General features: G+C 43.6%; 2 protein-coding genes across 2 annotated transcripts; both read right to left on the bottom strand.

The window, feature by feature from the left end:
* Positions 1 to 40,663: 40,663 nt before the first annotated feature.
* trub1 (TruB pseudouridine (psi) synthase family member 1) lies at positions 40,664 to 58,393 on the bottom strand. Its single transcript, XM_084326290.1, has 8 exons — positions 58,223 to 58,393; positions 57,987 to 58,085; positions 55,265 to 55,320; positions 54,499 to 54,580; positions 48,857 to 48,929; positions 44,295 to 44,434; positions 41,854 to 41,910; positions 40,664 to 41,540 (listed from the first exon to the last, which is right to left on the bottom strand). The coding sequence occupies exons 1-8, from the start codon at positions 58,362 to 58,364 to the stop codon at positions 41,095 to 41,097; spliced, it is 1,095 nt and encodes a 364-aa protein (XP_084182416.1). The 5' UTR covers positions 58,365 to 58,393; the 3' UTR covers positions 40,664 to 41,094.
* Positions 58,394 to 61,945: 3,552 nt separating this feature from the next.
* LOC311238408 (tubulin beta-4 chain-like) lies at positions 61,946 to 65,032 on the bottom strand. Its single transcript, XM_084326462.1, has 4 exons — positions 64,956 to 65,032; positions 64,602 to 64,710; positions 64,382 to 64,492; positions 61,946 to 63,116 (listed from the first exon to the last, which is right to left on the bottom strand). Exons 1-4 carry the CDS (start codon positions 65,010 to 65,012, stop codon positions 62,062 to 62,064), a joined length of 1,332 nt encoding a protein of 443 aa, XP_084182588.1. The 5' UTR covers positions 65,013 to 65,032; the 3' UTR covers positions 61,946 to 62,061.
* Positions 65,033 to 72,089: the final 7,057 nt, after the last annotated feature.

Genomic DNA, 72,089 nt, shown 5'->3' with positions numbered 1-72,089 from the left:
CTTAAATACTCCACCAGGGGCTCTACCCAGAAATTCTTCCAAGTTTGGCAGCCATTTCTGGATTATTTCAATCTAAAATTCCCGGCAGAGGATGCTCAGGCATAGGATAGGCAATTTCTATATGGCAAGTGACAACCTCTATGGGAACAATGCAATTTTCTTTGATTATTTTTACTATTTTTATTTTATTTTTGTCTACTTTATTTTTCATTCATTTTAGGTATTGTGCGGTTATATGTAGTCATGTATTGTATGTATGTTTGTACGTATGTATATAATGTTGTTGAATGTTTAAAAAACCAATAAAAACAATTTAAATAAATAAGCAGTAGTCTGACCAGTTTGTTTTGTGATGTTTGTAATTTTGTTTTTAGCGCCTTTGAGGTGATTTGGTACCATGAGGTGCAAACAGTCGTAGTACCCTTGAATGAGTGCTCCTGCCAGAGTCTTCAGGGTATTCTTGTTTACCAGAGAGAAGATCCGGTACAAGAATCTAGTTCGTTGGGGGCGGCTGGGTGGAAGTTGATGGGTGGGGATTGGACGTTGTGGACAGCGACCCCTACAGGTCGGTTGGGGGACGCCTGCACAGCAGAGACAGGAAGTGGCGAGGGAAGTGTGAGCCTCCCATGCGTTACACCTCGCCAATGAGAGTCCGCGCTGGCAGGTGAAAAGATGTGACAGGCTGCCTCCTCGTGTGTCGGAGGGAACACGTGATGCAAGGCTTCTATCCTCCCTACAACCGACCAGTGGGGGGCATAGTCAAGCAACGTTCAAGACAGGGGAGGGGAGAATTGGATACACGAAATTGGGATGGTCTAGTTCGTTGGTTGACTTTATTTATTACATTGGATGCCATTTTGTCACAGGAAAGATTTGCCTCTAGTATGGAACCTAGGTATGTAATTTCATCTTTCCTTGTGACAATATTGTCACCCACTGTAACTGGGTTGTTATCAGCGAGCCAGGTACAGATTCTGCCGAGTTCCGAGCTGAGGGGTTTTTCAACCTGTAACTTGTTCTTGTCAGAGACCAGCAGGGCTGAGTTGTCCACGAGAAGGAACAAGTTGCAGTCACAAGCTGACGAAATTAGGAACAGTAGTGGTCCTAGTGTGCTTCCTTGTGGAACACCACAGCTCACTGTGAGGGGGGGGGATAGGGTACCGTTTACCTCCACCATCTGTTCTCTCCCCTCCAGGTAGGATTGTATCCAGCTCACTGATAGACTATCAAAAACCAATTGCTTTTAGCTTGTCAATCAGAATGGAGTGATTGACAGTGTCGAAGGCCTTTTGTAGGTCCAGCATGACCATGGCGCAGAATTTGCCCGCGTCCACCTCTTGTTTGCTGTGGTCATTAAAATGCTGTTGTTTTTGTTTACTGTATGTGTGTGTGTGTGTTGTTTTTTCCCTTGCATTCGCCCCTCCTCTTAATTCTCCCCAACGTTGTACTAATCAGAGACAATGCCCTTCGGCTGGGCGATGAGGTCACCCCCCCTTGATTGGTGCACACGTCTGGTCAGCCCTGAGTAAAACACGGACTGGGAGGTCATGCAGGAGAGAGCCTGAGACATGAGAACATGATGGACGAGTGCAAACCCAGAAAGGAGCTGCCCTTTTTCTTTTCCTGTCCATATACAAAGCTATTCAGCTTATATAACGTCCAGCCAGTGCTTGGTACATGGCTGTCCCTTGGTGTTGTAGAGTGCTAGGTCCTTTGCTGTGCAGGGTCCACCTAACAGAGGACATGGAAGGAGGTGCTCCATGGTCTGGGGTTCTGTGCCACTAAGATAGCCCCATCTGCTTGGGGCTTCCCTGGAATGGCCAACACCTGGAAAGGAGCTAAGCAGCTATGACCGCGTGGCGTGTGGCCAGGACTACACACAACATCAGACCTTAAAAGGAAACCCAACAGCACAGCTAACATTGCTGCCTCCCTACCGGATGAGCTGAACAGCTTTTACTCCCGTTTTGAACGGTACAACCAACCTTCCAGGGGAAGCCCCCACCACTCATTAACCCCTCCCACAAGTCTGTACGATGAACGGTTCATGAGATATGAAAGGGGCGAGGCTTATTGCAATGGGCAATAACTTATTCATAAATATTTGTAATGCATGTATATCAATGACAATAGGTTCACTATGGCATGTCTATATATTGTTAACAGGTGCCAGAGAGCTGATTACCAGCAAACCTGTGTAATATCACCCTCTTGTGGTCAAAAGATGTAACTTCATACTGAATATGCATTTCAATGATGGAAATGAAGTAACTTAAAATACTTGTCCAAAACTGCCCTATTGTGAGGTTAGCTGCGGACAGAGATAGACAGGTGGACAGAACCGACCTGATGGAGATAATTATTATATTATATATAGTGTAGAGGCACTAAACCAACATTCATCTCTATGTGGGGGAATAGTAAACAGTAAATGACCAAGTATGGCTTTGTCAGTATTCCAATGTACAGTGTACAGTGTCCCCCACTGTATGTTGTGTGTGTCATATATGTTATGATGAATTGAAAATGGGGGACCCTGATGTAAACAAGAAGAAAGTATTTCTCTGGTCTGCATCCCCTTAACAATTGTATGTATTGAGCTGTACTGTACTGTACCCATTCTGCAATCTGTTAATAAACTTTTCAATCAATCAATCAAATGGTAGTCCAACAAACAGTAAAGTAGCAACAGAGAATGAGACACTTGTTTTAAATTAAACCATTATTTTTCTGCCTAGGTTACGTCTCTAAACTCTTACTGACACAAAGAAATCACTTCTGGTTCCTTATATTACGGGGAGAGGGGGAGGGGCTAATAGGTTAAACCCACAAAATTAAGAGATTTCTCACAAATGAATAATATAGCCATACTGTACCATCGGTAATATGAACAAAAACTAAATCTTTATATTAAATCAAATTAGATTAGTGTAAATATTTCAATTCAATAATGTAAATGAGAATAAATTAATATAAAAACTTCATGAACACAAAATCACTATTCTGGCTGCTACATTACCAATCCCTAATTGTTACCGTGGAACAATTATCAATGAATGATAATATTGCAGCCACATTCAACAACATTGATACATACAACATAATATATAATATATACAGTAATAACATTATGGAAGTCCATTTTTGTTTTTAAATTGAAGTCCAGGTCCAATGTGATGTGTCCGTCTTTCAACATTGAACACTGAAGTCTTCCTAGGGATCAGAGCTTCAAGCACGTGACCCACCAGTTCTGTGGTGAAACAGGCTCTGAGGTTTTGTCAGATGGTCTCTGGCGCCACCAGTTATTGAAGGAATACACTGTTGCTGTCACACCTCAGTCTTCTGACTGCTACCTTAAACTACTTATGAGTGAAGCCCACTAGGGCACGACATATCTGCAGTAGAGATGTCCGTTGTCACTCCAATACAATGGAGCTAAATGGCACCGGGTTTGTGCCAAAATAATACATTTGAAAATCTCAACATTAATGTCTAAAGCTTTTTATTTCATTTAGCAACTATTTTCTGTAGAGTATTCTACTTTTAACTTAAGTAAAATATCATGTCCTAATGGCTACACAGCATTTTTTTTTATTATAACACAATAATGAAAGAGTCAAAATAAGCATGAGATATATTTTATTGACTAAATCAAAAAAGGAGGTACAGAATCTTTGTGTTTGATATGAATGAAGATAAACGGAAATCAATCACAAAACAAAAATAAGTCCTAAGGATTCCTATTGTGTATACTACTTAGTATAAGTACATGGGGTTCATATTGGGTATACTACTTAGTATAAGTACATGGGGTTCCTATTGGATATACTACTTAGTATAAGTACATGGGGTTCCTATTGTGTATACTACTTAGTATAAGTACATGGGGTTCCTATTGTGTATACTACTTAGTATAAGTAAATGGGGTTCCTATTGAGTATACTACTTAGTATAGAAACAGAATTTTTGGGCAGCACGGTGGAGTAGTGGTTAACACTGTCGCCTCACAGCTAGAAGGTCCTGGGTTCAATTCCCGCTTGGGGACCAGGTTGCCAGGTACCCAGGTGGCGTGAATATTTTAGGCAACCAACTTGTGTTTAGCGTTTCTCTGATTGGCCACTACGCCCATGTGACCGCGGCAGCGCGAGAGAACTGCAGCGCGGAAATAGGCTGTCTATTGCCATTCTCTAAGACAAACTCTAACCTTAACCAGCTCCTTAACAGCGCCTAAACTTAACCCTTCTAACCTTAACCAACTCCGAAACAATGCCCAACCTTAACCAACTCCGAAACAATGCTTAAAGTTAACATGCCTAAACTTAACCGGCGAAAGAATGCACGTTAAAAAAAAATAAAAAAAAATTGAAGGGAATCGAACTTGTCACCAACGGACCGCAGAATCCACAGCAAGGCAGCGCTACCAGTTGAGCTAGTTCTCGATGTTAAAAAAGGGGGGATTACTGCTACATAATGCTGCCGCGACAGAGCTCTGCCGCTCCGCTCTGCTGCTGCCGCGTCGCCGTGGCTAGATGCAAGTTGGGCGTGGCTAGACACAAGTTGGTTGCCTTTAATATTTAGGCACCCAGGTGGGGTATCTCCAGGGCCTTTCTGTGGAGTTTGCATGTTCTCCCCGTGCTCGCAAGGGTTTCCCCTCTAGATAAGATAAACCCAAAGGAAAAACATGCAGAACAGATCGCTACCGCTGTTGCGTCCCTGACGAAGATGGACAGGAGCACTTGGATTGGTCCCCGGGCGCGGCCCACGCCACAGCCCATGTCTGCTCCCGACTGCCCTTGGGGGGAAGGACAACGGGATGGGAAAAGTGCAGAGACATTTCATCAGTGCATGTGTGTGTGAGTGTTCCTGTGTCGGCCATCTTGCATGTGTGTGTTCTTCTTCTAAAAAGTACATGGGGTTTCTATTTAATATACTGCAAACTGTGTTTGGGGACCTGTTCTCTTTATTCTTTTCAAGTCTACTGTCAGCTTAAACGGAACAACTAAATGGTTTCTTTCGTGTATGAGTTCTAGTGTTTTTCTTCATATCTCCCTTCGTACTGAACCCTTTCCCACAAACTGAACAGCTAAATGGCTTCTCTCCAATATGAATTATAATGTGAGTCTTCAGATCTCCCTTCATACTGAACCCTTTCCCACAAACGGAACAACTAAATAGTTTCTATCCAGTATGAGTTATAATGTGTTTCTTCAGATTTCCTTTGTCATTGAACCCTTTCCCACAAACTGAACAAACAAAAGGTTTCTCTCCAGTATGAGTTCTCATGTGTTTCTTCAGATGTCCCTTCGTACTGAAGCCTTTCTCACAAACTGAACAGCTAAATGGTTTCTCTCCAGTATGAGTTCTCATGTGTTTCTTCAGATCTCCCTTCATACTGAACCCTTTCTCACAAACTGAACAGCTAAATGGTTTCTCTCCAGTATGTGTTCTCATGTGTGTCTTCAGATATGTTTGCTGACTGAACCCTTTCCCACAAACTGAACAAACAAAAGGTTTCTCTCCAGTATGAGTTCTCATGTGGGTCTTCAGATATGTTTGCCGACTGAACCCATTCCCACAAACTGAACAAACAAAATGTTTCTCTCCAGGATGAGTTCTCATGTGTTTCTTCAGATCTCCCTTCCTATTGATCCCTTTCCCACAAACTGAACAACTAGATAGTTTCTCTCCAGTATGTGTTCTCATGTGTCTCTTCAGATGTGCCTTCATACTGAACCCTTTCCCACAAACTGAACAACTAAATAGTTTCTCTCCTGTATGAGTTCTAGTGTGGTTCTTCATATTTCCTTTATCATTGAACCCTTTCCCACAAACTGAACAAACAAAAGGTTTCTCTCCAGTATGTGTTCTCATGTGTGTCTTCAGATGTGGTTGCTGATTGAACCCTTTCCCACAAACTGAACAACTAAATGGTTTATCTCCTGTATGAGTTCTAGTGTGTTTCTTCATATTTCCTTTATCATTGAACCCTTTCCCACAAACTGAACAGCTAAATGGTTTCTCTCCAGTATGTGTTATCATGTGTGTCTTCAGATGGGTTTGCTGACTGAACCCTTTCCCACAAACTGAACAACTAAATGGTTTCTCTCCAGTATGAGTTCTCATGTGTTTCTTCAGATCTCCCTTCCTACTGAACCATTTCCCACAAAATGAACAACTAAATGACCTGTTAGACAACGTTTGTATTTTCTGTGTCTTCTTTTGTTTTACTGCCATCAAACCTGGACCTCCACTCTCCTTCCATTCATCGCCATCATCAGTCTCAGCTCCAGAACTGTCATCATCACCGTCATCAGTCTCAGTTATAGAACAGTCTGAAGAGAGAGGCTGGCTATCTCTAGTTGGTTCTAAATCTCCAGCTGGATCTAAGTTACTGGTTAGTTCCGCTACTCCACAGTCCTCTCCTTCAGGTTCTGTTTTCATGTGTTCAGTTGAGGTGCTGGGTAAAGAGTATGCTTCTCTGTTTTTCTCCCTTTGGGTTTGAAGAGGCTGGAAGGACAGAGCGTTCTCTTGGCCATCTTCACATTTCACTGGGTGAACTGTGATCTTGGAGCGATCAGCTTCTTCCAGCCCTTGATCTAGTTCATCTTTAATCTGCTCTGGGTCCCGGTTTTGGCTGAGTTGTGAGGACAGAGTGTTCTCACCTTCATTTTCACATTTCATAGGTTGTAAGGTCATCTCGGAGCCATCAGCCTCCTCTAGATCTTGACACAGTTCCTCCTGTTCCTCTTTAATCTGGAGGGGCTCTGTGTCCTGGGTTTGGCTGAGCTGTGAGGACTGAGGTTTCTCTTCACCATGTTCACTCTTCACAGAGACAGGAAGCTCCTCTCCCTCCTGACTGATCCAGAGTTCCTCCTGTTCCTCTTTAATCTGTAGGCGCTCTGGCTCCTCCTGGACCAGACTGGGGCTCCTCTCCTGCTGCTCAGGGGGAACCTCCTCTTCACAGATAAACACCTGTAAGGCAATGGAGTCTAGAAAGAAGGGCAAACAATCATTTAAATGTAATTTGTTGTAACCATTGCTTTTGAAAGTAACAAAGGGACAGGTCACTATTTCACACTACGCTCTTAACAGGAAAGTAACAACACGCTGAACCAATATATAGGGATGCACAGATCCTATACCCAATACCGCTATCAGGCTGATACTAGCTACATGTGATCAGTATCGAGACTATCGACTACAGGTGGTCTGATCCATTACCACGTTGTCATAAAGCATCCTCCTCCACTAACATCCCAGCAGCAGTGCATGGTGGAGAGGAGGAAGGTCAATGTTCCTGCTTATTCTGCTTGATGAGATGTTGGACAAAGCTTTGGAGTTTTTATTATATAAGGCTATAAAATAACAAGTGGACATACTGTACATGTACACACAACTACATGTACATACTGTACATGTACCTAAGAAAAGGTAAGGGAATCTAGAAAGTAAAACTGGAGGATTTCGAGGTAAGGAGACTACTCCTAATCCACCTCTTAGTACTCATGTGGATTCTGCTTTGTTGGTAAAATCAAGAGAAATGAGGACCCAAGTCTCTGAACATAAGAGCAACATTGGAAATCAGGATGAAAAGTCTCCTGTAGCCAAGCATCTCACTGCTGCAGGCCATGAGGTTTGTAGGCTGAGGTTCCAGAGCATTGAGGTAGTGAATCCCTTGAAAAGAGGGAACAGGGACTGCTTACTCTCACAGAGAGAGACGTAGAGGAGGGGACAGGGACTGCTTACTCTTACAGAGAGAGACGTAAAGGAGGGGACAGGGACTGCTTACTCTTACAGAGAGAGACATAAAGGAGGGGACAGGGACTGCTTACTCTTAAGGCCTCTGCATGCTACAGCAACTTCAAAGCAACTGCAACACAACATCGACAATGCAACAGTGTTGCAGACACTCTGCCTTTATGCTTCTGCAACATCGACACGCAGCCTATGCAACATTGTACCCCGGATGTAGCTAGGTTGAAACTTCCCTTCTCAACCAACCCATTGATAACAAGCAGAAAAATAAGCATACTTTTTACTTCCGGTCGGGGGTTTTCAAAATAAAAGAGCGACGTCTAAAAGCACCGGAAATACGTTTATTTTGTACATTATCTAACGTTAACACGAACCTAAACTAGTCTAAAGTTAGTTTAGGTTCGTGTTAACGTTAGATAATGTACAAAATAAACGTATTTCCGGTGCTTTTAGACGTCGCTCTTTTATTTTGAAATCCCCCGACCGGAAGTATTATAGTGTCTGTTGCTAGCAGCTTAACTTTTGTCAGCCGGTTCTGTGCTTTTTAACGTAACGTCATTAGTTTCCAATGGAGAGGAGAGAAAGACCTCGGCTCACATGCAGCTCAAACTACCTGTTGGAATAAATTAATTGATTGATGTTTAACTTGTCCCTGTGTGTGTCCAGTCATTTCGACTAGCAAACGTTGTATTTAACGTTACCTCAGGATACCATTGTATTTAGTTGGTTAGCTATGTAGCTAATGTGGATAGCATTTTGAATAGCAGCAATGCTACCTGGCTGGCTACAGCTTTATTTACTAAATTATGGAGGCTTTTTAATCGTCAAGGTAAGAGAGGCTTTGTCATGATCAACTGAAGGCGTATGGTATGGAACAATATGTGCTTGGGTTTTCAGAAAAAGGCCAGCTATGTGACGCTAATTATTTAGCATCACCGCTGGCTGGCTACAACAATGGAGGATGGTATTCTCTGCGGGACCAATATTATTCTATGACAGCCCCGCCCCCATTCGCTAACCAACCAATCACTGCTACGCAATATCAACGCAACGGTTGTTTAGATTAGATTTTGAGGACAGGTACGCAACATCCTCGCAACACAGTCTACAAGACCCTCTGCAACAACCGCGTTGAAATCGTGCTGATGTTGTGTTGCAGTTGCTTTGAAGTTGCTGTAGCATGTAGAGGCCTTTACAGAGAGAGACGTAAAGGAGGGGACAGGGACTGCTTACTCTTACAGAGCAACACGGTCTCATCAGAAAACGTAAATAAAGTACTTAATCGACAAAAGGAAAAAAGGTACACAATGTACGTTATGTTATATAAGTAATTTACATTACATTTTGTATCGACAAAAGTAATTTTCTTTTAATTTTTTTTTAAGTTAAAGCATGATTGAGAGTCAAACAAACAATGCTTGTCATTGGGGGGCGAGTGCACTAGATCAAGCCACCCACCCCGATACAAACAGCAATAATATGATGATAGAAAGTTAAGGTTACGGTTGTGGTTAAGGAAATAGTGTGGTTAGGGTTAGTTTAAGGCAACAGTGTGGTTAAGGTTAGGGTTAGTTTAAGGTAATAGTGTGGTTAATATTAGGGTTAGTTTAAGGTAACAGTGTGGTTATGGTTAGGGTTAGTTTAAGGTAACAGTGTGGTTAAGGTTAGGGTTGGGGCGAGGCTATCAGAAAAGTGTTTCTCGTGGTCTTGAGCAATGCCATCTCGCTGAAAATGTTAACTTTCTATGTTAACGTTAAACCACACCATCATCATAGTATTGCTGTGTTTGTATCAGGATGGGTGGCTTGGTCTAATGGCTCTCGACCCCCCACCCCAGTTTGATTTCCAATTAGCTTTTTTCCTTTAGCTGATACGAAACGTAAATAATATTACTTATACAATACATAAATATATTACTTATTGACATAACGTACATTATATACCTTTTTCCTGTGATCAATTAAGTACTTTATTTACATATTTTAACGTGTAAAGGAAGATCGGGCTGTACAGAGAGAGACTATGATGACTATGATTGTCTCTCTCTCATATATATGCAGGGCTCTACGCTAACCTTTTTCACTAGGGGCACAGGTGCTCCTAAATGAAAAAATTTAGGAGCACACAAAGAAATTTAGGAGCACCCAAAAATATTTAGGAGCACAGTGATAATATGTCAAGTAACAACGTTTTTTTTTTTTCAAAAATAAATGTATATTTGTACTGTGCGTGCATGTGCAAACGGGACACATCCGTGCAATAGCACATACCACCAAAGTCACTGGCCCACTGTGTGCGTGTGTGTGTATCATCTGCGTGTGCAAACGGGAATGGGACAGACATTTGAACTATTAATTAAGTGATTAATGCCTACTATGGCAAAGTTGTAGCCAACAACTAGGCCTAATAAGAAAGGCAGTGATATTGAACAAAAAGGAGACACTGGCTTTACAACCAGGGCCATCAGTAGAGGGGGGAGCTAGTGTTGCTCTTTTAGAAAAATAATCCTTTCAGGGTTGCCTATTGAAATACTGTACACCTCCAGTACAGTAGTTTGCGTGTCAGGTAGACCATTGATTGACAGTCGATTCTGCCAATTACGACGTCACACCGTTGCACTCTGGCCGTCCGGCGCTGCAGCTGGACCCTATTGCCACACCGCTTGCACTCTGGCCGTCCGGCGCTACAGCTGGACCCATTGCCCACCTCTGCGGTTGATAACGCTAGCCAAGTTAGCTGTACACACATACACAGTGGGCCAGTTGTAGGGGTGTAACAATGCATCGCAATGCATCGATCCTACTTTGCAATATTTACAAAACATGACATTGTTTTAGAACTATAGCCATGGGGAAATGTTTAGCCAATTCACGTTAAATTTGTATGTCTTCCCTCCGGCTCCAGTGGGTGTAGCTTCGCTAGCTACAGTGGCTACATTGGGTGCTACAGTGGGTGTAGCCTCGCTAGCTTGGCCAACTTCGCTAGCATGCTGGCTAGCGTCAGTATCTTGGTTAACGTTAACGTTAACCATCACCTCTGTAACATGAGCTGCCTCGCCTGACTTCTCATTCTCCGGTATCTTTCGCGCAAAATAAAAATGAATGGGCTTCGACATGGCTGTATTATTGTTTGACTCCGACTGTGACGCAGCCGCTGATCATTACTTTCGGTTTCCAGTCGCGTGACCACAGGAAACTACTGTGATTGGAACGTTTATGCGGCTGTGAACTGTGGGACTTGTAGTTTAACGATTCTCGCAGCGGAGAAAAAAAAGGACAAATGAGAGGCTGTACTCTGCACTCGCTGGCCCCACTTGCACGCCGTGCGAGTACTTGATTTTGCATGTTCGCACGCACATATTTTTAGGGGCATATGCGAGCAATATGGTCGCACTGTAGAGCCCTGATATGTGTGTATTTTCCACCTAGCCAGTGTAAACACTGATGAAGGTCAGAGGGCTAAAACATATTTGTTTGTTGTCTGCTGCATTAAAGATTGATTGATTGAAAACTTTATTAACAGATTGCAGAAAGGGTACAATACAGTATGGCTCAATACACACAATTGTTAAGGGTATGCAGACCAGAGAAAGACTTTCGTCTTGTTTACATCAGGGTCCCCCATTTTCAATTCATCCAGACATTTATGACATGCAAGACATACAAATATACACTACAGTACTGTTTAAGAGACTGATCATAAAATAACAAGAAACTGTACATTGGGTGAGTGGGTTTGGACATTTACCAGGGCCAGTTTCGAATGGCAGCCTCCCATAGGTACTCTTTGAGAGCAGTTTTGAAGGAGGGTAGGGATTCACATTATTTTATGGATGTGGGTAGGGCGTTCCATATTGTTGGCATAATTTGCTAAACGTGTTTAGTCTAGCTAACTAAATGTACAAATCGATGCGATTGGCTTAGACCGTATTCTGTACGGTTGGCTGGCTGACTTGTGTTGTGGATTGGGGGTGGCCAGCTGGCTATCTGGAAGTTCGTAGTGCAGTAGCTGGCTGGATAGCTGTTGTATTGTGGGTTAAGGGTAGCCAGCTAGCTGACTGGCAGTTCATAGTGCAGTAGCTGGCTAGCTGGCTGGCTAACATTGGCCAATATACTGTAGCTGTAACTGAACGCCAATGATGCTAGCCTTATGTGATCTTATGAGTTTCAGTTCATAAGAAAATACTTTGACTATAATGGTCAGAAGTAAATGAACTTAGATGCTGTTATGCTTAACACCCAGTAAGTACACTTTACTTAATTTCTAAGATTAGATTAGATCATTTAGTCCGGAGTCCGGACTTTGAGAATGCCTCTGTTAGACCTACAGTATAATACCGCCAGCTGCTATAACAAAACCAAAAACGATCGGTATCGGCAGTGTATCGGCCGATATGGCTCATAGACTATCGGTGAATGGTGGCAAAAAACGTGATTGGGGCATCCCTAACGCCTACTATTTATATGAATGATATTGTCAGGATCATCGCTATGCGGATGGCACTATTGTCTATAGCAGGGGTCTCAAACTCGCAGCCCATTTGCGGCCCGTGGGATGATATTTTGCGGCCCCCTACTTGACATCAAAGTGTAGTGTTAATGCGGCCCGCGCAACTGTTTGCTGAGTCGTTGAGCGAGAGTTGGACGATTATGGGGCTGCGGCACTGCAGATCCAATGATCCGCACGGACGTTAGACGGTGTTGCACTCGCTACACCCAGTCTGTAAGCTAATGGCAGTCGCAGAGGCTCTGGCTAATAGTAACGTTATCATGTTGTGATTTTCGAAGCAAAATAAATATTCAACATTCTCTTTTGAGACTCCGCCTCAGACTCTTATCCTTTGGCACTTGGAACTTACTGTACTTTGCTTGCAGGTCTGCAGCCATTATTGCTGGATTATGAATAGCACCAACTTTAGCCAAGGTACCGTTAGCAAGCTAAGCTAGCTGACCTAGCTCGTCTCCCCGCATTTCCATTTGATAACGTTAGTCAGCTAACGCTAGTCAGTAGCTACTTGACTTAAATACGATTCACCGTGGGTGCATTATTGTTGATAGACGGACAGTGTCAGGTCCTGGAGAAAGGACAGGCCATCATCTGATTTGATGTAACGTTAAAGCGGATGTTGTTCCAACTAGCTAGCTTTTCAGCTGTTAATGCTACAGTATAATAACACCAGCAAGTGAAACACATCCCGTCCGAGCTCCCCGTCACACGCTCTGTCGGGGACAATGGAATTTAAGAAAGTGTATCTGCTGCTAAAATGACAAACGGCATCACACTTTAAAACACGTTGATTTTATAATCATCACTCTCCGCAGGAGATAAATGACGTCATGCGATCGGAGGCTACAATTTCCGATACTGGTGAATGAATGAAAACTTTATTTAACAGATTGCAGAATGGGTACAATACAGTACAGCTCAATACACACAATTGTTAACGGGATGCAGACCAGAGAAAGACTTTCGTCTTGTTTACATCAGGGTCCCCCATTTTCAATTCATAGTGTGGTCTTCAATTCATATGCCTTTTCATAGATAGATAGATATATTTATAGACATTTTACAGCAGCAAGCATGCAAACTAAACGGATGTCCTGATGAATTGAAAATGGGGGACCCTGATGTAAACAAGACGAAAGTACTTCTCTGGTCTGCATCCCCCCAACAATTGTGTGTATTGAGCCGCACTGCACTGGTATCGGAACAACTCTAATTTGAATGCAACCTTTCCTCAAAATTCAGTGCTAAGAACCACAAAAATAAATGGAATGAAAATCATATCAAGCTGCAAGCAGAATTATTGTTAAATCTATGTCACAACGAGAAAAAGCAACCAAGTCCTCACTCAGTGGCAAGAAGCCATTCTCTCTCTCTGATGCATATAATAAAATAATGTATGACTGAAGTGATGGAGACCATGTTTGAAGGCAAACAAAAGCAAATCCCCCTCAGATCGCACAGCAACCAGAATAACTGAAATACTGGCTGGTGATTTGATTAAACAGCTTTGTGATAGAATAAAAAAAATGCACAGTGCATTTCCATAGCTGTGGATTAGTCCACTGACACCACTGAGAAGCCTATGTTCTGCAGAACCGTTCATGTTCTGAAGAACTGTTCATGTTCTGAAATGTTATTGCTAAAGATTGAGAAGATTGGATCAGTTGTACTTTTTTTTGGAATACTTGAAACCCTTTATTTGTGGAATATTTGATGCGGCCCAGCCTCACCCAGACTCTACCTCCAGCGGCCCCCAGGTAAATTGAGTTTGAGACCCCTGGTGTACATTAATAAAACATTTTACAAATGTAAATGCACCCATTTTTTATATGAATGATATTGTCTCCGATATTGTCAGGATCATCTCTACGCGGATGACACTATCGTCTATAGTGTTGTTGACTCTGTACAACTACCCATTAAAAATGTACAACTCTCATTTAATACTTTGCAGAATACGGTTGTTAATCTTAAACTGGTACTCAAACCAAACAAAGTTCATGCTCTTCTCTAACATCTGTGAACATTTGCATATACTGTATCTACTGTGAATGAGTCCATTATTGAGCGTTAAAGAATATAAATACCTTGGCATCTGGCTTGATCAGAAATGTACATGTAAATGCCATGTAGATAACCTTGCAAGTAATCTGCGACAGAAGGTCGGCTTTTTGTACAGAAACAAATCCTATTTTCCTATGCTTAGCAGAAGGAGGGTTGTTGAAGCTATTTCTGTTTTGGATTATGGACACAGTTTATAGACATGCTGCTGCTTCTACTATAAAGCCACTTAAGGTCCCCAGAGTTTGCACTGAATTAGGAAAATCTGCTTTTAGCTTCTGTGCCCCCGACACATGGAATCTTTTGCAAAGCACTTTAAACTGAACACTTGAGTATCCATTGGGCAGTTTAAATCTATAATAGCCGACCATTTTTTTTAATTCATTTTAATTGTTTAAATTATTTACTTTTCTGTTTCTATAATATTTTTTGTTTTATGTATTGTACCTCTCGACATAATTGTAAATGTTCTTTCGAGATAAAATAAAGATTGAAATAGAAATTATGACAAATTGAAATGGCTGGAAAAGTTTGATGGGCCATTTATTTTGGTGATATAATGCAAATCTTATATAATTTATTGATGTGAGGTTTAAAATAAAGTTAGATTTATTGGAATATGGAGATTTTCTTCAGATTCATCACAGTATTATGTCACCTTGAAAATGATGGTAATTAGAATCATGGAAAAACATGCATAAAAACCATTGGGGATATAATTTGAATGATTGCTTCGTCTTTGCATGATTTATTTCAAGCATCTGTATGAACACTGAAGATGGATTTACCCTTTAGAGCAGTGGTAATTTTTTATTTTTTTTGGCAGCATCCCCATTGTCTGTGCTGAATGTTTGTTAGTGTTTGATATTTTTTGTTGGTTTTTAGTACTTTTAAACATCCAATTTCAGTAAGTAGTAGTTTTCATTTGATCCTATAATTTTTTCATTCACCGATTTGTGGACTTTTTTTTGTGTCCTGAAAGGCGCCTTATAAAAATAAAATGCATTATTATTATTATCATCCAGGAGGGAAAAGACACTTTGGATAGTATGGACTGCATCTCTGCCTGTCCTGGCCGCGTCTATTCTTTAACTAACGGATTTCCAGTTCCGCGTTCTGCGATCTGATTGGCCACTGACGTTTCTGGTGCGATCTGATTGGCCACTGACGTTTCTGGTCATGTGACATGTGCGGCCAATCGCGTGACGCGCCCATTTCCGCCTAGAACAGCAGCAAACTACCTAACGCCTAGTTTATCACTGGTTAAGCTTAGGAGACTCTTTCGAAGTTGGTTACGGTTAGAGTTTGGAATCAGGGCTGGTGTTCTATCGCCCTGCTCTAAGACAAACTCTAACCTTAACCAACTTCGAAAAAGTGCCTAAGCTTAACCGGTGGCAGAACTTGCGGTCACACGATTGGCGCGACCAGAAAAGTCAGTGGCCAATCAGAGCGCAGAACGCGAATGCGGAACTGGAAATCCGTTAGTTAAAGAATACAGGCGTCCCGGCCAGGAAACACTTTGCAACTGTGATCTCCTCTGGCAGTAGTTGGATATTGTAATGTGTGGAAGGGGTTGCAGCAATTCCACTGAGAGAAACTGGTCTGAGTGAGGCTGGATAACATGCCTGTATGCCTCTCATAAGTTGTTCTCCAACTCATGAGAACCTGCTCTCAAGCTCTTGCAGCATTCTGTCGAGAACTGGATAGAACAGTCTCTGTCTCAGCTGATCTCCTGAGCTGAGGTCTGAGCTTGTGCCACAAGATGACTCAACTACATACTCGTCCATCCTTTTCTGCTTCCTCCTTTGGCTGGTAGTATGTTCCTCAATCCCAAGGCCATTACATATGGCCTTTGTCCTGTCATACATGTCCACTGCCATCTCTGAGGTGCAAGAACCTTTGAGTGTGTCCTGCACTGTGCTTTTAAATAGTACAGAGCTAGAGCTAGGTGGTCTGTAGGTACTGTATATTTATTTCATAAAGTGTTATTTATTTCATAAATAGTGTTATTTATTTCATTAATAGTGTTATTATTTATTTCCTGACTTTTTTTTCTGTGAAGATCCCGGAAAGGGTTATTAATATTTGGTTATGTGTGGCTTTCTGGAAAACAATAAATGTTTACGTTTAGGCACCCCTGCGATTGTCACACTTTTTCTGTTACAAACTGACCCCGGCCCCCAACAGAGAAGGGAAAAGTGATGTGGCCCTCACAGAAAAAGTTTGGGGACCCCTGCTTTAGAGCCTTACCTCCTCCTTCATTCACAGTTCCTTTAAGTCCTGGTGTTTTAATGCAGTCCACCAAGTAGACGGATAGTTTCTTTAGTCCCAACAGAGAGGGGTGACTGCGAGACGCCATCTCCTCCACTGTACTGGATATCAGGGGGGCTGTGGCCTAAAAATACCAGATAAAAACAGTAACAATAAGAGTCTTGCAAAGTACAACGTTCACTCTCCCCAGAGTAATTGTAGATTGACAGGTTTGGCTGAGTGTTGTTTTTTTATGTTAGACATGTGATGAGTGTCACCTTAAAGGAATAATTCAAGAGTTTTGGACATCAAGTGGTATGAAATACTAAAGTAGTATAGTTGATGCAGTGCCCTCAGTTTACACATAGTCTCTTGGTCGGAGTTCTGACCTGGAAGAAGTTTTAATCATCCACAGCAGAAAACAGCGTGCCTCATTTTCTATGCTTCAAGACCCAGCATTTAGTGACGTCACACTGAGACTAGTTCAACACATCATGTCACTCTGAAGCATTTAGTGACGTCACACTGAGACTAGTTCAACACACCATGTCACTCTGAAGCATTTAGTGACGTCACACTGAGACTAGTTCAACACATCATGTCACTCTGAAGCATTTAGTGACATCACACTGAGACTAGTTCAACACTCATTCATTTACATTTTACATTTAGTCATTTAGCTGACGCTTTTATCCAAAGCGACTTACAAGTTCTGTACGACAGGTCATCAGGAAGGATACAACTCTATCAGCTGAGTAACAATATTCATCAAAGTGTTGCGTGTTACAGTGTAGGTTAGTTTATTAGGACAAGTGCATGACAGTAAGGTTAGTTAGGGTTAGATTAATTTTTTTTTTTATTTATTATAATTATTTTTTAACATCATGTCACTCTAGTCTGAAGTAGGGCTGACCCCTATTAGTCGAATAGTCGACTAATCGATCGAAAGGAACCGTAGTCGACTGCCAACCTCTTAGTAAAAAAAAAAAAATATTAAAAAAAGAAATGCATCATTCTTTCCTAAACAAAAGAGGCCTAGAAGCGTGGCTAACGGTAATGGCACGCATACCAGAGGCTAACTGCCTAAGAAAACAGGCACAGAGGCACTGAAAGAGGATTTCACCCATCTAATGAACACACTAGACAAATATCAAGATGTATCCATCTGGTGGACCAATTGCATGCTTTTGCAGAGGACAAGAAGCCTTCCGTTGACTCCTTCAGACATTAAGCACCCCCACAGCCCAAATGGTATGATAAAAAAAAATATATATATATATATTGTGACAGGGTTCTTTCTAGACTCCTCAAAAAACTCCCACAAACAATGGCGTAGTCGGAAAAAAGGTCTTGGTGTTGTTTTATTTCCCAGCCTCCAAGGTGCAGAGGTGACATTTCATAACAAGTGACATAAACAAAATAAATAACTAAACTATACTACCTCTGCAGTCTATCAGATGCGTTCCACAATAACGGCATCTGATAGACAAAACACTTACTGGGTGGCGCTTCCCTAGTTACCCATTTTGCAACCGTTATCTGGTGAAGCACCACCACAGAGACAAACAGACTAACAATACACATACGTAGAGCTGCCGCGGTATTGATGTTTTCCTTACCGCACAAATTTGCAAAATATTTCCTACCGCTGCGGTTATTACCGCACACACAAAAAAAAATAAAAAGTTTGCCTGCATTTTTTTTTGTAGTCTACTCTTTATAGCATATAGCCTGCCTCTAGTCTAAATGTCTATCTTTAGAGGATGACTTTGCAGCATGAATATTGTTTGGGATTCGGCAAGCACGCATTCGTTATTAAAAGTGAAACACGGATTCGAAGTCTGCCCTCTGGTACCCAATAGGGTCGCTTGGAACCTTGACAGAGGAGTAGGGTATATCTGCAGAGCCGCAAGCCCAACGAGAACAGGGTACTTTATTATTATTATAAAAAACAGCGGTGATGCGGTATTCATCCTAACTCTGCGGTGGGCGTGATGTTTCAGCGATACCGCGGTAATACCGATACCGCGGCAGCTCTACACATACGGCACTTCCCTCAGTCACCTACAGTGTAACTGGTGCAGGGCAAGAACCCAGAACCTTGGGCACGCAGCCTTCATGACACCTGCACTCCTCCCCCTCCACAGGTGCCACACATAATTAATTAACAAGACTAAACAGGTGCTACAAATCAATTGAATTACCGTTTCCTATACACACATTATCTAAAAACAACCTCCAACACCAAATACCCTCACAACCCAATAAATAAATACATATACACAACACAATAAATAAATATATGTATGAATGGATATATGAATGTATGTATAAATGCATGTATGCTTAGATTAATGGATATGTATGCATGTTTGATTATGTATGAATGTATATGATGAGTGAATGATCAATATATCAACCCATACTACATAAAGCCGTTACTGACGATAAAGGAATTATAGACGACCCCCGCCCCCCCTTTCCTCCACGCATGATGAAGCATAATGTATACCGATCATATACATTTGAATTTTTTAATATAGCGTGTATGGGAAAGAAACGGCAATCGATAATCTATCATATGCGTTTGGGCCAATAACTAGCGTTTTTGGAATTACAGCAGAAAAGCTTATAAACATACTTATATTCAAGACGGTATTAACACAACAATGTATGAATGAAAAAATATAACGTTCCCACATCCGGAACGATAGATAATCGATGTTGAATGGGCCATAGTAATGTCAATATAGCAATACAATTTTAAAAGTTATAGCCCTGCAAAGAAGGTAAACATCTCCATAGGCTTTCAACAGTGGCAGACTGGGTACTTTGATGGGTACAATGGCTGGCAGTCAATGTGTTAAGCCAAAATGGCCAATATGTGCCCACTTCTATCATTGGAGTGGATGAGTCAACTCTGCTTGACTCCAATGGTACGGTAGGTGTCTCAAGAAACCCTGAAGTCCTGCATCCACTAGTCAAACCTAAGTAATATATGTGCTGTATTTTGTTCATCCACTAGTCAAACCTAAGAAATATATGGTGATATGATATTTTGTTCATCCACTAGTCAAACATAAGAAAGATATGGTGATATATTTTGTTCATCCACTAGTCAAACCTAAGGAAGATCTGGTGATGTGAGATTTTGTTCATATAGCCCAACCCTAAGCATAACAACTGAAGCATAATACCACCTCAGAGAGCATATGGTGTTGGCTAGGACCGGCTATGTGGTCATCTTTCTTGTCTGCAGCCGGTGAAACAGCTCCGACGCGTTTGTTGGGGCCGTCACTGAGGTCATTCTTTCCCTGGGACATCTTCACTGAACACGGCTCTGTAAAGTCCAGACAGACAAAATCATAATTTAAAGCAGATGAAACATTTCAGTTAGGTTAGGCTGTATGCCATGGTTATAGCAATTGTACACTAGAAATGTAGTAATGTCATATTACTTTTGCAAAAATATGTAATTTCATAAAGTCTGTAAACAAAGTTTAAGGTTTCTCTGCCCCCAATTTGTCTCTTGCTCGTCTTTTCCACATGCTTGTTTTGATTCTGTAGGTGTGGGGGGAGGGGGGCAAATACATTTGTATGCTCCTCTCTTAGGGCTGGGCAATATAACGATAATTATCGCGATATATTTTAATAATCGATATCTAAAAAAATAAATATCGACCTGCAACAGGGCAGTTTTAAAACCAGAGACAGTGGACAGACTTGTCTTTCTTGCCTGCAACTTAAAGTAATGGCTTTGCTTGTCCAAATGACAATACTGACCAAATTGAGATTTATTTGTCTCTTTTATTTTGTTTGCTTTCTAATTTAAAATACAGTTTGAAACCGTCTGTACACAGTAGGCTATGTGTGCTAGCAGAGCTAGTCTCCAGTCATGAGTCACGGTGCACATGTGCAGTGGTTTGTCCACCAAAAAAGCGCCAAAAGATAGAAAAGAAACTAGCAGAGCCAGAACTGTTCAACTCCCCTGGAGCCACAGCCAGCAGAGAAGCCGGTTTACTTTCGCTTTCAAACCAGCTTCAGCCTGAGAACTGGAGTGTGAGGGGATGTAACACTAAAGATGGCGGCAACAACAAAGAATTGCTGCAAAATAAACATACATCTGTTAAAAAATAAATAAAAAAATTATATTAAGATTTGTTTGTATCGTTTTTTTTTGTTAAGTTTCAAGTTTCTTTAATAGTTGTCATACAGAAGTACAGAATACTTTTATACAAAATGCTTCTTACTGTTACGCTCCAGAGACTGTGCTAGACAAGATAAGTATCAAATAACATAGTATAGCATGTAAATTAGAAGTAGAAAATGAGGTCAGTGTTCAGTATAGACATATGTACAATGTTCGATGCAGAATAGACGTAACTGAGTTACCATATAATATACAATATACTATGCAGTGTACTAATATACAATACTATATAGTGCAAAGCAGAAATGAGATGAGGTACAATTTAGGTACAATTTACAGTAAGGTGTACGAGTTGTAGTGCAAATCCTTTATCAATAAATATAAAGTGTGGAGAGTGGGTGCTGCAGTGTGTTTGTTTAAAGTGAGTGTGTGCGTGTGGATGTGTGTGCTATGTGCATTGATGGTTGTTGTGTAGTGTTCATTGTTCGTTGAGCAGCCTGATGGCCTGGGGATAGAAGCTTCTTCTGAGTCTTTCTGTGCTCGCCTTGAGACTCCGGTATCGCTTGCCTGACCGCAGCAGTTCAAAGAGCCAGTTGTTCGGGTGGCTGGAGTCCTTAATGATTCTCTTAGCCTTGCCCCTGCACCGCTTGTTGTAAATGTTCTGGAGGGTGGGGGGCCCCCCTCCAATGGACCTGTCTCAAAACCCTGCCCTCTTTTCTTGATCCTCCAATCACAGCTGTCGCTTACCTCTGACTTCCTCGTACAAACAAAGTACGAGGAAGTCAGAGGTAAGCGACAGCTGTGATTGGAGGATCAAGAAAAGGGGCAGGGTTTGAGATAGGTCTATTGTGCGTTCGGCTGAACGTGTCACTCTTTGTAGTCTGCTTTGGTCTTGTGCAGTGCTATTCCCAAACCAGGAGGTGATGTTGCCAGTCAGGATGCTCTCTATTGTACATGAGTAGAAGTTCTTAAGGATCTTCTGACTGACTTGGAACTTCCTTAGGCGCCTGAGGAAGTAGAGGCGTTGTCGTGCCTTCTTCACAACACTGTCAATGTGTGTGGTCCATGTCAAGTCCTCGGATATGTGGGCTCTGAGGTACTTAAAGCTGTTCACTCTCTCAACCGGTGCCCCGTCAATGCTGAGGGGGCTGTAGTCCTTGACCCCCGACCTCCTGAAGTCCACAATCATCTCCTTTGTTTTGCCGACGTTCAGGGAGAGGCTGTTTTCCTGGCACCATCCCGCCAGGACCTTGATCTCGTCGTTTGCAGAGATCAGGCCCACCACTACTGTGTCGTCAGCAAATTTGATGATTGTGTTGCTACTCCGCTGAGCCACACAGTCGTGTGTACAGGGAGTAGAGGAGGGGACTCAGAACACGGCCCTGCGGGGCCCCTATGTTGAGGGTGATGGATGAGGAGGTGCAGTTGCCTGCTCTCACCACCTGGGGTCTGCCCGTCAGGAAGTTATCGATGTTAGTTATCGATATCGTTATCGTGATATCATTTTTGGCCATATTGCCCAGCCCTACTCCAGGGCATTTACAACAAGCGGTGCATGGGCAAGGCTAAAAGAATGATCAAAGACTCGAGCCACCCAAACAACTGCCTCTTTGAACTGCTGCGGTCAGGCAAGCGATACTGGAGTCTCATGGCAAGCACAGAGAGACTCAGAAGAAGCTTTTATCCCCAGGCCATCAGGATGCTCAACGAACAATAACACTATGTAACAACTAGGGTTGGGCATCGTTTGGATTTGAACGATTCCGGTTGAGATTCCGATTCTCCGTATCGATTCCTGTTCTAAACGATTCCGATTCTTTGAGGTGCAGGTCAAAACAGGTCACCGTTTATTTCGCAGGATATTTTTTTTGTGATTTTTGTGATTTTTTTTCATAATATTCACATTTTCAGTTGACTTGATACAGTTTAATTTGGTTGCTGTACTGTAACTAGGGTATTAATTAACAAAGTAAAACGTATTTAGGAATTATTCTGACTCCCAGCAGCAATCAGTTATATCAAGCAAACTACATTTTACCTCTCTCCCTAGTGGGAAGAATAGAATCAATTCGAATGAATGTGTTACCTAGACTTCTTTTCCTCTTCCAGTCTCTACCTATACCAATACCTGCCACTACCTTTAAAAGGTTGGATAAACTCCTATCCAAATGTATCTGGCAGAGGAAAAGACTTAGAGTAAGGCTCAAAACACTATGTTTGCCAAAGAACAAGGGTGGTCTTGGTCTGCCAAACCTAAGAAACTACTACTGGGCAGCTCAATTATGCATACTTGTGCATTGTATACAAAAGGACCTAGATTCCGGATGGGTACAGATTGAGCAAAACTCAATTCCAACGACTCCTCTCAGATCCATAATATTCCTGGGGAAAGCATACTGGAAAACAAATTAAGATTGGTAACAAATGGATTACAAATACATTAAAGGTGTGGGAAAGTGTAAGGAAAAAGGGGGGAGGTCCACGATCAATATCTAGGGCCATGCCAATAGCAGACAATACAGAGTTCCGTCCAGCTATGGAGGATGGGGGTTTTAAAAAGTGGGCGGATTTGGGCCTGGTTATTATCAATCAATTAATGGAAGGAGACTGTTTGAAATCGTTTGCACAGCTACAGCAATGTTTTGATCTACCTTCGAAAGACATGTTTAGATACTTTCAAATAAGACACTATGTAATGACTCAGTGAGTGGGAAGCAATTAAGAGACCGCCAACAAACGTGGAGCGGTACTTTATTAACATAATAGAAAAAAACTTGATGGAAAGAAAGCAGATATCCAATATTTACAACATGTTACAACTAGATGATCCAGGAGATACCGCCTATATTAAAGAAAAATGGGAGTTGGAAGCTAATGTGATCATAGAAAATGAAGAATGGGAGGACAGCCATTCAAGCAATCATAAAATCACAAATAGCCCAAAGTGGAAGGAGTTTGACTGGAAGGTCAAGGTCAGGTACTTTAGGACTCCTCAAGTTCTCTCCGGATTTGCTGGTGGGTCCTCACCTCTATGTTGGAGAGGATGTGGAATGATCGGCGATCATACACATATTTTCTGGGACTGTCCAAAAGTGCAGACATTTTGGGTGAATATCAAAAATGAGATTAAAACCATTTTTGACTTGCCTCTGAATCCATCGTACTATATCTTGGGGTGTATACCGAAAGGCACATACTATGGAGATACGTTATACATCTTGAGTGATACTGCTAATAGCAAGGAAAATGATAACTATGGCATGGTTACAAAATCAACCACCGACAATCAAATAATGGACCAAGAGATTGAGACAGATAAGATGTATACAATGGAAGAAATGACTGCACAATTGCAAATGAAAAAAGATATATTTATGCAGAGATGGTCACTTGTAACCTTGTACCTGGATACACACTAGTAGAGCCATATGGAATCCGCGATCATGGAATTGAGCAATAAAAATGGAATAAACTATATAAAAAAAAAAAAAAGGTTTTATTTTTTTTTACTTTTTTTTTTATGTTGTGGGACTTGTACAGCACTTTGTTCAACTTTGTCAGTGCTGTAAAGTTTAAACCTTTTTAAATCTTAGACAAACAAAACACTTTGCTTTCATGAAATATTGTAAGCCGTCATTTGAGGCTTTATAAAAGAATGCACAATGAACACAAATCTGTCAGTGCCGAGTCCGACCTCATCTTAAATAACAAACAGCATTGCTTGTTGTAGTTAACAAAGAGAGGCAGAGTTGATTTTGCAAAAATATATATATATATATTTTTTTTTTAATAAATCGAATTTTATTTTCATATTCGAATCCCATGCCCATCGAACGAAGCTTCGAAGCTTCGAAGTATTTAAGACAGCCCTATTAAATGGACTGTTATATCTTATTAAATTGTGGACATTTATTCATTCCCACTTATTAGACACTATTTCTGATGGTAAAATGAGCGTACAAAGCAAAATACAGAATTCTGAAATATTAAAATGGAAAAAACGGAATTTGGAAAAAAATTTATGGAATTTGGAAAAAAATAAAACGGATTTCATATGGCTCTACACACTAGCATGAGTCTGAGCCATATGAAATCCACGTTCACGGAATCGCGGACGGAATCACGGAATTTACCAATAAAAATGGAATCAACTGCAAAACGTGGAATATTGTAGAATTTGGCCTAATCTGGACTGAAATTCCGTTTTGGGTGGAACGTTTGTTGCAAAGCAAACTTGACCGGGGAGGCGGGGACCGCTGCGTGTTACACACAACACAGCGGTGACCAGGCGTCTGTCGTCTGGCTGCTTCGGTGTTAACATCGTCAAGAAGCTAAGAAATTCCACAATAAGGGCGGCTACGTGGTGCAGTGGGCAAGGCGCTCACCACGAATACTGGAGACGCTGGGTTCGCCTGTTCGAGCCCAGCACTCCACATTGCAGTTTCAGTTTAGCTGGTCGTCCGTACTAATACACATTGGCAGTATTAGGGGGTGGGAAACTGATGGGTGGGGATCGGGCGTTGTGGACAGCGACTCCTACAGGTCGGTTGGTGCGCCTGCGCAGTAGAATCAGGAAGCGATGGGGGCGGCGCCCCTCCAAAGCGCAGACCCCTGACGCTGAAAGATCGCGCCGCGCAGGTGAAAAGATGGGACTGCTGTTACCTCGAGTATCGGAGGGGACTCGTGCTATGCATGACTTAGTCCACATTGCAGCCGGCTTGTGGGAGGCAAGAAACAGCGTTCGAGACAGGGGAGGATTGAATTGGATGATACGAAATTGGGATGGGAGAAAAATAGAAAATGGGAGAAAAAGTGGATAAAAAAAAAAGAAATTCCACAATAAGCCCTAAATTCAGAGCAGAGCAGTATCCTAACAGGGCTGTACACTGCGACGAGGTTATCGCAAATTGCCCCTTAATTTGGCCCGTGAGTGGTAAATAATATTTGGGGGAAACCTTGCGAGTAGTGATTTCAACCCTTCATTCGCATTTAACTCCTAAATTAATCCATACAAATTAGATACAAAAAATAGTAAAACATTAGCCTACAACCAGGGCTGTACAGTGCGACATAATGTCGCGGTGCTATTGATTGATTGATTGATTGATTGAAAAGTTTATTAACAGATTGCAGAATGGGTACAGTACAGTACAGCTCAATACATACAATTGTTAAGGGGATGCAGACCAGAGAAAGACTTTCGTCTTGTTTACATCAGGGTCCCCCATTTTCAATTCATCATAACATATATGACATACATGACATACAGATAGACAGTACTGCTACATCTATACATTTATGACATATCAGATTTGCAAATACAGTACTGTTTGTGATACAAAAGTGTCCAGAAAAAGAGTGTATATACATTTGGCGTAGAAACTGTACATTGGAGGAGGTTGGGTGGGTGGGGTGGGGTTGGGTGGGTTGGGTGAGGGCTGTACATTGGAGGTGGGGGGGGGGGGGGGGTTGGGTAGGACACACACACATTTTACACTGTACATTGGAATACTGACAAAGCCTTACTTGGTCATTTACTGTACAACTAGGTTAGGACATTTGTAGGGGCCAGTTTCGACTTGCAGTCTCACGTAGGTGTTTTTTGAGAGTGTTTTTGAAAGTGGGTAGTGATTCACATTCCTTTACAGCTTTAGGTAGGGCGTTCCACATTGATGTGGCATAATTGCGAAACGTGTTTAGTCCCTTGTTTGAGCCGAATCTGGGTTTTACATGATTTGTGGAGCTCCCTCTGGTGTTGTGATCGTGGTATTCACTGACCTTTGGAAAGTATTTCGACATGTACATGGGTATCTGTGTAGTGTAGTGCATCTTGTAGACCAGGCCCATTGCAAGTTGCTGTACTCTGTCGTCTACTCTAAGCCATCCTAGGTTGTCAAAGTGGGCGCAGTGAACGTTTTTGGGTGCACCTAAATTATGTGCTGGTGCACCTAAATGTAAAAGTTAAGCGCACTGGTGCAACCAATGTAAAAAGTTAGTCTGGAGCCCTGATGTGACATCCTCGCCATACCTGTATGCCCACGTGTTGCGGTAGAAAACCTTAATTAACTAACGTTAGCTGCTAATAGTTCCAATAGTGAGGAAAGGGGGTGGGGGTGAGGGAGGGGGGGATGAGCCCGTCTAGCTCCCTCTCTCTGTACGTCCAATGATTTGAAGTAGCGTTACACTATAAAACTAACTGGATAGTTGATGATAATAAATATTTCACTTCATTAGCAAAAACATTGTAAAATCATTAAGTCTGCTATAAGCTATTCCCCCTCTCTTGTGTGTGTACTAGGGCTGACCCCTATTAATCGATTAGTCGACGAATCGGTTGAAAGGAGCCGTAGTCGACTGGCCAACCTCTTAGTCGAATATAATTATTAAAAAAAAAATATATATAGTATTAATATTTTTTTTTATCATTCTTTCCAAAAGAAAATAGGCCTAGAAGCGTGGCTAACGCTAATGGCACGCATACCAGAGGCTAACTGCCTACGAAAACAGGCACAGAGGCACTGAAAGAGGATTTCACCCATCTAATGAACACACTAGACTAGACAAATATCAAGATGTATCCATCAGTGGACCAATTGCATGCTTTTGCAGAGGACAAGAAGCCTTCAGTCGACTCCTTCAGACATTAAGCACCCCCCACAGCCCAAATGGAATGATAACAAAAAAAATAGTCCAATAGTCGACTAACGGCAAATTTTGGCCAATCCTAGTCGACCATCCAAATCCTTAGTCGGGGACAGCCCTAGTGTGTACACAACATACATTTACTATAGGCTAGTCTTTTTGACATGGATTAGGCTAATTAGCTTTAACAATCCTGATTCCTGAGCCTATTTTATTCAAAAGGAAGATATTGATTTAAATAATATATATATAGCCTATATATAATAAATACATTTTAATCGTATCTCCTGTGCTGGCACAAGCACTACCATAGCACAGTGGAGAGACAACACATAATACATAATAATTCATGGAAATATACTAAAAAGCTATTTACAGTAGGGCTGAACGATTAATCGATTTTAAATCGAAATTTGGAATGATGCAATTATCAAATCGCAAAAAATAAATAAATAAAAAAATCGCAATTATTTATTTAACCAGGAAGTTCCATTGAGATACAATATCGGTTTGGGAGAGGGAGGTAAGGGGTTTTAGATTGTGTGTTGTGAAGTTTAGACTTCAGAGAGTGAGAGTAAAGTACAGAAAATCGATCAAATAATCAACTGATTAATCGATAACAAAATATTATAATATAATAATCATTAGTGACAGCCCTAATTATTGTATTCTATTTTACTAAAAATGTTATTGCACTGCACTATTTTACTGTGCATCAGTGATAATCAAACCGTAAACAAAGAGGCCTATTAAGATCTTAAAATCCTAATATGAAAGACGATGTGATTTAATGTTCTATGCCAGACCTTGACTGTCTATTTTGCTACCATCTATTTTATGCTTATTTTATGTCTGCACGTTATGCATTGCTCTTGATCTGCCAATTTTGTGCTCATTTTATGCCTGTCTTTTTTTTTTTACTGCTGTGAAGCACTTTGAGCTGCAATTCTTGTATGAAAGGTTCTATACAAATAAAGTTTGATTATTAAGGCATTTTTTTGGATATGGAGACATGCATCCTGGAGACATGATCCAATAAAGAAGGTGCCGATCGACTTGAGATTGGTCTCTCCGTGTTCAGGAGACTATTAGAAAAGTATATTGGAGGGGCGGTTAGGTGGCGTAGCGGAGATTGCGTTCGTCACCAACCCCGGAGCTGTGAGCTGGATTCGCCTGTTCGAATCCAACCCCGGAGCTGTGAGCTGGATTCGCCTGTTCGAATCCAGCTCACAGCTCCGGGGTTGTCACCAGCTTGGCTGGCCGTTCACACTAATACAATTGGCTGTATTAGAGGGTGGGAGAAGCTGGCGGGGTGGGTCCGGGTCGTTGTAAACAGCGACTCCTACAGTTCGGTCAGGGCGCCTGCTAAGCGCGGATAGGACCTGAGTGGGATAGTGTGATCCTTCCACACGCTACGCCCTCTCAGGGAGGATCCGCGCTGCCAGGTGAAAAGAAGCGGTTGATTGGCTGGACGTGTGTCGGAGGAAGCACGTGATAGCCTCCACTCTCCCAGATGATCTGACTGTGGGGGGTAAGTGCGCAGCGACCAGGAAGGGGATTGGGCATACGACTAACATTGGGATGGGAGAAAATCGGAGGAAAATGGAGGGGGAAAAAGAATAAAAAAATAAATAAATAAAGTATATTGGATCAAGTCTTGTCATGCATGTTGTTGTGTATGTCATAAATGTCACTATGAATTGAAAATGGCGGACCCTGATGTAAACGTCTTTCTCTGGTCTGCATCCCCTTAACAATTCTCTCTCTCTCTCGCTCTCTCTCTCTGACACAAGAGGCTTATGGCGGGGACTGAGGACGATAACTGACTACAAAGTCAGTGCCCCCTCAATGGGGAGCGACGACGCCCCTCTCGCGGACAAACTCAACTCTTTCTACGCTCGGTTTGGTGCAGACAGTGGCGCCGCTAGCTCAACGGCTAGTGACGTCACTGGCGTGCCGGCTGTTGTGGAGGGGGGGGGCAACCGTGGGGGGGCGGGGACGCTCTCTCATTGTCGGTACACAGTGTGAGAAGAGCATTTATGTAGAGCCATATGAAATCATTTTTTTTTTCCAAATTCCATTTTTTCAAATTCCGTTTTTTCCGTTTTAATATTTCAGAATTCTGTATTTTGCTTTGTACGCTCATTTTACCATCAGAAATAGTGTCTAATAAGTGGGAATGAATAAATGTCCACAATTTAATAAGATATAACAGTCCATTTAATAGGGCCGTCTTAAATACTTTGAAGCTTCTGGCCAAGATGGGCATGGGATTCAAATATGAAAAATAAAATTTGATTATTTAAAAAAAAATAAAAAATTATATATATTTTTGCAAAATCAACTCTGCCTCTCTTTGTTAACTACAACAAGCAATGCTGTTTGTTATTTAAGATGAGGTCGGACTCGGCACTGACAGATTTGTGTTCATTGTGCTGCTTTTATAAAGCCTCAAATGATGGCTTACAATATTTCATGAAAGCAAAGTGTTTTGTTTGTCTAAGATTTTAAAAGGTTTAAACTTTACAGCACTGACAAAGTTGAACAAAGTGCTGTACAAGTCCCACAACATAAAAAAATAAAGTTAAAAAAATAAAAATAAATATGTATAGTGGATTCCATTTTTATTGCTCAATTCCGCGATTCCGTCCGCGATTCCGTGATCGCGGATTCCATATGGCTCTACATTTATGCAGGTGAACACCAGAAAAGCTGCTGGCCCAGATGGAATAACAGGACGCATACTTAAGTCCTGTGCTAACCAGCTAGCCCCTGTGTTCACCGCCATATTTAATCGATCCCTGGCGGAGTCAGTGGTCCCTGCCTGCTTCAAGATGTCTACCATCATCCCTGTACCAAAGAAACCCTGCCCAACAGGTCTCAATGACTACAGACGGTGGCACTCACCTCTGTGGCCATGAAATGTTTCGAGAGGCTGGTCAAGGATCACATTTGTGCCTCCCTCCCCAGTGATATAATGGACCCTATGCAATTTGCATACAGGCCAAACAGGTCCACTGATGATGCGGTCTCCCAAGTACTGCACAGCACCCTCTCTCACCTGGACCGCCAGAAGGGGGGCTATGTGAGACTGTTGTTCATTGACTACAGCTCAGCATTCAACACCATAGTCCCCACCAGACTGGTGGACAAGCTGATCGAGCTGGGTCTGAGCTCCGCTCCGAGCGCCTGGATACTGGACTTTGAGCGAAAGGCCCCAGGCGGTCAGGGTGGGGGGTCAGACCTCCAACACCATCACCCTGAGCATCGGGTCAACCCAGGGCTGTGTTCTGAGCCCCCTTCTGTACTCACTATACACACACGACCGTGTGGCCAAGTTCAGCTCCAACTCCATAGTGAAGTTTGCGGACGACACAGTGGTGGTGGGGCTGATCTCGGACAACGACGAGAAGGCCTACCGGGAGGAGGTTGAGGTACTGGAACGCTGGTGCCAGGACAACAGCCTGCTCCTGAACATTGGTAAAAATAAGGAGCTGATCGTGGATTTTAGGAGGAGACAGCAGGAGACACACATACCACTGAGGATAAACGGGGCTACCATGGACAGGGTGAGCAGCTTCAAGTACCTGGGGGTCCACATCTCAGAGGACCTGACATGGACAACACACATAGACTCAGTCGTAAAAAAGGCGAAGCAGTGCCTCTACCACCTGAGACAGTTAAGGAAGTTCAGAGTATCTGGGAAGATACTCCAGTCCTTCTACTCCGGAGCTGTAGAGAGCATCTTCTTGACTGGAAACATCACTGCCTGGTATGGCAACAGCACGGCACAGGACAAGAAGGCCCTACAGAGAGTGGTGCGCTCAGCCGAGCGTACCACGGGTATTGCACTACCAACCCTGCAGGTCCTATACAACAAGGAGGTGCAAATCCAGAGCCTGCAGCTGCAGGATAATGAAAGACCCTCACCACATTACATACATTTACATTTAGCTGACGCTTTTATCCAAAGCGACTTACAAGTTCTGTGCGACAAGACAGCAAGAAGGGTATAACTCTATCAGCTGAGTAACAATGTTCATCAAAGTGTTGCGTGTTACAGTGTAGGTTAGTTTATTAGGACAAGTGCATGACATTAAGGTTAGTCGGGGTTAGATTTTTTTTTTTTTTTTTTTTTTTTTTTATCATTTCAGATAATGGTTGAAGAAGTGAGTCTTTAGTCGACGGCGAAAGATTGGACGGGATTCGGCTGTCCTAACTGGGACGGGTAGTTCATTCCACCATTGTGGGGCAAGGACTGAGAATAGGCGGCTTCTCTTTGATGACCCTCCGGGAGCTTGGATAGGAGTAGATCTGAGGCGGCCAGAAGATGCAGAGCGTAGGGGTCTTGAGGGTGTGTAGTTAGAGACCATTGACCGGAGGTAGGCGGGAGCGGTTCCCTTTGCCGCACGGTATGCTAGGTCGAGGGCCTTGAAGCGGATACGTGCAGCAATGGGGAGCCAGTGCAGGTCCCTAAGAAGTGGGGTGACATGGGCCGACTTCAGTAGGTTTGAGATCATGCGGGCCGCTGCATTTTGAATGAGTTGAAGAGGCTTGGTGGCAGTGGCCGGGAGGCCAGCTAGCAGTGCGTTGCAGTAGTCGAGGCGGGAGATGACTGTTGATTGGACGAGGAGTTGGGTGGCTTCTTTTGTCAGGAAGGGGCGTATCCTTCTGACGTTGCTCAGGAGGAATCTGCAGGTTCTGGTTGTCGCTGCGATGTGAGCAGAGAAGTTCAACTGGTCGTCGAGGACAACACCAAGGTTCTTGGCGGTCGGCGACGCGGTCACAGCTGCATTCTCGACTGTGATGGAGAGGTCGGTAAGGGGGGAGGATTTGGCCGGCAGGTGGAGCAATTCTGTTTTGCTTAGGTTCAGTTTGAGGTGGTTGGTCGTCATCCAGGCGGAGATGTCGGACAGACAGGCCGAGATCCGCCCAGAGACGTGGATATCTGAGGGAGGGAAGGAGAGGAAGAGTTGAGTATCATCGGCATAACAATGATATGAGAAGCCATGAGACGTGATAATGTTACCCAGTGATTTAGTGTAGAGGGAGAAGAGAAGGGGTCCTAGGACCGAGCCCTGGGGGACACCCGTCCGGAGGGGGCGGGTGGCCGACAGAGTCCCTCTCCATGACAATTGGCCGATGCCTGGAACCGTGTGGCTCCTGTGACTTTCGATTCCCTTAACGCTGCCAGGTTTTTCCTACAGTTGCGCGCGTTAGCATGTAGCCATGGCAGACTCTATTTGATTCCTTAAGGGCTCGAAATTGCCTGGCTTTTGGTCATATGCTCCCGAAATGCTCCCGCTGTTTGGCTACTTCTATGTGCAGTGAAAACTACTTGAATGCTTTAGAACAAAGTCATTGATTTAGTTTAGGGTGAGCTAAAATTAGCCGCGGAGCTATCGCTAGCTAACGTGAGCTAACGCTATTTAATCAAGCTCACAAAGAGAGATAAACAGCTGACAGCGGATAGTACAGGTACAAATACAATAAAACAGCGGGTGGGGACTGTTGTGTAAACATTGTACTCTTTAGTTCACATATAATAAGAGCCGGATTGTTTATTTACTAAGTCTCTACTCTGAGTCCGTCAGACAGGAAGTACCATGGTGCAACATACAAATGTGTCCGTGTAGCAACACAAGCCAATACCTACAGGACAGGGGCCCGGGGAGGGAGCTCTGTGTGTCTGTGTGTCTGTGTGTGTGTGTGAGACAGAAGTCAGAGGAATAACGACTGTTATTCAATAGATTAAATTAGTTTAAGAATAAAAAAATAAATACATTTTAAGAGAATCTCAAATACATTATTTTATTTAAGTGTAGGCTATAGTTAATGTTTTATTTTTTACAGTTTTTGTATTTTTCTGACATGGTAAATGGCTGCTTTTTTATATAGCGCTTTTATCCAAAGCGCTTTACAATTTGTTCCTTACATTTTACCCAATCACTCACACATTCACACAACGACGGCGCAGGCAACCATGCAAGGTGCCAACCTGCTCATCGGGAGCAGTTAGGGGTTAAGTGTCTTGCTCAAGGACACATCGACACGCTGCCCGCGAGGAGCGGGAATCGAACCGGGAACCTCCGGATTGCCAGACGACTGCTCTACCTCCCGAGCCACTGTCGCCCCTGACATGGGGGCTCAACAATAAATGACAATCAGAAATGTCAAGTTGCATGTTGTTATTCTAACCAGCTTAGTTCTGTTGCATTTCCAATTTATTTATTTAAATTATAAATTGATCAGGTATCGATAAGAGAATCGATAAAGAATCGAATCGATAAGCAGAATCGATAATGGAATCGTATCGATAAAATCCTATCAATTCCCATCCCTACACTTGGTAGGAGCGGTCATTGAGGTATGATGTCAGCCATGTCAGCGCAGATCCAGCCACTCCCATTCCTGCGAGGGCCGCGAGGAGGATCTGATGGTTGACTGTGTCGAAGGCTGCAGATAGATCTAGGAGAATCAGGACAGAGGAGAGGCCTTTCGCTTTTGCTAAGTGAAGTGCCTCTGTGACCGCAATGAGGGCCGTTTCTGTGGAGTGGCCAGTCCGGAAGCCAGACTGATTGGGGTCTAGGAGGTCATTCTGTAAGAGATAAGCAGTAAGTTGGTTGGATACAGCACGTTCAAGTGTTTTAGAAAGGAAGGAGAGAAGAGAGACAGGGCGATAGTTGGCTATGACGGTGGGGTTCAGGGTTGGTTTTTTTATGAGGGGCGTGACTCTGGCTTGTTCATGCTGCTGCGGTCAGGCAAACGCCTGCGAACACCAGTAACGAGGACAGAGAGACTTCGGCTCAGCTTCTTCCCCCAGGCCATCAGAGCATTGAACACTGAACTCTCCACGCACAAGCACGCACAAGCACACATGAGCACACACACAACACACACTGTTCACGCTCACACACTAGCAGCCACTTTAACATGAGCACACACACACTCATGCTGCACTTATGGACACTTTACAGAAGGAAAGGTCACTTTAAGAATAGTATAGTAGAGTTTGAGATTGTATAATATAGCATTGTATAGCAGTGTACATAAAGACCCAGGGGACACACACACATTTTACACTGTACATTGGAATACTGATAAAGCCTTACTTGGTCATTTACTGTACAACTAGGTTAGGACATTTGTACATCATTTGTACATCATGTAGAGATACCGATATGCCCTACTCCGTTTGTTTATTGCACAATGTCGATTATTATTATATATTATTACTATTGTATTATGCACATCGTTGCAGGCAAGACCCCCCGCATTTCACTGTATACCTGTGTGCCGTGACAAATAAAACTCTCTCTCTCTCTCTCGTGAACTCCATGTACCCCGGAAGTACAGCGTCACGTGGGGTCAGTTGGCCAATCAGAGAAACGCGGAAGCACAAGTTAATTGCCTTAAGTGTTCACGCAACCCGGAAGTGCAGTGCTCTCTGCTCGCTAGCTAACATCGACCGGCTAACTGTTGATATGCTATCCAACCAGGCAACTCGCTTTTACATTGATATTAGTCATTGGTATTTTCACAAACATCGCAACAACATGTACGAAACAATAACAGTAGCAACGAAACGAAAAAACCCAATTGTCCACATTCTTACCTGCAGCTTCTGGGGAAGTTAGTGGAGAATCAACCAAACAAACACAGGACGCGCTGTTCTCAATCTCTGGTTCACCTCGGTGTGTGTGATGGAGATAAGCAGGCAGCACGTTCACCCTATAGGTCCGAACCACAACTGTCTCTGGACTCTGAGCTAATTCTACTTTTCATCTGTATTATCTGTATAATTATCTGCGCGACGTCGCCACAACGCACCGTGTCTCTCCTGCTCCACTGTCTGTCTATTCTGCTTGGGTCCAATCACATTCACCCATCCACCCACAGTCTGCGAATCAGAGCAGAGTAGGGCGGGTCTTCATGGTCAAGGGCTGCCCTCATTGATTGATTGATTGAAAACTTTAATTACAGATTGCAGAATGGGTACAGTACAGTACGGCTCAATACACACAATTGTTAAGGGGATGCAGACCAGAGAAAGGCTTTCGTCTTGTTTACAGCAGGGTCCCCATTTTCAATTCATATCAACATTTATGACATACACAACATAAAGATATAAAAATCTAATCATGACATTTATGACATACAGATATACAGTACTGTTACATTTGTGACATAAGATATGCAAATATACAGTACTGTTAAACAGAGATCCTAACAGGAAATATATACATAGGGGGAGGGAACTGTACATTAGGAGGGGGTGGGAGGGAGGGTTCGGACATTTACGGGGGCCAGTTGCGAATTGCAGCCGCCCGTAGGTGCTCTTTGAGAGTGGTTTTGAAGGTGGGTAGGGATTAATTTTTTTTTACAGCTGTGGGTAGGGCGTTCCACATTGTTGTGGCATAATTGCGAAACATGTTTAGTCCCTTGTTTGAGCCGAATCTGGGTTGCACATGATTTGTGGAACTCCCTCTGGTGTTGTGGTCGTGGTATTCACTGACCTTTGGGAAGTACCTCGACATGTACATGGGTACCTTAGTGGTGTAGTGTATCTTGTAGACCAGGCCCATTGCAAGTTGCTGTACTCTGTCGTCTACTCTAAGCCATCCTAGGTTGTCAAAGTGGGCAGTGGGTGGGTTTTAGGAGTAAGATCAAGCAGTAGTCTGACCAGTTTGTTTTGTGATTTTTGTAATCTTGTTTTTAGTACTATGAGGTGCAAGCATAGTCGTAGTACCCTTGGATGAGTGCTCCTGCCAGAGTCTTCAGGGTATTCTTGTTTACCAGAGAGGAGATCCGGTACAAGAATCTTGTTTGTTGGTTGACTTTTTTTTATTACATTGGTTGCCATTGTGTCACAGGAAAGATTTGCCTCTAGGATGGAACCCAGGTATGTAATTTCATCTTTCCTTGTGACAATATTGTCACCCACTGTAACAGAGAAGCCGTTTGTCTTGCTGAGTTTGTTATTTGATCCGAAGAGAATGGACTCTGTTTTACCCAGGTGTAATGATAGTTTGTTATCAGCGAGCCAGGTGCAGATTCTGCCGAGTTCTGAGCTGAGGGTTTTTTCAACCTGCAACTTGTTCGTCAGAGACCAGCAGGGCTGAGTCATCCGCGAACAGGAACAAGTTGCAGTCACAAGCTGATGACATGTAATTTGCATAAATTAGGATCAGGGTTATCAATCATAACCCTGCGTGTGCAAAAAATAATTGAGTGGTCGCTGAGACCACAGTCAATTACCCCACTGTTGGAGACCTTTGATTTATCTGACACTAGTACCAGATCAATAGTGGTATGTGAAAAGCTTGTTATCCGAGTGGGTTTATTTATTAGTTGTTTGAAGTAAAAATTTGAGCAGAGGTTCAGGAAGGTTTTATACATAGTATGGTCACGTCTTGAAACGTGGTTATTAAAATCCCCCATTAATATTACCACCCCGTTCCTAAACTCGTTGCGTTTGGAGCATAAATCTTCTAGCTTGGTATAGAAATCACTTTGATCTGGAGGTTTATAGCATACTCCTACTAGGATTGGCTTGCTTTTGGGCAACAAAATATTAGCCCAGTTTCTAAATGATCCTCGTTGAGATCCATCCTATAATTAAAAACAATATCTTCCCTAATAAAGATAGACCGCCTGCCCCTCCTATTTCGATCTTTTCTGATCACTGTGTAATTTTCTATACCATCAATCAAGTTGTACATTAATTGATGTTATCCTTACTTGTCTTATTGTTACAATTGTATATGCCTTTTTGTTTTTGCTTAACTCTGTATGTACACTTGACGTGACTGTATATGAGGGAAACCTCAGTTGCCTTTCGAGTTTAAATAAAGGTTTGAAATTAAATATTAAATGGAGTCAAATCTCATTACACGATACTCGCCTTCCACTGCTACGCCCATGATACCCAGATATACCTCCCACTCACAACAGCTGACTCCACCGGCCTAGACCGCCTGAAGACCTGCCTGGGCAACACAAAGGAGTGGATGTCACAAAACCACCTGCAGTTAAACGAGAGCAAGGGGGAGATCCTTCCGTTTGGCACCCCCACCCTCAGTCACTGAGAGCTCCAGAAACATGGGAAGCCATGGGAACCTTGGGGTCTTATTTGACTCAGATCTCAATTTCAACCAGCAAGTAAGATCAGTAGTACAGTCCTGTTTCTTCCAACTGCGCATCATCTCAAAAATCAAGTCCTTCCTCTCCCCCAGCGACCTACAGTCGTCATCATCATGCACATTCTCTCACGACTGGACTACTGCAATTCCCTCTACCCTCTGGTCTTCCGGACAAAACCATCGTCCCCCTCCAGTGTGAATGAATGAATGAATGAAAACTTTATTTAACAGATTGCAGAATGGGTACAATACAGTACAGCTCAATACACACAATTGTTAAGGGGATGCAGACCAGAGAAAGACGTTTGTCTTGTTTCCATCAGGGTCCCCCATTTTCAATTCATATAGACATTTATGACATACACAACATACATGCCATTTATGGCATAGGGACATATAGGTATTTAGTACTGATACATTTGTGACATAACGGTATTCAAATATACAGTACTGTTACCCCTAGATCCTGACAGAGTATATACATATGATGGGGAGGGGACTGTACATTAGGAGGGGGTGGGAGGGAAATATACATACGGCGGGGAGGGAATATATACATGCGGTGGGGAGGAGACTGTCTATTAGGAGGTGGTGGGGGTTTTGGGCATTTACGGTGGCCAGTTTCGAATTGCAGCCTCCCGTAGGTGCTCTTTAAGAGCGGTTTTGAATGTGGGCAGGGATTCACATTCCTTTACAGCTTTGGGTAGGGCGTTCCACATTGATGTGGCATAATTGCGAAACGTGTTTAGTCCCTTGTTTGAGCCGAATCCAAAATGCTGCTGCCAGGCTGGTCTCAGGCACCAGAATGAGGGACCACATCTCCCCGGTCCTCGTCTCTCTCCATTTGATCCCAGTGAGGAACAGAGTCGAATTCAAATGCTTGATGTTCGTCTACAAAGCCCTCGACGGTCTCGCTCCGGCCTACATTGAGGAACTCTTGGTCCAACCCATTAGCTCCAGGTCCCTCAGATCGAATGACCAACTGTGTCTGAGGGCCCCGCGGGCCAAACTGGTGACAAAGGGTTTCCGGGCCTTTGCAGTGATGACGCCGACACTGTGGAATAAGCTCCCTCTCAAGATCAAGTCTGCCAACACCGTACAGACATTGAAGACCTTGCTTAAAACCTACCTTTTCGCTCTAGATGATCACTAGTTACTTTGCTGTTGTGTTGTGTGTCTGAGGTGTTTTTATGTTCTCAGTCTGTCCATCTGCCTGGTTCCCTGTATACATTGTCCCCGTCTATTTTTATAATTTTTTCCCAGGCTGCGCCCTGGTAAAAATTGGCTGGGGGGGGGGGGGGGGGGGGGTGCATTATAAATGAAAATATCATATCATATAATTTAATTAGTACTCAGTGATTTTTCTTTATTGTGTAAGAAACTTCGGAATGTTACCTTTCAAAAGAGACCAGACTCATGCATGTGCTATAAATATAAAGTATAATACATAGCAAATTACTTTGGGTATGCAATCATCAAAAACAGAGCAGCGCCAACCTTTTTTGTCTTAGTCTGAAAAAATAAGAGTAATTGAGATCAATCAAGAGTTTTTTTTCCAATGGTCAACTGCTCTGGAATGTATTTGAAAGTACTGTGTTTTACTTTTACCTCGAAAGTGCTTGAGTTTACAAAAGGGCCTTTGCGCTATATGTATATTATTCCTAAAATTGCTTCACCTTGTAAAAAATTTCATTGATCTGTGTAGTAGCTAATAAACAAGATTTTGCTGCTTAACCTTCTATGTATTGTGGCAGTGAAAGGGTCAATGGTGTAAAAATTGCGGTCCTGTTCCATTTAGACGTGCCAGGGCCCCGACGCTGTGCACGTGACGGCAAGACGCACTCTTTTCACGCAGTGAAACGGGACACTTAGGGGAAAAAGATAAAAGAACAAAAAATATAAATCGTAAAATAAAAAAAATAAACATTGTATTTCTACACAGGGAAATTATATTTGAAATCAAGCACTTTGAGTTCTTTACAATTGACTTGTGTATTCAATCACAATTCAAAACACAGTACTGGAGACGTGGTGTTATGATCATGATCAGGTAATTGTGTCTGGGTTAGGAGAACATGTGTTTTACATGATGCCTCCTGGTGCATGTTTTATTTATTTATATGCAATATATATTTTTATATTGTCAAGATAAAGAATTGAAATCAATCAGTTCACAAAGACGTTCCACTTCCCATCTCCCACCCTTAATTGTCTAGAAATACACCTCGTTCAAAAAGGTCAAAACTCTGAAGTGAAGACCATCACAGGGTTTTCCCCCATATTGATTTTATTTTAAACATAGTCTTAAGACGTAATCGTTTTTAAACATAATAATCTTAGACATAACGGTCCTAAACATAATAGTTTTAAACATAACCAGTCATGCGCAAAACACACAAAACCAAGTTTGATCTCTTTAGAACTGGGAAACAAAAAGGCTTCATGTCAAGTTCTGAAATTCCATTGGAAGATCAAATCCGACTGGTCGCTCTGATCCAGTCAGCAAATCCACATTCGTCTCGTGGCCTTCAGCCCGTCAACCTCGTCATACGACGTCTGGGGCTGCTGTTGAGCTGGCGGTGGCCAGGCTTGTGGAGTTCTTCTTCTGCTGCTCTGATCCTGAGCCGGGCGCGTCTATACTTTCTACAACGGAGCTCGGTTTCCGGGTTCCTCCGATTGGCCACGACGCCCACGTGACCTCCGCTAGCACGCCCCCTTCCTGCCGCTCGCCAGCTTCCTCAAGCGCCAAGCTCCTGCCGCGCCGAGCTCTGTCATTGAAGTGGGTGGTGGTGGCAGCATAACAGCGTTCAGCCTGATGTAAAGTAGCGATTTTATTAGTTTGTCATCACAAACCAATTACATAATCCAACATATGTGTAAAGAAACAACATATTCCAGTTAACGGCATATTTTTTTAAAAAGTTTATGCATTCGCAAATATGAGAGCCTGTCATTGAAGTGGGTGGTGTTACCAACAGCCAGCGTTCACCCTGATGTAAAGTAGCGATTTCCATTTCATTGAGGAAGGCGGGAGCGCAGCACGGCAGGAGCTTGGCGAGCGGCAGGAAGGGGGCGTGCTAGCGGAGGTCACGTGGGCGTCGTGGCCAATCGGAGGAACCCGGAAACCGAGCTCCGTTGTAGAAAGTATAGACGCGAGCAGGGCAGCAGGCTTGTGTTCTTCTTCTTCTTCTGCTGCTCTGATCCCGAGCAGGGCAGCAGGCTTGTGTTCTTCTTCTTCTTCTGCTGCTCTGATCCCGAGCAGGGCAGCAGGCTTGTGTTCTTCTTCTTCTTCTGCCCTGATCCTGAGCAGGGCAGCAGGCTTGTGGAGTTCTTCTGCTGCTGCTCTGATCCTGAGCAGGGCTGCAGGTTTGTGTTCTTCTTCTGCTGCTCTGATTGTGAGCTTGTGGAGTTCTTCTTCTTCTGCTCTGATCCTGAGCAGGGCAGCAGGCTTGTGGAGTTCTTCTTCTTCTACTCTGATCCTGAGCTTGTGGAGTTCTTCTTCTTCTGCTCTGATCCTGAGCTTGTGGAGTTCTTCTTCTTCTGCTCTGATCCTGAGCAGGGCAGCAGGCTTGTGGAGTTCTTCTTCTTCTACTCTGATCCTGAGCTTGTGGAGTTCTTCTTCTGCTCTGATCCTGGGCAGGGCAGCAGGTTTGTGTTGTTCTTCTTCTGCTCTGATCCTGGGCAGGGCAGCAGGTTTGTGTTGTTCTTCTTCTGCTCTGATCCTGGGCAGGGCAGCAGGTTTGTGTTGTTCTTCTTCTGCTCCTGCTCTGATCCTGGGCAGGGCAGCAGGTTTGTGTTCTTCTGCTCTGATCCTGGGCAGGGCAGCAGGTTTGTGTTGTTCTTCTTCTCCTCTGATCCTGGGCAGGGCAGCAGGTTTGTGTTGTTCTTCTTATCCTCTGATCCTGGGCAGGGCTGCAGGGACAGCGTGACGTGTTCCAGGGTCCAACGGTCCTCCCGCAGTGCGTGGTCCTCCAAGGTGAACTGTCCCTGTTTGGTCCGGATCAGCTCCTTGACGTGAGCGCATGACGACAGGGCTGGAGAGGGGGGGGGGGCGGGGGGTGAGACCACAGAATATCAATTCAACTCTTGGTTAACCACTTAAGCATCGGACCAGTTTCGCCTCTGTGCGTTCAGCAGAAAGCCAAGCTAGCCTTAGCTCAGCACAGGTGAATGGAACTAGCTGTTGGCCAAAAACACCTCTCCCGGAGTTTTAAACTAAGCTAGTGGTTCGTATCCGCTTCATTCATTTTGACTAAGCTAGGCTAGGCTAGGCTATATAAACACTTCTACACATGATGCCACGTGTGGCTCATCAAGAGCAACATTTTATATCCCACCGATTCTCACCTTTTCCCAGGTCGTCCACCAGGCTTCTGACGTAAAACCCACCACCGCATTCAATATCTGTTAGGAGACACCAGAGATTATTATTGTGATATGTATATGGATATGAGATTATTATTGTGATATATGGAGACACCAGAGATTATTATTGTGATACGTATATGGATATGAGATTATTATTGTGATATATGGAGACACCAGAGATTATTATTGTGATACGTATATGGATATGAGATTATTATTGTGATATATGGAGATGAGATTATTATTGTGATATATGAAGACATGATTATTATTGTGATATATGGAGACACCAGAGATTATTATTGTGATACGTATATGGATATGAGATTATTATTGTGATATGTGGAGATTATTATTGTGATATATGGAGATATGAGATTATTGTGATATATGGAGACATGAGATTATTATTGTGATATATGGAGACATGAGATTATTATTGTGATATATGGAGATATATTATTATTGTGATATATGGAGATACAAGATTATTATTGTGATATATGGAGACATGATATTATTATTGTAATATATGGAGATATGAGATTATTATTGTGATATGAGATTATTATTGTGATATGAGATTATTATTGTGATATACCGGTATGCAATAATAATAATAATAATAATAATAATAATAAAGGACATTGGCATGCAATTATCCTCAACACACACACACACCGGAACACACACGCATGCATTGTCTTTGTAGGATCGCCGATGCGATTCGTCTCTGCGATTAACCCATCCCGTCGTCCTTCCCCCCAAGGGCAGCCGGGAGCAGACAGCCATCGGCGAGGGCCGCGCCCAGGGACCAATCCAAGTGCTCCTGCCCGTCTTCGTCAAGGACGCCACAGCGTTAGCGATCTGTTGTTGTGCATGTTTTTCCATTGGGTTTATCTTATCGGGGGGAAACCCTTGCGAGCACGGGGAGAACATGCAAACTCCACACAGAAAGGCCTGGGAGATACCCCACCTGGGTACCTGGCATCATGGAAACCTGGTCCCCAAGCGGGAATCGAACCCTGGACCTTCTTGCTGTGAGGCTACGTTTAGACGGAGAGAGTCTGAACAGAAACCGCAAAAGTCGTCTTGCGGTCTCACTTTTAATTTTGCGTTTAGACTAGCGTTTTGGGATGGAATTCTTCGTGCAGACGAGGCTGTAACGACTCGAGACGACTGAGCCCCGCTGTCACACGATTGGTGCATATGTCACATGACGTGCTGTGAAGACCCGCCCTACTCTGCCTCTGATTCACAGACTGTGGGTGGGGAATGTGATTGGACCAAAGCAGAGTCACTCACAGACAGTGGGTCCAGTCACTAATAGTCGTGATAGCCGCGGGACAGATTCTTGTGTATTTAAAAGTACTGCCAATGTAGCCTTCAGGTGATCGCCATGGATAGAATCAGACATGCTTTGTTTACGCTTCTAGGCTACTGGCGCATGCCTGTGATGTAAGCAGTACGCGCAACGAGAGCCTTGACAACCCTTTCGTCATCGTTTTATGTGGTTTGACAGTTTAGATGATAGCGCAAAGGTTTATCGTTTCTAGGAATTCCACCCTGGAAGGTAGTCTCACTTTTTTGCGGTTTCACCCCGTAAAAACGCTGTTTCCGTATAAACGAAAGGCACATCCGAAAAAATATTTTTGCGGATTCACCTGCTAGCGTTTCCATCTAAACAGGGCCTTAACCACTACACCACCGTGCCGCCGTATTGTGATATATGGACATATAATATTATTATTGTGATATATGGAGATACGAGATTATTATTGTGATATATGGAGATATGAGATTATTATTGTGATATGAGATTATTATTGTGATATGAGATTATTATTATTGTGATATAGCGATTATATTGTAAAATATTTTACAATCCTGATTCCTGAGCCTATTTTATTCAAAAGGAAGATATTGATTTAAATATGTATATAGCCTGTGATATCGGAAAATATCGGTATCTGTTTTCAAATGTTTTTTATTTTAAATTTTTTACATTTCTATAACCTTTATTTACCCAGGCAAGCAAGTAAGAACAAATTCAGATTTTATTTATTGTCAAAAGTATGCATAATGTTGTGTTAATTCCACAACAAGAGATATGTAATGTTAATTACCTGAAATTATAAAAATGTTTGGGGGGGGAAACCCTGCATATATTGGTATCGGAAATTAAGAGTTGGACAATATCGGTATAAAAGCCAATATCGAGCATCCCTACTAAAAAGCTATTTCTGGCTGGTAAGAAATCTCGCTAGCTGGTAGTTTTTTTTTTTAAATCTAAAGAGAGATAGAAGTACTAACCCAGTATATATAGAGATAGAGAGCGAGAGAGCGAGAGAGCGAGAGAGCGAGAGAGCGAGAGAGAGAGAGAGAGAGAGAGAGAGAGAGAGAGAGAGAGAGAGACTAACCCAGTGTGAAGAGAGGGGGACTAAACTCCTTCAGGGTCAGGTTGTAAACAGTGACCGGTCTTGCAGGTTTGGGCACCACAACGTGGCCTTGCTTGACCAATACAGACAGCCGCTTGCCATCCTGTTTCAATGCAGAGTAGCTAAAAAGAACAAAAGAAATCACACAAGATGGTTATCTGAGCTATCAGTCTACTATCAGTCTACTGAGCTATCAGTCTTCACTGACTGAATAAGTAAGACAAACACTTAAAGATCCTCCAGATGAACCTTGAAACAATTTCTTTACATAGTATACCTCCTCTAACACATAGTACACCATCACCATCACTAGAGAGGAGTGATGGTGTACTATGTGTTAGAGGAGTGATGGTGTACTATGTGTTAGAGCAGTGGTTCCCAAAGTTGGGGTCGCGACCCAAAAGTGGGCCGCGAGCAGCCACGGGAGGGCCGCGAGATGATTTCCAGAATGTCCCATAATAATAAAAAAAAAAAAAAAAAAAAATTACATTACTGGTAAAAAGAAATGCTAATAAATGATAATAAATAATATTCAGCCTATGAATTTCCATGGTCCGTATACATAATGCACGTGACAGGTATTATTGGATTCTATTATATATTATTATGCACAATCGTTGCGGGCAAGACCACCTTGTATACTCGTATGCGTGACAAATAAAACTCTTGATTGACTTGAGGTACGGCGAGACACTAGCGACACACACTGTGGTTATTTGAATTTCGGTTGCAAATGTATACTTGTTGCTAGCTAGCTCAAATTCAAAATGAAACGTTGGTTAATTGCGGCAAAAAGCAGAGAAGCAGAGAAGCCAGCGGAGGAGAGTCGAGTTTGAATTTCGGTTGCAAATGTATACTTGTTGCTAGCTAGCTCAAATTCAAAATGAAACGTTGGTTAATTGCGGCAAAAAGCAGAGAAGCAGAGAAGCCAGCGGAGGAGAGTCGAGAAGCAGTTCCACCGCCAGAAAGGCCATCAACTGACACGGGATTGGGAGGAGGTGATAGTCAAAGTAGCCATGTGGATGATGTGGGACCAGGGCCAAGTGCGACACAAAGAAGCACCGACCCAAAGTTGGACCAGCGACAGCCTACCTATAGTCATAGATATCGAAAATATCGTGAGGAATATATCCAACATGGATTCATATGTAAAGTTGTGAACGAGGTGCAACTTCCTCAATGTGTCGTGTGTGCCGACGTCCTTTCAAATGAAAGCTTAAAGCCTTCCAAAATGATACGGCATTTAAAAACAAAGCACCCCTCTCTCGCTGAGAAACACGTTGATTTTTTTCGCCGAAAAGAGCGAGAGTTGCTAGGCCAAAACAAGGTGATATATACACAAACATCAGTCCCTGCGAAAGCGCAAAAGGCCTCATATGAGGTGGCATATTTAATTGCTCGGGCAAAAAAGCCACACACAATCGGGGAAACTCTCATCAAACCCGCTGCTATAGCTTTGAGTCGGAATATGCATGGGGATAAACTGGCTCGTGAAATTGAATCCGTGCCGCTCTCGAACGGCACAATTGCCCGGCGCATCACAGATATGGCCCAGGACATCAAGTGTCAGCTTATTGACAGAGTGAAGCAAGGCAAATATGCTTTGCAACTAGACGAATCGACAGATATCTCGAACTGTGCCCAGTTGCTTGTATTTGTGAGGTACACATTTGATGGGAAGCTGGAGGAGGACATGCTTGTGTGCACTGCACTGGAGGGAACATGCACAGGTGAGGATGTTTTCCTAAAACTGGATGAGAAACTGAAAGAGGAGGGACTGTCTTGGAACGAGTGTGTTGGTGTGTGTACCGACGGCGCTGGGGCGATGGTGGGGAAAAATAAAGGACTGAAAGCCAGAGTCTTGCAAGTGGCACCTCACGTGAAGTTCACACACTGTATCATTCACAGAGAAGCTCTTGCGGGCAAAACGCTCGATGCAGAGCTTAAAGGTGTTCTTGACACAGCCATAAAAATAGTCAACTATATAAAATCTCGTCCACTCAACACCAGGCTGTTTGCATCTCTCTGCAACGAAATGGGCTCTGAGCATGAAGGCCTGCTGTTCCATACTGAGGTGCGGTGGCTTTCACGAGGAAATGTCCTCACGCGCCTGTTTGAGCTGCGGGATGAGGTGCGCTTGTTTCTGGCGGAGAATGCGCCCCAGCTCGCTGCCCACCTCTCCGATCCTGGCTGGATAACAAGGCTAGCCTATCTGTCTGGCATATTTGATAAAATGAATGGACTTAATCTCTCACTACAGGGTGAAAATACAAGCATCCTGTCGCTCAATGACAAAATACTGGCGTTCATGAGGAAACTCGAGCGTTGGATTGCACGGGTAGCAATGGGCAGGATTGATATGTTTCCAGAGCTGGATGAGTTTATGGAGGAAAATGAACTCAGTGTGAACACAGTGAAGATGTCCATAACCAGTCACCTCAAAGCCCTTCTTGAACGATTTAAAAAGTATTTCCCCCGAGGAAACAGCACCAGAACAGCATGACTGGATAAGATCCCCATTCACAGTAACAGCATCACACCTGCCATCCGACCTGGAGGACGCGCTTGTTGAACTGTCAAGCGACCGAACCTTAAAGACGGAGTTTCAGTCCAAGCCGCTGGCTGAGTTCTGGATATCCGTTGAGGGGGAATACGCACAGCTATCCAATGCCGCAATGGATGTATTGTTGCCATTTGGATCGACATACCTATGCGAAAAAACATTCTCTGCCCTGACCTATATAAAAAACAAGTACAGATCACGTCTGAATGTGGAGGATGATCTCCGAGTCGCTGTCTCCAAAATCAAGCCCAGACTGGACTTGTTGTGCTCCAAGCATAGTGCCCATCCATCTCATTAGGTGAGTTGAACATTAGCGGCGCCTATACTAAATTAAACGCGCTATATGTATTAATTTTATAGTTTGATTATTGTGTTATTTTGTGTATAGTTATTGTGCGTGTTAAAAGCATCCAATGCTTATTACTGCGTAACGTTTGCATGTTTCACAACCACCTCCTATGTCTGTGAGCAGGGGGGAAACGGTCAGAACCATAACATCGTTGTTATACTCATTCAGGTGTGATGCAGGCGTCCATAAACGCACCACAGGAGAGAGGGTTGACAGACTGCGTGACAGCATGGCATCACACTTTGTTAGAGACAGCCCAAGTCCACGCAATAAATATGCAGCATGATGAATGATAAAATAATATTAGTTGAATCTGTGACAATCAGTCTGCAAGTGATAATAATCTCTTTATATATAGCAAACTACTGTGATGCTTTTAAATAGTTCATTTTCTGAAGTACATAGGCCTACACGTTTTTCATAATCATAGAATCTATATGTAGGGCCTATATTCATTTCATGGTTGTTTGGTTATTGTGTTGTTTTTGTTATTGTGTGTAGTTATTGTGCATGTTAATAGCACAAGGTGGAGCACACCCAAAAACGTTTAAGAGGTGCAGACTGACAGAACGTACTGAAAACGATAAAGAAAGTTGCACACTCAATTGTCTCTTTGCTGTTTATTGTCACCAATGTTTCGCGTTTGCCTTCTTCAGGTGAAACTTGTTAATAGTGAAACTGTTAATAGCCTCCAATGCTTATTAGTGCGTGTGAAGTTTGCGCGTTTCAACCACCTCTGCTCCTGAGTCCTATCCCAAAGCAGACGGAAGGGGAGCGACTGCAATAACAAAAAAAGTCACTCGCCACTTAAAAAACATTAAAAGCATGCATTTACACATTCTAAAATGTGACTATATGGTTTTATATTAACTTAATAAATAAACAAAAACGAAAAATCTACTTATTTCAACGAAATATTTCAAACTAAATAACTATGCACATAAAACGCTGAAAACAACCGAAGCAAAATAGTATTTTAATGAGGCTATTATTATTATTATCATTATTATTTTGCAACAAGTTAGCCCTCTCATAAATTGCACATATAAATGAATAACTAACTTGAACTAACTTAATAGGATTGAAGTGATATTTGGCTTAAAAAATCGGTCACATGGCAAAAAAAAAAAAAAAAAAAAAGCCTGACGATGTGCATTGGGCCGCGGCTCTCTGATGCCTTATTTTTTGGGCCGCGGCCTGAAAAGTTTGGGAACCCCTGTGTTAGAGGAGTGATGGTGTACTATGTGTTAGAGGAGTGATGGTGTACTATGTGTTAGAGGAGTGATGGTGTACTATGTGTTAGAGGAGTATAGTGAGTCAAACCAATACAGAGGGTTGGAACTTGAAGAAAGTTATATAAAAAAACATTGTTTAAATGTTGCTAATCTTTGGAGCAAAATAATCCATCTGCGATTCCAACTATTTAAAAGAATAAAACAGTTTACAAACATATAGAAACTGTTTGGTGAAGAAGGCGGTAAGAAAGAAGGCGGTAAGAAATATGACAGACTGTTTGGGAAGAAGGCGGTAAGAAATATGACAGACTGTTTGGTGAAGAAGGCGGTAAGAAATATGACAGACTGTTTGGTGAAGAAGGCGGTAAGAAATATGACAGACTTGGGTTTAACTCACAGTGGAGGGACCTGCATGATTTCCCCAGTGAATATTTTCAACTTCTCCTCAAAATCCATGCGGGTTATGTGACCTGTGGGGCAGTATCACATGATCAACAACACATTAGGAGAGGTATTTTAGGTATATAATCTCAGAAGGAGCTTCTATCCCCAGGCCATCAGGATGCTCAATGACACTATGTAACAACCCATCATCTACACTCACTGCACACACATCCACATGTACATGGATGAATGTGTTTTTACTTACTTCTTAATTACCTTTTTTTTTTGGCTTACTTTCTTTTTACTGTATGTAGCACACTCTCAGGGGCTCATACAGAAATAAGCATTTCATCATAAAGTATCCTGTATTTTGCTGTGACAAATAATAAACAAACTTGAAACTTGTTGTGAAGGGCCAGATTAAAGCTGAGAATCTACGTTTATTGTTTTATATAACTTGTATATTATTTATATATATAAGCTATATCCCTTTAAGCCTGCGTTTGAATCATAGTAATATTCGCTTTCCTCATTGGATAATGCCCTTGACGTTCTAGGCGCCAGGCACCGCGCCCCTGAAGTCAGGTTCAAAGGCGAGTCTGGGCATGTTGGAACATGCCTGGTGCCGGCGCATTGATTCGAGACGAGAGCTGAGGCTTGGCACTAGAAAGCCACTTAAGTATATATATCGTGGAAGGCGCAGCAGCAGTAGTGTGATTCTAATGTAGTGTGAAGCAGTTCGTCTAAACAGAGTGTTGTGAACCTAACGTGCGAAGTGAATAGTAAAAGTGTCAGAGTTAATGCAGTAACGTCAAGTTCGACTTAGCTTAATGTGAAGTAAAGAGTCGTCATTTAGTGTGAATCGTGTGACAGCAGTTCTTCGGTATGTAGCATTACCAAGTAGTTCATTCGTTTAGTAACTAGTGTAAAACCTTAGCAAGTGTGCGTGGACTTAGTAATTAGTGCCAGTACACGAGGAGGGCCTAGTCGTGGAACTACTGGACATGTGCATATTGGAACCTACGGCGGCGATTGCAGAACCAGTATTGGTTGGATTATAGTGATTGTGGAACGTACTACCATGGAGAAGAGCCTTGTTAATACCCACTGTCGTTTGGATTTAACCACCTTGAAGATCTTACCTCAGGCTAGCTTCGAGGACCGAAGCTAGCTGGCTATCGTCATTGCTATCGAGCAATTGGATTACAGCTATTGCTTTGCTGCTGAGCATTTGGATTACAAGGACTGGATTCCGTACGAGAACCCCCTTTCTTCAAGTGAACAGACTGAGTATCCGAACATTCTTCCTTCCTCCAGAGCTTACATCTCTGGGAGGATACCCCCTGTCTCCAGCGGTACCATCGTTTGCCCCCTATAGTGCCATCCCACGCCAGGCGGCGTTTAGTCTAGTATCCCTGCTTAGGAATTATTCATTCCAACTGACTTTGCTACTCACTGACTTTATTCATATTCTTCGCCATACAAGCGCGACCCTTAATTCCCATTCTGTACAATTACTGCATAATAATAAATACTATAAATGATATTTCTTTGTCACCGTGCCGTATATTCTGAGTGTCTGCCATCTAATAACTGTACTGTCTGGCAAGTAATAATAATAATAATTAGCAGTGGTTTAATCTATCACAATCTTTAATACAGTCAGGGTTTTGTAACCCCTCAGTTACAAAACTTTTAATCACAATATGTAAAATAGAATATTTGTCTCTTGTAATGAATGTATGTTTCTACCAGTGTTTAATAATGTATGTTTCTACCAGTGTTTAATGAATGTATGTTTCTACCAGTGTTTAATGATGTATGTTTCTACCAGTGTTTAATGAATGTATGTTTCTACCAGTGTTTAATGAATGTATGTTTCTACCAATGTTTAATGATGTATGTTTCTACCAGTGTTTAATGAATGTATGTTTCTACCAGTGTTTAATGAATGTATGTTTCTACCAGTGTTTAATGAATGTATGTTTCTACCAGTGTTTAATAATGTAAGTTTCTACCAGTGTTTTTTTTTATCTTTATTTTTTAACAATCATTGATCTCTACTCTCTAGCAATGAAATGGAAAAAATATGTAATAAAAAAACAAAAACAGAACATAACTCAATTTACATGTTCGAAAAGGAGTAGGAAGAAGTACACTTATTTAATCCTACCCATTTTCCACTACTCAAAATTAATGTAATTCCTTACTACGGTAATTTAAAACCTTAAAAAACAAATATATATATATATATATATATTCAAAACCTAAAAAATATAATAATAATAATAAATATATATGTGTGTAAAACATGAAAGAACCTGATTTAAATTATTTCCTTATAATTCAGTTTGAATTGTCTCATGTTTGAACATTGTTTTAGCACTACATTCAGACTGTTCCACAGTTTCACTCCACATATGGAAATGCAGTGTCTTCTCATGGTAGTGCGTACACTAAGAACTTTTAAATTGAGTTCTCCCCTCAGATTATAACACCCCTCTCTTTCAAAGAACAGTTTTTGTTTCCTGGAAGTACATTACCTTTTGCTTCATACATTAATTGTGCTGTTTTAAATTCCACACGATCAGTTAACTTTAATGTTTTTGACTTTAAAAATAATATGGTTTGTGTGATCATGATAATCTGCAATGTGAACTATCCTTATGGCTCTTTCTTGGAGTATAAAAAGTGGTTGTAGTGTAGAATTATAAGTGTTTCCCCAGACTTCAGCGCAGTAATTTAAATATGGTAAAACTAGTGAACAGTACAGTGTAGAGTGATTTTTGATCCAGAAGGTGCTTTACTTTACTCATGACTGAAATGCTTCTTGACAGTTCATTATTACACCTAGAAATGTATTTTCATAAACTCTTTCAATAATCACATCATTTATTTTAACTTGTACTTGAGTATTTAATCTAGTTTCCAAATAACATAATTTTAGTTTTGCTCAAATTTTATGATGTTTCTATCTTTTTAATTTCTTCATTTCAGATGTAATGACCTCTAAAAGCTGCTGAATATTCTCACCAGAACAAAATAGATTAGTGTCATCCGCAAATAAAATACATTTAAATATATTAGATACTTTACATCGTTTATGTACAAGATGAAAGCTTTTGGACCCAACACTGACCCCTGCCGGGACGCCACAAGCAATGTCCAAAAATTCAGATTTATCATCACAAATTGTTGCCTTTTATTTAGATAATCCGGAGGTTCCCGGTTCGATTCCTGCTCCTCCCGGGCAGCGTGTCGATAATAATAATGATGGCTTGGATTTATATAGCGCTCTTCATGACACCCAGAGCGCTTCACAGAGTCCATTATTCGTTCATACACAGTCATACCGGTGGTGGTAAGCTACAATTGCAGCCAGAGCTGCCCTGAGGCAGACTCACGGAAGCGTGGCGAATAATCATCGCCTACGGCCCCTCCGTTCACATTCACATGCATACACATTCATACGAGGCAAGTAGGTTAAGTGTCTTGCCCAAGGACACAACGGCGATGGGATGGACATGGGCTTGAGCGGGATTCGAACCACCAACCCTTCGATCATTGGACGACCCGCTCTACCCCTGAGCCAAAGCCGCCCCACATCGATGTGTCCTTGAGCAAGACACTTAACCCCTATTTGCTCCCGATGAGCAGGTTGGCACCTTGCATGGTTGCCTCCGCCGTCGGTGTGTGAATGTGTGAGTGAATGGGTAAAATGTGAGTAACAATTTGTAAAGCGCTTTGGATAAAAGCGCTATATAAAAAAGCAACCATTTACCTTTTTTTTTTAGATCAATGAATACTCCGGCTCAGGGAACTTTTTGGCTTACCAGCCAAGGTGGCTGGTAGATTTAAAAAAACGACCAGCCAGGCAGATTTTTTACCAGCCAAAAATGATAAATAGCTTTTTAGTATATCGCCATGTGTTATTATTACTATATAATACTCTCATATGCAATTTTCAATTAATATCATAAACAACGTATGGAATATTAGCATACTTTTGAGTGGACTGAAGGAATGAGTCAGCGTTAATAGTTTAAAATGCAGATAATTTATTAAAACATATATATTTAGGGTAGGGCTGTCCTGAATACCATTTTACAGGCTTTGAATACTCCTTGGTGTTTCCGAACGAGTATTCAAATACTCTCTCAAAAACACTATTAAAAACAATAAGATTAACATTTCATAATTAACAATCAATCAATCACAAATCATAAGTGTTGGCTACCATTCTGTTCTATCCAGTAGCCACCCGAGACGTCATGTCAAATTGCGTGGCAACATGCATTCTGATCACCGTTGTATAGACAATTGTGTGTACATCCACACGGAGACGGAACCGATCTTTTTTGTTTACATTTTTTTAAAGTTTCTGTGTTTTAGACTTTGCTCTTTTATTTTGAAACCCCCCGACCGGAAGTATTATTGTTGTTATCGCTAGCTAGCAGAACAGTCGTCCGGTTCTGTGCTTTTGAGCTAACGCTAGTTAAGCTAGCTAATATTTGTCTTCCTTTGACTTGTTGAAAATGTCTAGGATACAAATGTTGAGATTGTTGGTGAACAAGCGACTAACTGCAGCTATGTTGCAGTGCACCGTCGAGTCTTGACTTTAGACACAAAGCGGACATTTACGCATATAACGTAGAACATTTGCGCATATTGCTCCGGTCAAAAATAGTTAATAAAAGTTGAGACGTATGTAGTACCTACTTACTGGTCACAGGAGTCTTCAATAACGTTTGGATGGTAATCAATTTTGTGAATACATTTGTTGAAACAACATATTTGTTGGCAGACGACTCCTTATAAACACTGCTATCTAACGTTAGCAAGCTAAGCGTGCATAGCTCCTCGACCTGTGTAACGTTAAGTAACTTGTGTTCCACTTCCACAATTTAAGTAAGTAAGCTGTGCACTCCTCTCATGCTACGAACGGACACACAGACACGTCACCTATAGAAGCGACTGCTGACACAGAAGCAATTTCTTTTAATGAAAATTCTGAAAGTTGGCTCCCAATTTTTGTACATGCCAGGGTGGCGAGTAGCCTCCATAATTTACCAGCCAAAGAGTACATCTTCACGCCATTGGCGCTTGGCAGGTGCTTATTTTGTTCCCTGCTCCGGCTACATGTTTTTTTTTTTTATTATCTATGGAATTTGTGATTTTTTTCAATAAGTTCTATTAATGCTAGTGATGTTGACCGGTTTGATCTGAATCCATACTGGCTATCGGTAAGTAAATTATGTTTATCAATGAATTTATCTAATCTGTCGTTGAAGAGGTTTTTTTAACCAGTGTTTAATAATGTATGTTTCTAAACGTGTTTAATGATGTATGTTTCTATATGTTTAATGATGTATGTTTCTATACGTTTAATAATCTATGTTTCTACCAGTGTTTAATGATGTATGTTTCTATATGTTTAATGATGTATGTTTCTATATGTTTAATGATGTATGTTTCTATATGTTTAATGATGTATGTTTCTATGTTTAATGATGTATGTTTCTATATGTTTAATGATGTATGTTTCTATATGTTTAATAATGTATGTTTCTATGTATGTTTCTATATGTTTAATGATGTATGTTTCTATATGTTTAATGATGTATGTTTCTGTGTGTTTAATGGTGTATTTCTTACCAAACGCTTCCTCGTGGGTCAGGGCTCCGGTGGCATCCAGGGTATCCGTTGCTTTCCCCAGTTCTCCCACAGCCAGGTATTTCTAGAACAAAACAAATGTACACATGAATATGTCGTCACTCCTTTTCGAGCGTTTAGAAATCCTGGAGAGCCGTGTAGGCAGTAGGGTTAGGGTCTACAGTGGGGTTAGTTAGGGTCTACAGTGGGGTTAGTTAGGGTCTACAGTGGGGTTAGTTAGGTTCTACAGTGGGGTTAGTTAGGGTCTACAGTGGGACGTGTTTCTCTTGGTCTTTCTGAAAACACCCCCACCACCATTTTGTTTGTAGATGGTATGAATTTCTGGAGGTATTGTGACGTTTAATCTTAGGTCCACCGCTGTTCACTAATCACTATGTTCAATCAATATGTCTGGCTCATTTATACAGAGTGTCTTCATCATCCTCCAATATATCTGGCTAATTTATACTGAGAGTCTTTATCCTCTAATGTCTGGCTCATTTATACTGAGTGACTTCATCCTCTAATATATGTCTGGCTCATTTATACTGAGAGCTTATATTTCCTCATATACATTTGTATGGCCATTTACCATTTACTTAATAGTATTATTATAGAAATGGCAAGTTGCTCAGGAGTTCAGATCCCCCGGGTGTCTCAGAGAACCTCTAGAAGCACAGTATCCTCTCGGCTAGATGTGACTGATGGGCCAATCAGAGTAACCCATTGTGTATCGTGTCATATTTCAAAAAGCATTTTAAATTCTCACCTTTGAGCCGGCCAGCATGGTGCTGAGCATTTTCGTGCCGCTTCCAATACCAACAACTGAAAGAAACAGAGAGAAAAATACTCTTTATCATTATTATTATTGCGCGTCATTGGAATTCGGTTTATTTTCTAACTGGATTCAGGTCTCAAGGTACCGAAATGTGACACAGATTGATCGAACATGAATAGATCAAAGTCAGAGATCAGCACTCAGGTAGTCAGAGCTCAGGTAGACAGAGCTCAGGTAGACAGAGCTCAGGTAGACAGAGCTCAGGTAGACAGAGCTCAGGTAGACAGAGCTCAGGTGGTCAGAGCTCAGGTAGACAGAGCTCAGGTGGTCAGAGCTCAGGTAGTCAGAGCTCAGGTAGGCCTCAGGTAGTCAGAGCTCAGGTAGTCAGAGCTCAGGTAGTCAGAGCTCAGGTAGACAGAGCTCAGGTGGTCAGAGCTCAGGTAGTCAGAGCTCAGGTGGTCAGAGCTCAGGTGGTCAGAGCTCCGGTAGACAGAGCTCAGGTAGTCAGAGCTCAGGTAGTCAGAGCTCAGGTAGACAGAGCTCAGGTAGTCAGAGCTCAGGTAGTCAGAGCTCAGGTAGTCAGAGCTCAGGTAGTCAGAGCTCAGGTAGTCAGAGCTCAGGTAGACGGAGCTCAGGTAGTCAGAGCTCAGGTAGTCAGAGCTCAGGTAGTCAGAGCTCAGGTAGACGGAGCTCAGGTAGTAAGAGCTCAGGTAGTCAGAGCTCAGGTAGTCAGAGCTCAGGTAGTCTGAGCTCAGGTAGACAGAGCTCAGGTAGTCAGAGCTCAGGTGGTCAGAGCTCAGGTAGTCAGAGCTCAGGTAGTCAGAGCTCAGGTAGTCAGAGCTCAGGTAGTCAGAGCTCAGGTGGTCAGAGCTCAGGTAGTCAGAGCTCAGGTAGTCAGAGCTCAGGTAGTCAGAGCTCAGGTGGTCAGAGCTTAGGTAGTCAGAGCTCAGGTGGTCAGAGCTTAGGTAGTCAGAGCTCAGGTAGTCAGAGCTCAGGTAGTCAGAGCTCAGGTGGTCAGAGCTCAGGTAGACAGAGCTCAGGTAGTCAGAGCTCAGGTAGACAGAGCTCAGGTGGTCAGAGCTCAGGTAGACAGAGCTCAGGTAGTCAGAGCTCAGGTAGACAGAGCTCAGGTAGTCAGAGCTCAGGTAGTCAGAGCTCAGGTAGTCAGAGCTCAGGTAGTCAGAGCTCAGGTGGTCAGAGCTTAGGTAGTCAGAGCTCAGGTAGTCAGAGCTCAGGTAGACAGAGCTCAGGTAGTCAGAGCTCAGGTGGTCAGAGCTCAGGTAGACAGAGCTCAGGTAGACAGAGCTCAGGTAGACAGAGCTCAGGTAGACAGAGCTCAGGTAGTCAGAGCTCAGGTGGTCAGAGCTCAGGTAGTCAGAGCTCAGGTAGTCAGAGCTCAGGTAGTCAGAGCTCAGGTAGTCAGAGCTCAGGTAGTCAGAGCTCAGGTAGTCAGAGCTCAGGTGGTCAGAGCTCAGGTAGTCAGAGCTCAGGTAGTCAGAGCTCAGGTAGTCAGAGCTCAGGTAGACAGAGCTCAGGTAGTCAGAGCTCAGGTAGTCAGAGCTCAGGTAGTCAGAGCTCAGGTAGTCAGAGCTCAGGTGGTCAGAGCTCAGGTAGACAGAGCTCAGGTACAGTTAAAATCATTGTTACAAAACGTGTACTTACAGAGCGAGCCGTCTATTTCCGCCATTGGTGTCACCGCGCATGCGCACCAGGCATTTGGCTGCCTGGTGCGCATGCGCGGTGACGCCAATGGCGGAAATGCACGGCTCGCTCTGTAAGTACACGCTTTGTAACAATGATTTAAACTGTTTATTAGCAACTCCGAGCTTCCAGACCCCACTGTAAAGCTGTGTTAAACCCATATTGTACACTGGGTATCTTTGAAATTCATATAAGATATATTTTTGACCCACCCCCAGCCCCCCGATCACGCTTGGTAGTTCTTTTTTAAACTGGTCGCGGTACACCTGAGTGTGACTGTGGATTCACTCGGTGCATCACAGTCACGAAAGGGGCTATGTGTAACTCTGTGCAGATAGGTCTGTTTTTATTTTATGTCACTATACATGATAATAATAAATATAATAATAATAATAATAATAATAATAATAATAATAATAATAATAATAATAATAATAATAATAATAATAATACATGACAGAACAAGACCTGTAGACGGGTGTCACGTGCCCAACATCAATTACTGTCCACCCCTCACCCAGTACACCAGCCCCCCCTCACCCAGTACACCAGCCCCCCTCACCCAGTACACCAGCCCCCCTCACCAGGTACACCAGCCCCCCTCACCCAGTACACCAGCCCCCCCTCACCCAGTACACCAGCCCCCCCCTCACCCAGTACACCAGCCTCCCTCACCCAGTACACCAGCCCCCCCTCACCCAGTACACCAGCCCCCCTCACCCAGTACACCAGCCCCCCCCTCACCCAGTACACCAGCCCCACCCTCACCCAGTACACCAGCCCCCCCTCACCCAGTACACCAGCCCCCCTCACCCAGTACACCAGCCCCCCCCTCACCCAGTACACCAGCCCCCTCACCCAGTACACCAGCCCCCCCTCACCCAGTACACCAGCCCCCCCTCACCCAGTACACCAGCCCCCCCTCGACCAGTACACCAGCCCCCCCCTCACCCAGTACACCAGCCCCCCCCCCATCACCCAGTACACCAGCCCCCCCCCCCCCCCCCCTCACCCAGTACACCGGAGGCGGCGCTGTCCAGAGTTCCCCCGTGGCCCATTTTCAGCTCCTGCTTCTTTCTCTTCCGGGGGTTCGGGTTCTTCACACCAGCTTCTACAACAACAACAACAACACGCAGCGTTAATACAACAACAACAACAACAACCAGCAGAACAACACCAACGGTCCGAGTCGCCGCCACACGGACGACATGAGGACGACGTCACGCAGAGACACGGTGACGCCCGTACCTTTCAGCAAGGCTTCTTTTAACGCGTTCAACACGTCCGCGGACGTCGGTCCTTGTTTTTTGTAAACCGCGAAGATTCCGTTGAGTGACTTGAGTGTCGACAGAGACACGGTTTTAGGAACAAGAGCCGGTCCGCTCATCATCAGACCTGCAGCCGCCGCCAGCGTGTTGTTGTTCTGAGTTTAATGGCGGATTGCAAACCGACGTGTTGTAAGATGCATACCGCCACCTGCTGTACCGGAGTGTAACATCCGTTTATTTATTATTATTATTTAAAAAATAAATGTGTATATAAATATACAATAATATACAGTAAGTAAGTAAGTAAGTATTTATAAAGCACCTTTCATACATGTCATGACATTATGTTCCTTCTGTAGTTGTTCTTCCCCACACGGGTAGAGACAGTGGAACTTGTATTATTAATCAACGTGAAATGTTTTGGCGTGGTGGTGGTTATCATTATCGAGTACAGCGAACGGTTTTCCGCCATCCTTCATTCTCGGCCCACGCGGCTCATTGTGTTAATACTATAATGTAAAACCGGGCACATAACATCTCCAAGGACATTGGAATTGGGTTAAAGAGGCCCCGTGATGAAGTTAATTTGATCATAAAAGCTGAATATTTGAGGCTTCTTTTCGTTGACTCTTTTCAGCAGATCTCTTGGCCCAGAAGAGGTCGAAGATATGCAGTTCTATGTGTGTGTAGTGTGTTACATGTGTATATTAAAACCTGAAGAGAAATGCTCATTTTGCGCATTATGGCGACTAGTAGTGAGTATATCTGACTGTCTGTCTGTCCCCTCTTCTCCCAACCAGCCACACAAGCGGCAGTGGGAGGAACTCCCCGTGGACCTGCAGTGTGTTGCTGCTGTCTACAGCCACAGCACACATCTAGACACAACATCAAAACCAGCCATGTCATGCCACCCACTGCACTGAGGGGGTAGTGCACTGTGTAAAAAAAAAGTGTCTGCACTTTATTACCCTTGCTATTATTTAACTTATTTTTACTTTTATCTCTACGCCCCACTATCCGCTGGGTGCATACTGTCTATGACCAATTGACCATTATCATGTTTTGTAACAGATTACAGAAATTCAAGAAGCCTATTGGAACGTGAGGTTCTGATATGATTTGATTAATATATCTGCATTATTTTATCCCACTTTATGCTTTGCTCTTGCCGCTTGTTTTACACTGATTTTATGTCTTATTTCTTACTGATGTAAAGCACTTTGAACTGCAATCCCCTGTATGAAAGGTGCTATACAAATAAAGTTATTATTATTATTAGTCTTTTCAACTTTGTACCATCATTCTCTCTAATCTCAGGTCACAGACCCATTTCTGGTAGCTGTCTATATAGTGGAACTCTTTGAACTTCACCCACCCATCAATCTATCTTTAATATATAGTGGAACTCTTTGAATTATACCCACCAATCAATCTATCTCAGGATGATGATGCTGAATTTAATCAAATTGGGTCCTGGGCTGAAGATGGAATCCTTGGCCTATAGTTTTACATCTGAAATAATTAATCTGCATACTATAGGATTGAGGAGTATACATTGGAATGGAGGGGGGGGGGGGGGGGGGGTGAGGGTGGTAATGGCGGGGGGGGGGGGGGGCATTGGGTCCTTCAAAAACAGTGAGTTGTGGAATGAGGGCGGAGCGGCTTATTAATAGTTAACCCTTTCACTGTGACAATACAGAAGGTTAGCCCTTTCACTGCCACACGACTAAGGGTTAACCCTTTCACAACCACACTACAGAAGGTTAACCCTTTCACTACCACACTGCAGACGGTTAACCGTTTTCTGTAGTGTGGTAGTGAAAGGGTTAACCTTCTGTATTGTCACAGTGAAAGGGTTCATCTGAATGGCGGGCGAGAATGTGTCCGTGACGCCAGCGTTCCAGAGCTGCTGCCTATAGGACGATGGGTCTAACGGGCGGCCGGGCCTTCGAATGCATGGCCGCAAGGCGTTTCCACCATTCATAGTCCTGCAGCATCCGTGCATACCTCACATTTTTATGTAGATTAGTTCTGCGAGAGCGAATAGCAGATATTAGCCCTTTTACTGCCACACGACAGAAGGTTAACCCTTTACTATCTATCACACAACCGACGGTCACCGTAAAGTGTAAAGGGTTAACCGGCTGTCGTGTGGCAGTGAAAGGGTTAACCGGTGTATTGTCGCGCTGAAAGTGTTAACCGTTTTGGTAGCGCGGCAGTGAAAGGGTTAAAGCTCTCTGGGCTGAATGAATAGTGGTTCAACAAAACAAAGACACTATAGCTTGCATGTCATTACAGCGCATAGGCTCCATGTTCAATATATGCTCATAATATCTAGGTCACACATACAGCACACGCTGTGCAATGTAAAACACACAAGGGCCTCCCCCGTTGAGCTCTGTGACTGGGTGTCAGAGAGAGGATATGTCAGTAATATGACCAGCTAGCTACCTGTCTATTATCTTTCATCAGTGCTTTCAGCCGTTGTTGACCCAGTGTGCTCTTAAATTTGTCTCATACATTTTCTGTCAGCTATTGATATTAGCAAATAGGACTCCCTAAAAACTTGGTATCTCATCTGCAGTGGTGGAGGAAGTACCACTATTTTAAGTATTAGAATAAATACCCAGATAAAAATGGTACTAAAGTCCTCCATTGAAAATTCTACATAAGTAAAGGTTGAGACGTTTGTGACATTGAAGTATCAAAAGTAAAAGTCCATGTAATATATAATTTGTGTATTCAGTGGTCTGAAGCATTCATTCTTCATCCATCGACTTGTAAAGGTTGTGTTAAAGTGTCACATGGTCGTTATGCTGGCTGATTATTTGACTAGCTTCAAATTTTGCCTTGTTTTCTATGCAAAGTAACTAGTGACCGATGGGTTTGGATAAATAGAAAGGACAATATTTCCTTTGACAAAAGTACAAAGTTCCATAAAATGTAAATACTGAAGTAAAGCGCCTGGAAATTGTACTTAAGTACAGATGGGTTACTTTAGACCATCGCTTACAGTAAACGCACCCTACCTTAACCTCATTGGATACGGTGCATGACGCCCAAATAATTATTAGCAAACCCGACACAGGAAATAAATTCAGGTCCGCTTTAAGCTGAAAGTGTAGACTGGGCGATCAGAGCTGTGTGAGGAACATGTCACCTAGTCAAAGTCACATGACCATATGGCAGACCAGAGGAATACCCATATCAGATGATCATTTCATGCAATACATTTACTTTGTTTTGGTAAATTTGCCCTGATCTGGCCTTAGGGATACATTGCTACCGAGGGCAGATCTCAAAATGTGAAGTTAATGTTCTTTACTAGTCTTGTGACTTAACACCTAACAAAGTTGTCATTTAGCAGTGGTGGATTATTTGGCCATCAAGGGAAATAAGTGCACTAATGTGGTTCAAAAGCAAATCCCCCACGTTATGAATCATACAACTAGCACATGATTTGGCATTAGGTTGCCATGGACTGGATTCCTTTTGTGAAAAAGCACCATCTTCACACAAGCCGAGTATTATCACACTTCACTTGTCAAATGTCCTAATAAAATCATTGAGACCTTGCATTTCAGTCATTTGTCTCAAGAATCAGTGAATTGAAGAGCAGATAATCAATCACTAGTTTACACCAAGATTAAGCAAAAGGAACTTTATTATTACATGTAAAAAATTATAATAATTCTGGTAGCTGTAGTGGAACTCTTTTGAACTACTCAACAGACGAGAGAAGAGCCAGCAAAAAGGTGACAAAACATAAGGACAGACGATGGAAACACACAGCTTGGTAGAGGCACCATTACACCCAATTTAAGCTTCCTCCTCCTCTCCCTCCTCGAACTCTCCCTCCTCCGCGGTGGCGTCCTGGTACTGCTGGTACTCCGACACCAGGTCGTTCATGTTGCTCTCCGCCTCGGTGAACTCCATCTCATCCATGCCCTCTCCGGTGTACCAATGGAGGAAGGCCTTGCGCCGGAACATGGCGGTGAACTGCTCGGAGATGCGCTTGAACAGCTCCTGGATGGCCGTGCTGTTGCCGATGAAGGTGGCCGCCATCTTGAGGCCACGGGGAGGGATGTCGCAGACGGCGGTCTTCACGTTGTTGGGGATCCACTCAACGAAGTAGCTGCTGTTCTTATTCTGTATATTCAGCATCTGCTCGTCGACCTCCTTCATGGACATGCGGCCGCGGAAAATGGCCGCCACGGTGAGGTAGCGTCCGTGACGGGGGTCGCAGGCGGCCATCATGTTCTTGGCATCGAACATCTGCTGGGTGAGCTCTGGGACCGTCAGGGATCTGTACTGCTGGCTGCCCCTGGCGGTGAGCGGTGCGAACCCGGGCATGAAGAAGTGGAGGCGGGGGAACGGGACCATGTTGACTGCCAGCTTGCGCAGGTCGGCGTTGAGCTGTCCGGGGAACCTGAGGCAGGTGGTGACGCCGCTCATGGTGGCCGACACCAGGTGGTTGAGGTCGCCGTATGAGGGGGTTGTAAGTTTGAGGGTGCGGAAGCAAATGTCGTACAAGGCCTCGTTGTCAATGCAGAAGGTTTCGTCTGTGTTTTCTACAAGCTGGTGGACCGACAGCGTAGCATTGTAAGGCTCGACGACTGTGTCCGACACTTTGGGCGACGGCACCACGCTGAACGTGTTCATGATGCGGTCTGGATATTCTTCACGGATCTTGCTGATGAGCAGGGTGCCCATGCCGGAGCCTGTGCCGCCGCCCAGGGAGTGCGTGAGCTGGAAGCCCTGCAGGCAGTCGCAGCCCTCCGCCTCCTTCCTCACCACGTCCATCACAGAGTCCACCAGCTCCGCTCCTTCCGTGTAGTGGCCCTTCGCCCAGTTGTTACCGGCACCGCTCTGGCCTGCAAACAACACCAACACATCAGCATTAATCTCACAGGACCAGTGGTGGAACATAGTTTTACATTTACCAAGTAAAAAAAAGTAGAAATACCCAGATGAAAACCTCAGGTCTTAAAATTCACAATTCTACCTTGGTGAAAGAAAGTGATATTGAATAATCTTCGTTTTACGTCCATATTTCCCCACTACAGTGAAGTTGGACGGACGATGACTCCACGCCACTGGAGTCATTATTTTTAGTTTGTAGCTAGTTTTATACCTCGGATGCCCTTCCTTACAGGTAACCCCATTGTCGGTGAGGACCTAGCCATTGCGTATTCCTACACCCAAGGCAGTGCGGTCTTCTTTCAGGGTTCTCCCCTTAGCCTTTGCGTATCCCTATGCACACACACAAGGCAGTGCGGCCCCTGTATCCCTAGGTAGGGAGGCTAGAGAGGGTACCAACACTTGCCCAAGGTAGACTAGTGGAGGGAAGGAGTTGTCTTAATTCTCCATTCTAGTTCGGCTTCAGCTAGAACTAGCCACTGAATATAAAGTATTTCTTTATTAAGTATAAAAATGTAATGTGTATATATTCTAGTTTTTATGTGTGGTCCAGTTATGGTTGCTCCCATCAATGTCCTCCTGAAGTTTGACAAGACTTAAAATGTGAATCAGCTTCAGCTTCATCTACCCATGACACGTCTCGCATGAACAATTATATTTCTTCAAAGTAACTGATAAATATTTCCATTAAAATGTACAGTAGAAGTACAAAGTTCCCTCAAATTTACCTTGGTACAGTGCTTTTGAGTAAACACACTTTACACCATTGCACAGGACATGTGGCAACATTAAATGTAACATGTCTGGCTGTGTGACGTCAACTGTCAGCATGAACAGTACCAGGATAGCTTAGCACAATAGCTTAGAGTGACATTGCTTTTGGGATTTGGCACAAACTCATTTATTATTTACAAATTATACAATAAGGACGATGGCCATACAGCATTATTAAATATACACAACTATATTAAAACGACTAGCCACATAGTTACTAGGGAAACTACTATAACAAGTTGACCCTTGATGCCATAGATATCTATATGTTCTATATATGTTCTTGATGCTGCCGTCTGACGTCAGTTGGAACAGGAAGTGAAGAAGTCACCGACTGTTAAATCAAATTAAACCTGTAGCTACATCAGGCACAAACAATAGAGCGCCACTTAGTGGCCAACATGGCACTGCAACTAAATAACACAAATACAATTTCATTACCTACCGAACACAAAGTTGTCTGGTCTGAAGATCTGGCCGAAGGGTCCGGATCTCACCGAGTCCATAGTCCCTGGCTCTAGGTCGACAAGCACAGCACGGGGCACGTATTTACCACCTAGGGGAAAGAGAGGGGAGAGCAAGTCAGAAAAACACAACAGCAATTGAACTCGGCTAAATGGAATGTCATAATCATCCAATTAGGAATTCCCAAAATGAAAAGTTACCCGATGCTTCATTGTAGTAGACATCTATCCTCTCCAACTGCAGGTGACTGTCTCCGCAGTATGTGCCCGTTGGGTCAATGCCGTGTTCATCACTAATCACCTCCCAGAACTGAAAGAGATAAGTCATTGAATTAGGTTAACATTATAACACTTTCACTGCCGCACTACCAAACGGTTAACCCTTTCACTGCGACAATTCACAGAAGGTTAAGCAATAATATACGAGCAATAACAACGTATTATTCTTCCAAGCCCAATTGATTGAAAATTGATTGCAGAATGTACACAGCACAATACAGTTATTAAGGGGATGCAGACGAGAGAAAGACTTTTAAACACAGAATATTTACTAACCTTGGCTCCAATCTGGTTTCCACACTGACCGGCTTGGAGATGGACAATTTCCCTCATTTTGTCCGGAGGTAGAAGAACAAGTCTTATTATATCACAACAAGGAAGGGAAGACGAGTTGAGAATGCGCGAAACAGAGGAACTCCCCGTTTATATGTGACAACTGAACCCGCCCTCTGAAGGCCGGGCCACACGATACCGCATGGCCATTGGCTAATGGTCACGAAACTCGTTGATGGACACAATTGTAGACCAATATATTCTTCTAATGGATAATTACCATTGGCTTTCTTGTACTGTCAATCAGATTGATATCTAACACGTGTGATCCTCCCCACCCACCCGACATCATCATGTCCTACTTCCCCAAAGATTAGATATTATATACATACTTTAGATTATAAAACAATGGTACTTTTTAGCATAATACAAGAATATGATTGACAAAGAAATCCCTAGCCCTTGATATATATATATTTTTTAATTGTATATATTTAATTGTATTATTGTTTCTCTGTTATTATGTATTTTTCTATATTTTGTATATGCACCTAATCCATGGAGATATTGTGCCATGTTGTCAAAAAAGGTTCCTTTTTTATTTTTAGAGAGAACGAGGGGAGTAAAGAGAGAGAGAGGGGGGGAGAGAGGGAGTGGGAGAGAGAGAGAGGGGGGAGTAGAGAGGGGAGAGAGAGAGGGAGTGGGAGAGAGAGAGAAAGAGAGAGAGGGGGAGATAGAGACAGAGAGGGGGGAGAGAGAGAAGAGAATGGAGAGAGGGAGAGAGATAGAGGGAGGGAAAGAGAGAGAAGAGAAGGGAGAGCCCTTGAACTGGAGAGCCTGGACTGGTCAGAAGAGCTCAGTGGTACACTGGTTGAAGAAACGGCTTGGTTTCAAAACCAAATTTTCAACAATACTAAACGACATGGCCCCCCTAAGAACCACCAGGGTAAAAAAAAATCACGCTGAGCCGTGGATGCACTCCGAAATATTGGCCGCTATGAAAACCAGAGACAAAAAATGCTCTGAGTTTCGTAAAAGTCAGTCAAAGCTTACCAAAAGCACGAGCAGTGAACTCCAAGCCCACGTGACTGAACTCAAACTGGAAAAAAACAAACTAAGAAATGACGTAAACTCCATGGTCAAAACTGCAAAAAAGAATTTCATCAATGACAAAACTGAGGAAAACAAAAACAAACCATGTGAACTTTGGAAATTACTCTTGGTTGGTTGAAGTGGAGCTAGGTAGCCAGCAGGCTGCGTCGAGTAGCTTCATTAGTTAGCCAGCAACCAGTCAAGCTAACGTTAGCTGGCTCCAGCAGCTTGTTGATGTCGTCGGGAGCATTTAGCCTGCTGGATACCTAGCTCCACTTCAACCAGCATCGGGAGATCCAGCAGCTTGTCGATGTGCTAATAGCCTCAGCAACCTAACGTTAGCTGGCTCCAGCAGATCGACAAGCTGCTGGAGCCAGCTAACGTTAGCTTGACTGGTTGCTGGCTAACTAATGAAGCTACTCGTCCCGGGAGATAACGGCGCTGCCTGGCTGGTTGTTGGCTAACTAATGTAGCTACTCGTCCCGTGAGATAACAGCGCTGGTTGTTGGCTAACTAATGTAGCTACTCATCCCATGAGATAACGGCGCTGCCTGGCTGGTTGTTGGCTAACTAATGTAGCTACTCATCCCGTGAGATAACGGCGCTGCCTGGCTGGTTGTTGGCTAACTAATGTAGCTACTCGTCCCGTGAGATAACGGCGCTGCCTGGCTGGTTGTTGGCTAACTAATGTAGCTACTCATCCCGTGAGATAACGGCGCTGCCTGGCTGGTTGTTGGCTAACTAATGTAGCTACTCATCCCGTGAGATAACGGCGCTGCCTGGCTGGTTGTTGGCTAACTAATGTAGCTACTCATCCCGTGAGATAACGGCGCTGCCTGGCTGGTTGTTGGCTAACTAATGTAGCTAAATGTTGGCTAAATGCTCCGCGACGAGACAGTAGCTACTGTTAGCTGCCCTTCCGGATTAGCTTTGAGCTAACTATCTTTCCCGACCCAAAGTATTGTTTATAGTGCATTTCTTGCCACCTTATAGCATTTGTACATTTGTATGACAGTCTATAATGCTCCCGTTAGGTTTTTCCAGACGTTTTGGTAACTTTTCAGCCTCTCTCAGTCTCTGGAGCTTAACGGAGTTTCGAGTTTGGGATTCACCGTGTTGAATGGGGCGTCTGAACTAAGCGAGGACCTCATGCGCATGCGCGGCGAAGAATGCGGAAGCGCCCTTGCACTCTTCCGCTGTCATTAAGCAACACGCACCCCAGTCATCACACACATAATAAACCTCTCCATAAAGCAGGGACACATACCCAAAGACTTCAAAATTGCGAGAATAACACCCCTGCACAAAAAGGGCAGCAAATTAGACCCAAGCAACTACCGCCCTGTTTCTATCCTTACCTCCATCTCGAAAGTCATGGAAAAAATAGAATACGAACAGGTCGAAAAGTACCTTGCAGGAAAAAATCTAATCTACGAATTCCAATCTGGCTTCAGAACATCCCACTCCACTGACACATGCCTTCTCTATTTGAACAGCTACATCAAACAAGAGGTGGACGCAGGCAAATACTGTGGCATGGTTATGCTCAGGCACGTGCACACATAGAGCCCAAGGGGTGCTTGAGCACCTGCCTTTTTGAGCCTCATAAAAAAAAGTGCCCTTAAAAAAAGAAAAATCGTTACGCATATAGACTGCCCTTCCAACTGAAAAATGTCAGGATAGAGAGAGAGATGCCCCATATTCCATTGCAGTTTGCACGGCCTCCTCAGCGTGCCTCTCCGCGGAAGTATATATTTTATGCATAGCGTGGGTGGTGATGATGATGATAGAAACCGCTGTGGCCCATACAGTTGAATGCTGGTATTACACTCACTGAGGGAAACGAAGAAGTCAAGTCCGATGGGATTTTTCGGAATCTCAAATACAAATCGGGATTGGAATAAAAAATGCATTTATATTAAACAATACAGAATATACAGCACTTCTTGGGGTCTGTAGGGTAAGCACTTATTCCCTCCCCCCTGAACATTTATGGAGATGTATGGGCCTTTTAAGTCAGTGATAAAAGTGTCTTTCAAGGATAAGTGAGCTCCTGCACTGATTATTATAGTTCAATATTCAATATTTGATCACCAAAACCCCCAAAAAAACATAAAAAGCCCCCCCCCCCCCCCCCGCCAGGAAAAAGGGCCCTTAAAAGTCAGGCTTGTGCGCTACGCTCGCTCGGTTAAAACACACACAGGTATTGTAACTGAGGGGTTACAAAACCCTGACTGTATTAAAGATTGTGATAGATTAAACCACTGCTAGTTATGTACTTTAATTACTGGCCAGACAGTACATCAAATATAGATGGTGAACACCCATAAGAACACGGCATTGACAAAGAAATAGTATTTGAGGGTAATTTATTATTATTAGGCAACGTTAGGTTACAGAATGAGAATTAGGGTCGCGCTTGTATGGCGAAGAATATACGTAAAGTCAGTCAAGAGCATGAGTCACTAAGAATAGCAGGAATCCTACGATGGGTCTAAGTTGACACCACCTGTCGTATAGTAGCAACTATATAGGGCAACACTGGTACCGACTGGAGACAATGGGTTCCCTCCGGGGGTGTAAGGCCTGGAGGGTAGAGGAATGTTCGAATACTCAGTCTGATTCAATGAGGAATAAAGAGACTCCAGGTACAGGAGTCGGTCCTTGTAAATCCCTCGATCAGCAGCAAAGCAATAATTGTAATCCAGATGCTCGACAGCATTGATGACAGCTAGCCAGCCCCGTCCACGAGGCCGGCCCGAGTTGTAATCCTCACGAGGTTGAATCCCAAACGATAGTGGAAATCAACTATGCTCTTCTCCGGGTACCACGTTCCAAATCAATATAATCCAACCAGTAATGGTTCTGCAATCGCCGACGCCGGTTCTCCTGTGCACATGTCCAATGCTACACATGAACGAACTGTGGTTGCACGATATACAATAAATGAACGACTATTTACTTCACATTAGATTAAGTCGAACTCAACGTTACTTCATTAAACTCTGACACTTTTACCATTCTATTCGCACGCGGTTCTCAATGCTCTGTTAGACGCAAGGTTGCTCACTTCACTGTTACCGAACTTGTCACACTGCTTGCTTAGACGAACTTGATGAACTACTGCTGGGCGCACCTGCGCCAGCATATATACTTAAGTGATTATCTAGTTCCAAACCTAACCACTTTGGTCTGAATCAATCCACTGCCTCCGGGCATGTTCTGACATGCCCCAAACTCGCCCATTGCACCTGTCTGAGTGCGAGACTGCCTGGAGCCTAGGGCGCTATCCAATAAGGAGAGCGAATATTACTCTGGTTTGAACGTAGGTAAAGGGATATTCCGTATATATATATAAATAATATACAAAGTATATCAAACAATAAAGGTAGATTCTCAGTTCAATCTGGCCCTTCACAACAGCCGCCTCCTAATTAGTCCGCACCTAATTAGTTAAAGGAGACAGATTAATAGTCCAGTCAACTGCTCAATGTCTGTTGTGAGGAGTAGGGCAATCTACAAAGTCAGTGGGTCATGATCGTCATCAGGGGAGTCAGGGAGCCTCGGCAACTCTATCAGCCTTGCCACGGGTCGGGTGTAGGTCCGCCCCTGGACAATAACTTCTGCCGCTCTGACCTTTCCGTCGGCACCAGTGATCACTTTGCTTACGCGGCCGGCCGGCCACATAGCTCGGGGTAGTGACTGGTCTATGATCATAACGACTGTGTCCACTTTTAAGTTGTCCCTGTCCTTGACCCGCTTCTGACGGGCTGGAAGGGATGGTAGGGAGCTTAGGAGGAAGCGGGCCTGAGACTGGTTGATCTGTGCTTGGCTGTGTCTCCACATCCTCCGTCTGTTCCTCTTGTTCGGTCTGTACCCCGTCTGAGGAGGGGCCGGTTCCGGCCGCCCCATCAAGAAGTCGTTTGGGGTGCTGGGTTCGAGGTCAGCTACGTCGCTTGGAGCGCAGCTGAGGGGGGTGGAGTTCGGAACTCTCTCTTCTTGAGCCCACGGTTCTCTCACAGGCTTCTCGTCTAATGTCAATAGCCTCTCAACGGGCTGTACGAGAGAGTGGCCTGTGTCGCTCACCTTTGCGTACAGGCAGCGTGTAGATGTGGGTTGGCTGGAAGGTCCGTAGAGGGGGCCCTGGAGCATCCACCCCAGTCGGGTCTGAACCGCGACTGGGCATCCTTTAGGTCCGATGTGGGCCGCCTCGATTGGGACAAGGAGGTCCGCGTGGTCGGAGCCTATGAGTAGGGTCGGTGTGGCGCCGTCGATGAGCGGTATAGGTAGTCTGCGTAGGTGCGCGTACTTCGCCATCAGCTGTGGGATGGGGTAGTTGTAGCTTGACAGACCTATGTCATGGCCTGTAAATGCTTTAGTGATGCTGTACCGCTTCTCGGGCTGCCCGACCGCTGCTATTTTGAATGAGACGTTCTTGCCCTTTATGGTTTTCAGGTCTCGCTGAATAGTACGGATTGTCATTGTTTCTTTGTTACCCCGCAGGCCCAACTGGGCTGTGGCAGAAGCGAGGAGGAGAGTCTTTTCAGACCCATCATCTAGGACGGCGTAAGTGTCCATGACCTTGTCCTCGTAGCTTAAGATCACTCGGACCACCTTCAAGAGCACTCGGGAGCTCCCGCTCTTCGCAGGGTCTATGTACATGACGTTCACTCTCGAGCTGCTTGGGGGTACGGGTTTCTTCTTGTTGCTGTCGTGTAGGACCTCCAAGTGGGCGCCGTCGCACTTGCTGCATCTTTTCTTTAAGTGGCACTCAGCTGCCATATGGCTGCGCGCGCAGCGGAAGCAGCGGCGGTTGGCTTTGATCCACTGACTCACCTCGTCAGCGGTCAGCTTCTTGAAGGTGTCACATTGAGACAGCCAATGTTCCTTTTCACAGTACTGGCATACAATCTTCCACTTCCCCTTGGTCTGGGGGGTGCTGTGGTTCTTGTGCTGCGGCACTGACTCGGCCTGGTGCATAACGGTCACTGACCGGCGGTTATCGTTGGACCTCCGAGGTCCATCTCTTGGGCTAGATCCACTCCACACGAATGTGTCCAGTTGTAGGCTGCTAACTTCCCTTGCGAGGAAAGCGGCCAGGTCTAGGAGGGATGGCTCTGGGCCGTTGGGATCACGGTGGTCTCTCTGCCGCCGAAAACGCTCTTGGCGGGCTGGAGGGAGCTTCTCCAGTATTCGCTCCACATTAGAATTTGCATACAGTTCATATCTCCCCTTCTCCTTTTGGGACCCCAGCATCCCTACTAGGGATTGTACCTTGATAGAGAGGTCATCCAGTGCTCTATTGTCTTTGGCTGGGGGGAGGCGGTCGATATCCCGTATTTCTTGGATCACGTAATCCCATATGCGTCCATAACGCTGGTCGAGGGCCACCAGAGCCGCGGAGTATGGGGTGCTTGAGTTGGAATATGCCAGCGCTATGTTATGCGCTCTGGGCACCTTGAGATGCTTGAGGAGGATGGCATATTTGTACGACTCGTCGGGGACATCGGACATCATAGTCTCCAAACACATGCGTAATTCCGTGTACTGTGCTCTGTCCTCGCGCGTAAAGTCTGGGAACGTCGGTGTGCCAAGGTACGATGCCATGGATGGCTGGTACATTGGTGAGCGTAGGGGAAGAGGCCTCCTGGGCGAGTCTCCCCGTACGTGTGGTCGTGGGTTAGTACTTGGTGGGTACCAGAGGCCGGGTCCCCAGGTGCTGTTCCTCGGTGCTGACTGTACGTCAAACTCACCCGTGAGTTGGGTCGGGGGTTTGTAGTGCAGTGACTCGGGGCTGAAGTCGGGGCTGTACTGGGCCTCCTGGTCCAAAGTACGTTCTTGCTGGTGGGCTTGATATTCCTCCTCTTCCTCTTCCTCTTCTAGGTCCTGGAGTCTTCTAGTCAGTCTCTCGGCGACGTAGGCCGGTTCTTCCCGTTGGCTGGGTCTCGTATTGACCGGTCGGGGAGGGGGCTCGGAGACGTAGACAGGTTCCTCCTGTTGGCCGGGTCCCGGGTCGCTTTGTCGGGTAGGGGAAGGTGCCCTAGA

This window comes from Notolepis coatsorum (genome assembly GCF_963971535.1).
Source record: "Notolepis coatsorum genome assembly, chromosome: 12".
Classification (NCBI taxonomy): Eukaryota; Metazoa; Chordata; class Actinopteri; order Aulopiformes; family Paralepididae; genus Notolepis; species Notolepis coatsorum.
The sequence above is the reverse complement of the archived record's forward strand: the minus strand, read 5'-3'. Positions and strand labels throughout refer to the sequence as shown.

Coding starts and splice junctions, on each gene's coding strand:
- LOC311238408 (XM_084326462.1), bottom strand. CDS start 65,012: ATGAGGGAAATTGTCCATCTCCAAGCCGGTCAGTGTGGAAACCAGATT. Junction 64,711..64,955: donor GAAACCAGATTGGAGCCAAG/GTTAGTAAATAT, acceptor TATCTCTTTCAG/TTCTGGGAGGTGATTAGTGA. Junction 64,493..64,601: donor CTACTACAATGAAGCATCGG/GTAACTTTTCAT, acceptor TCTTTCCCCTAG/GTGGTAAATACGTGCCCCGT.
- trub1 (XM_084326290.1), bottom strand. CDS start 58,364: ATGATGAGCGGACCGGCTCTTGTTCCTAAAACCGTGTCTCTGTCGACA. Junction 55,321..57,986: donor CGCCGCCTCCGGTGTACTGG/GTGAGGGGGGGG, acceptor TGTTTCTTTCAG/TTGTTGGTATTGGAAGCGGC. Junction 48,930..54,498: donor GACCCACGAGGAAGCGTTTG/GTAAGAAATACA, acceptor ACTGCCCCACAG/GTCACATAACCCGCATGGAT.